Source organism: Perissodus microlepis, chromosome 4 (genome assembly GCF_051167445.1).
Source record: "Perissodus microlepis isolate ML-2025 ecotype Zambia chromosome 4, ASM5116744v1, whole genome shotgun sequence".
Taxonomy (NCBI): Eukaryota; Metazoa; Chordata; class Actinopteri; order Cichliformes; family Cichlidae; genus Perissodus; species Perissodus microlepis.
In genome coordinates, this window is record NC_140464.1 from 17,649,685 (window position 1) to 17,715,192 (window position 65,508).

The 65,508-nt window shown below is 40.3% G+C and overlaps 4 protein-coding genes and 1 long non-coding RNA gene across 12 annotated transcripts in view; 2 read left to right on the top strand and 3 right to left on the bottom strand.

Annotated features, from left to right (window-relative positions):
- Nucleotides 1-2,792, top strand: part of LOC146388739 (interferon-induced protein 44-like) — a 4,096-nt gene extending 1,304 nt beyond the window's left edge. Inside the window, exons 5-7 of the mRNA XM_084924852.1 lie at nt 72-189; nt 2,127-2,381; nt 2,539-2,792. Of these exons, the coding sequence (XP_084780978.1) occupies nt 72-189; nt 2,127-2,381; nt 2,539-2,792 (627 nt within the window). The remainder of the gene's footprint in view (nt 1-71; nt 190-2,126; nt 2,382-2,538) is intronic.
- A 6,288-nt stretch (nt 2,793-9,080) lies between these two features.
- LOC146388740 (uncharacterized) lies at nt 9,081-9,992 on the bottom strand. Its single transcript, XM_084924853.1, has one exon. It carries the CDS (start codon nt 9,990-9,992, stop codon nt 9,081-9,083), a length of 912 nt encoding a protein of 303 aa, XP_084780979.1.
- A 4,256-nt stretch (nt 9,993-14,248) lies between these two features.
- On the bottom strand, nt 14,249-17,563 carry LOC146388741 (interferon-induced protein 44-like). Its single transcript, XM_084924788.1, has 7 exons — nt 17,305-17,563; nt 17,153-17,186; nt 16,762-16,960; nt 16,231-16,377; nt 15,553-15,724; nt 15,352-15,452; nt 14,249-15,232 (listed from the first exon to the last, which is right to left on the bottom strand). Exons 1-7 carry the CDS (start codon nt 17,342-17,344, stop codon nt 15,059-15,061), a joined length of 867 nt encoding a protein of 288 aa, XP_084780914.1. The 5' UTR covers nt 17,345-17,563; the 3' UTR covers nt 14,249-15,058.
- A 4,731-nt stretch (nt 17,564-22,294) lies between these two features.
- spag9a (sperm associated antigen 9a) lies at nt 22,295-47,986 on the top strand. Of its 8 annotated transcripts, none has more exons than XM_084926228.1 (31): nt 22,295-22,813; nt 25,970-26,090; nt 28,040-28,110; nt 28,207-28,295; nt 28,418-28,568; nt 30,643-30,732; nt 31,738-31,873; nt 31,998-32,091; nt 32,189-32,310; nt 32,804-32,815; nt 33,597-33,654; nt 35,101-35,253; nt 35,506-35,557; nt 35,658-35,788; nt 35,939-35,995; nt 38,603-38,764; nt 38,891-39,020; nt 39,271-39,360; nt 39,462-39,578; nt 39,688-39,874; nt 39,954-40,169; nt 40,250-40,469; nt 40,764-40,880; nt 41,118-41,198; nt 41,314-41,381; nt 41,564-41,715; nt 41,868-42,039; nt 42,234-42,347; nt 43,718-43,900; nt 44,302-44,439; nt 45,818-47,986. In XM_084926228.1, the coding sequence occupies exons 1-31, from the start codon at nt 22,514-22,516 to the stop codon at nt 45,934-45,936; spliced, it is 3,903 nt and encodes a 1,300-aa protein (XP_084782354.1). In that variant the 5' UTR covers nt 22,295-22,513; the 3' UTR covers nt 45,937-47,986. The 8 variants fall into 8 exon arrangements, with proteins under 8 accessions (XP_084782354.1, XP_084782351.1, XP_084782352.1 ...); XM_084926225.1 differs by lacking the exon at nt 32,804-32,815 and adding an exon at nt 33,300-33,314; XM_084926226.1 differs by lacking the exon at nt 32,804-32,815 and adding an exon at nt 33,300-33,314 and having other exon boundaries at nt 41,567-41,715.
- A 466-nt stretch (nt 47,987-48,452) lies between these two features.
- Nucleotides 48,453-51,630, bottom strand: LOC146388743 (uncharacterized). The gene is made up of 2 exons (XR_014800075.1): nt 50,774-51,630; nt 48,453-48,850 (listed from the first exon to the last, which is right to left on the bottom strand). It is a non-coding gene; the product is annotated as an uncharacterized LOC146388743 (long non-coding RNA).
- Between the last annotated feature and the right edge of the window lie 13,878 nt (nt 51,631-65,508).

The following is a 65,508-nucleotide window of genomic DNA, read 5'->3' on the forward strand; positions in this document are numbered from 1 at the left end:
TTGGGAGAAATTACACTGTGCATGTATATACATGTGAAACATTTTTATATACTGATTTGATTGTTTTCCAGGTCAGTCCTGAATCTTCATTATCCGAACATGATCATGAGTACATCAAGGAGCCCACTCTAAATGACAAAGTTCATGTTTTAGTGTCTGTGATCGATGCCAGCAAAGCAAAACTCATGAGTAGGGATGGGTATCGTTTAGGTTTTATCCGATACCGGTGCCAAACCGGTACTTTCGAAACGGTGCCGGTGCTTAAACGGTGCTCAAACCGGTGCTTAAAGAATGGAGAACACAAAATTGGTCCAAAAACCTCTCATGTTCAGCTGTTTTTTTTGTAAAAAGATAACAATGTTAGCCTTTTCTGCAGCTATAGGGCATATATGGTATCACTCTTGGCTGGAAGCAGTGCTTAAACAATGGAAAAAACGCAAACTTTGTCCAAAAACCTCTCATGTTTAACTGTTTTCCACTTTTTCTTTGGTCATTTTAGCCTTTTTGGCCAGGGTGAAGGGAGTATCTGCCATCAAACAAGAAGACAGCTGCATGTAACTACCACGGTGTTTGCTAGTTCACCTTACATGCATTAATGTAATAACGTGGTGAGCCTACTCAACGTAAATTACACACGAACAACATTAAGCTACTCACGCAGAGAAGAACGGCTGCTGCTGCCATCATCATCCGTCATCATTTCTGCTACACTGGCAGGGCTAGGGGCCAGGACTCTCCTCTTCGGGTTTTTGGGGGATGTTGCTAACTCCGGGTTCGATAACAGGCACCACACCCGCAGTAGATGCGCTCGGTGTGAGGTCTCGCAGCAAACTATCAAATACGGCGCATTTTTCGGCTTTTAAAAAAAACGCTATGCGTCGCCAGGTGTTTCATCGGATTTAATCTGTAGCTCTGCTCTAAAAGAACGTACGTACCTGGACCCGCCTACTATCCTCGGAAACGTAAAATGATTGGCTAGAATTCAAAGTGTATGACATCTCAGGAAAAAAAAGCACCGAAATAAAGCACCGAAATGTGCGCTGCTTTTCGGTCTGGTTACTACCGTTTATGTCAGAACCGGTGCCATCATGGCACCGGATACCGGTACCCATCCCTACTTACCAACGTGTACATAATAAGCTAATACTCCTGTGTGCTATAGACTACAGTGTATGCTGTACACCTACTTACTGGTTTTGTCGCACCAGTCTGTGTCTGTGAGTTCATTTGCGTTTCTCCTACAGCTCCGGACAGCCCAGGCAGAAACAATTCGCGTGCTCTTTGTGAGCACGTTCCCGGCTCGTAATCAACGCGCTTTGCCGTCAAGGATGATTATTGGTTAATGGTCATCATGTGACTGATGCAAGCCAGATCCTTTTATTTAGTAAAATGTGATTAATAGTAAAATATTATTGTGGAGGGGCACAGACAGGACTCCGCAAACACACACACATTAAAAAACAACATTTAAAAAAAAAAAAATTGCCTCAACAAAATGGCACTTTGGGCACCCACCAGGAAAGGGGCGGGTGCTCAAACCCCTCCCGTTTTGAAGAAAGACAGGGTTTGTGCTGCTGGAATATCATCTTTAGGTTGGTGTTTAAGTGGATCAGAAAGTGTGGAACAACCTTTAAAACTTTAATGAGAGAATTTGTTTTTAAAGCACAAAAAAACAACAAATGTTCAAGTTACATCAACCCAACAAAACCATTCTCTGGCATTAACATCAGCACAATAACTGTTTGCTGCGAGCTTCATGCCTCCAGTAGGTGTAAAGTGCAGGTGGCTCATTTTAGTCCACTAGTAATCTTAGCTGTAAGGGAAAACAGTTTGTGTGGAGAACAATAGAGTGATATCCTTTGTTCTATTGGTACTATATGAAGTATAAAGTAACCCCTGAATATCACCAGAAGTCCCCAAAATACTGACCATTTCCAGGTTTGCAAATTGAAAATCCAAACAATGCAAAATTGTTCATTATCACAAAATATACAAAGTGTAAAGTACAAAAACTATGCAGTACAAATCTGTGAAGCAGAACTGTCGGCTTGCACACTTTTCCTCAGTTCAAAACCGCTTATATACTGTGTTTAATACTGTATGAACTGCATAACGCTGTTTGATAGTCCCAGCCAGCATGAAAAGCATTAGAATCTCTTTAGGTCTGAACCTGGTGGCTTTCCTGGTGATTGTATTCTCCTACTCCAGTATGTTCTGCTCCATCTTTAAAACCGGCATCAATGCCACCGACCGGAGGAGCAGACTGCACAGAGATGTAGCTGTGGCCAGCAGGTTTTTCTTCATAGTGTTCTCTGATGCCCTCTGCTGGATTCCTATATTTTTGGTGAAAGTCCTCCCGCTGCTGGAGGTGGAGATACCTGGTAAGAAGTGAAACAGCTGCCTTATGGTATCTTAGAGGTTTTACATGGATTTTTAATATAGGTCACTGTGTTACTTTATAGAATAGTTTGCTGAAAAGCATCAACACAGTTATATTTCTCTAAATGTCAATCGCTTGTGAAATGTTTCCTTCCTCAGGATACCATCTCCAGCTGGGTTGTCATCTTCATCCCCATCAACAGTGCCTTCAACCCCATCCTGTACACCTTGACCACCAGAGAGCAGGTGGAAGTTTTACTCTGTCACTGGCAGAGGAGACATACATTAAAGAAAGACGGCAAAAGCCTTACCTCGTCCAGATCTTTATGGAGACGTCACAGGGTCTGTGCTACCAGCCACCCGTTTACCTCCAGCAGGTGTCACTTATAAGCACAGAACCTCGCTATGCCTGATGATGTATTTGTAGAGATACAGCATTTTGTAAGCTACTTTTTATTGTTTTACTCCATCTTTAAGAACAAAGTGTGCTTCAACAAGACTTCAACAGACTTTTGCTTGGAAATAATTAGCAGTCACTGTGCCGTCTCATTGCGCTCTGACATTTATAAAATGTGATGACAACCCCAGAAACAAACACCAACCACCCTCAGCAGATGACTGTCTCATCATACCGTTCAAGCTACGTGTTGACTTTATATTTGCAATGAAATTTGAAATGAAACCATTTCCATTTATTCACTTACGTTCCTCCTTCTTCATAAGGTGATACAGGTACATCCTGGAGAGTCATGTAGAGGCAGACATCCACCACTGTTCACATTCACACTCACATCCAGGGTAGAATCACCAAATATCCTAAAATCAATATATTTGGTCCCAAATAGTGGTTTTATAGCTTTTTTTCTACTGATAAAGACCTGGCTCCCCCCCCCCCCCTAATTTCCAGTGAAAACATAACTTTTCCTGGAAATTAACAAAAAACATCTTTTTTAATGTCTGGGCAATGAGCTACCTAAGCTTTTTATGTAATTTTACACATTTATTTCTTACTATCGAAGCCCCAAAAGTCATTATGTCAGATTTCTTTTATTTATTAGCATTTCTTTATCATGTAGAAAGAGATGCACAATTTAAATTGCACTTCTTAGTAATCTGTTAAGATATAGGAGGGAATAAATGTGCAGTTAACTTCTTTAAACCGATAGAAAAGGGAGTTTCAGTTAAGATGAAAGTGAGCTATATGTGGCCCATGATGTAAAATGTGTTTTTCATCCCTGCCTTAAAATTCCTTAAGTCAATCAAGAAAAGTGTTTAGATGACTCTTGTAAAATGCACACATAGATCCTAACCCATCACTGTGGTGAACTTTTTATGAAATTTAGAAGCTGTGGGACAAACACAGAGGGACTGGCAAATACCAGTGACACAATATTAATGAATCACATATTTTTATATACAGATAAGCTTTCCAATTAATCTCTCCCCACCTACTGGTTTCTTTGTCTTCTTGCCCTTTAATTCCTCCATCCACATCACTTTTTGGGTGTTTATCAGCTTATTTAACTGTCCTCATTATTCTTGCTTTCATGTCATATGTTTCCATTTACATGTACTGTATCTGCTTTGACTGGACTAATGTTGAAAGTGAACCAATATGCTGCAGACTCCTTGTGCTATAGTCATGCTGAGAACTGCTCTGAACTCCTCATTTGACTGACTGCAACTGGATGAAAGCATTTTGTAATTAACTAACTGACCAATGAGGAGACTGAATTGTGACACTCGAGACGTTGCAGCTTTCTTTCATGTTTTGATGACTCTGATTTTTTCTATACCAGTGCACCAATGTACCTTTAAACAGCTGCTTTAACTTAGTGACTATCATTAAAGGTGGAGGAGTTTACACACTGAGGACATGAAAAAGGAAAGCTGCACAGATAAATAAAAATGGTTGATTAATGCTTGCATACATTTCTCATTAATATGCCAAGCAATGGAATCCCAACAAGGGATGTATAAAATTCGGCACGGATCCTCCCGGTGTGAGTTATGTGCTTTTATCAAGAATCCCTATTATCTGAAGTACTGCAGCAGCTTTATTCCTGGGGTCACAAATCTTTACGTTTTGATGGTTTGCTATAAAACACACACACACACACACACACACACACACACACACACACACACACACACACACACACACACACCAAAAAACAGCTCCTCAAAGCACAAATTGTGACTCATATAACTTTTACAGATCCAGGCTCACGTTAACAGTTTCTAACCGCAGTCGAAAGTGTTTCTCTCTATCTTCTCTCTATCTTAATAGCGCCATATAAAAGACTTCTTATAACTACATCGGTTCTCGCTATGGGTAATACAAATTGTCCTCCTTGCTGATTTTTTTTGGATTAAAAAATATTAATAAAAAGTATACATTTTTAATACAAAAAATTATAAAAAATATTTGAAAAAATACAATTTCTAGTCAATTTAAATGAAGAATGAAGTAATATATTTATTCAATTTAAAAGCATAATAAGTAATGTTTTTTGTGTCGTATGTTGAGGACTTTGTATATTTTTTGTATTTCCAGCTTCTTTTTTGTTTTAGATGTGTCACGATCCTGGGTCTTATGACCCAGTGTTTTGAGTTTTAGTTCATTTTGATGTTTATAGTATGTTTAAGCTCATTAGGTCTCCTATGTTCATTTGCTTATTAGTTCCCCCTTGTGTTTCCAACCCATGTTAAGTCTCCCCTGCTCTTCATGTGTTTCATGTCTGTGTCTTACGTTGTCAAGTTCTGGTTGTCATGTCTGCGTCTCATTATGTTTCCTATTTTATTTTGAAGAGATCTTGTGTTTTTATATTATGGGTTATGTTTTGAGTCCTTTGTTGTACTGTTTCTTGTTTCCCTAGGTCTCAGTTATGGTTATCATAGGTTTAGTTCTTTGGCTTTGTAATATGGCTTCCCTGTGTTCCATGTTGTGTCTACTGTGACGTTTTTGTCCCATGTTTCAGGTTCCTATGTTCTGTCTCCCCAGTTGCTGTTAAGTTTACATGTCTAGAGTTCAGTCAGTGTGTTTCCTGTTTTACTTTGAAGGTCTGTGTCTCATGTCAGTGTTTCTAGTTTTGCTTCCCTTGTCTCGTCCAGCCTGATTACTCCCAGCTGTGCTCTCCTTCTGTGTCTTGTTCCCTCGTTATCCCTCTGTGTATTTGAGCCCTGTGTTTCTCTTTGTCAGTGTCGTAGTCTCCCTCATGGCTGAGTTTCCCTGTGTGTTAGTTATCCATGTCCCAGTTTAGTTTTCCATGCCATTCTGCAATAAAGCAGCTTTTGAGTTTAATTTCGTTGTCGTGAGTTTTGCGTTTGGGTCCTTCTCCTGCCTGTACACAGCCGAAACATGACAAGATGTTTTAGGTTGTATGGTTGATAGTGTAGCAAGATTACTTTTGTAAAAGACACTCTGTTATCAATGGGAGTTCTTGGTGAAAAAAGGGTAATAATAATCATGATCCAAAAATTAAGGTGTTTCACCTCCATATTACTTTGTGCAGCTACGTATCATAAAGGTACCTGTTATCCTGCTGCAACGTGTCTGTGGACTTGCTTTCCACGGAAAGTAAGTACAGTAATTTTTTGAGGTGATTTGATTAAAAAAAAATCATTTTTGCGTCTAATTACATAATTAAGGTGTAATTACATCTTCCAACAAATTTATACATTGTCATAAACGTATCATTTATCTACTAAAAATACATAGGAGCTGGCGTCATGTTGTGGGAGCTGCCATCTTGCCCCACCATCATACACTGGCTGAGATGGGCATCGCTGCTCCGCCTTTTCATGTTTTATGTAAGTGGATTTATACATTACTTTGAATTTAACCTCCTAAGACCCTAACTCTTCCACAGCATGCATTTTTAATTTGTCTTTGATATTTGGGCTGATTGGGGCCCAATGAATGTAAAAACAAAGAATTACCAGATTTTTTTAAATGAAAAATCGAAGCCACATATGAGGATATTCATTTAAAATTTTGATAGAACTGTAGCAGTATAATGTCCTCGTAAATGGATATCAGGCCCTTGTAGAGCAAAATTGAGTATTTTGGTCTAAATAACCCAAAATGTGATGTCCACATATGTGGACGGCAGGTCCTAGGAGGTTAAAGATGTCAAATAGCTCTTTCACACTACATATGACCATTTCACATTTGTACATGTATATGCTGGTGATCTCTTTCTCAGTATGTTTTTCTTCTTATGGAAATAAGCTAAGATTAAACCGGTTAATGTTAGGCTCCAGTGTCCTAAAAAAATCACACCTTTCCCCTGATAAACAAATTGATTGGATTCTCACATTGTATGGGAATTGATTATCAATTACAACTTTGATGAGCCACTTCAAAGAAAGTTTCACAGCAGCAACAGAAAGTCCAGATGTGGAAACAGAAGGTTTCCACATTAAAATATCAATATTTTAATCATTTAGGGTAAAATTGTAGTTTTTCATTAACAGGAACACAGTGGAAAGAAACTATAATTCGGATTGTCTACATTGGAAAGAACTACTCCCTCTTCCGCCTTTTATAGTCATGTGTGAAATACGGCTGTATAAATGTGTGGCAGCCTCTGGCGTGCGCACTCACAACAATGACTGAGCGTAACTGGAGTCATGTGCGCACGTATTTTACATCCACAAACAGCCGAGACTTGGTTTGCGATACATGTGGCAAGAAAGTGAGGTGTTGTGGCAATACCACTAACCTCGTCAAACACCTCAGAGTAAATCATATCACAGAATATGACGAGCTTATGTTGAGGCGAACTGAAGAGGAGGAAAAGGACAGGTGCTGCTAGGGTGAGACAGACGTCTCTCAGGGAGTCCTTTAGTGCTGCAGGCAGGCAAGGTGTTCACATAGTGCACAACTTCAGGTTTTTTATTTCTATATGATGAATTCTGCATTATTAAGTGATAAGAACAAGTAATCTGATGTCCTGTAATGATTATGATGCTATAATGTGAGATACAATAAAAGAGTAAAGTTTTTGTACAAAGTATCGGATCAGTATCGTCGATAGCACCCTGAATTTTACTTGGTATCGGATCGGAAAGGAAATCAGTGGTATCACACATCACTAGTGATCAAATGTCAGGCCAAGCTGGAACTGATTCCTGTCTTCTGTAACTTCTACAACACTGTCCAATAGAGACACACGAATTAAATGCAGCGTCATTAAAAACACTGATGATCTTTATTTAAAAATTTAATATATTTACATCTGAATAAACTTTTAGGCATTACGCTGACGTACGGATGGATGGACAATGAATGCTTTCTCATCCTTCTTGTCATGCACCATGGAAGTGTCTGAGGGGCTTTTCCACTTGGAATCGGGATACTGTGTCCACACTTCAGAGGTGGAGTTTCCAGCATCTCACCTGGGCCTCATCTGCAAACAATCAGCAGGAGGGCTTCTTAAACCAGCGCTGCCTGCTACTCCTCGCCAGTTTGTTCTGCCATCTCCAGTGGTAACTAGGCTTCACCTCTGCTCCAGTTCTGCCTTGCTCCTTCCCTGTGTTTAACCTTGTTTTCCCTGTGTTTAGGTCTCCTCTGCCAACCTACTCATCCTACCCTCAAACTCCCTTACCCGTCCAGCAACTTCTTCTCCCTCTGTTGCAGAATTCCCGTTGGATTGTTCCCATCAGGAGCCAGGTGTTCAGTCTCTCGATAGCTTTTCCTCTGGTTCCTGCTCTCTGCTGACACTCCTAGCTCGAGGCACGTTCTCCATTCCCTCTCTTTAAACAAAGTCTCATTAATAGTTTAACCATGTGCATTGAATCTGCATTTGGGTCTAAGCTTTCTATGGAGGGAAGAAATCATCACAGTGACATCTATTCAATTTTCAATTCAATTTTATTTAAAGAGCGCCAAATGACAGCAAGAGTCACCTCAAGGCGCTTTATATTGTAAGGTATACTTACAAAGAAAACCCCAACAATCATATGACCCCCTATGAGCAAGCACTTTGGCGACAGTGGGAAGGAAAAACTCCCTTTTAACAGGAAGAAACCTCCAGCAGAACCAGGCTCAGGGAGGGGCGGCCATCTGCTGCGACCGGTTGGGGAGGGGCAAGGAAAACAGGATAAAGACATGCTGTGGAAGAGAGCCAGAGGTTAATAACAAGTACCATTCAGTGCAGAGAGGTCTATTAAACATAGTGGGTGAAGAAGAAACACCCAGTGCATCATGGGAATCCCCCGGCAGCCTAATGCTGGGCATACACTGTGCGATTTTTGGCCCATTTTGAGCCGATTTTTCAGTCGTGCGACCGTTTTGGGGGTCGTCCCGAGTTTGGCCTTGATCGTGTGTCGTGCATCGTCTACATGGGGTAACGAGAAGCAATTAACACCTTACGACCAGCTCCCGATCATCAATCGTTTGCTCGTAAGAAAATCAAACCTGTTTGAAATCCTGTCGGTCGTCCTGAGGGTGTCACTGCAGCGTCTCACACTGCGCACGCGCGAACGCAGAAATGAGAGTGAAAAGACGGAGTAGAACGGCGGTGCGGCGTGATCAGGATCAGGAGCTGAAAAACGTTCCTGATAAGCTAAATAACGCGACTGAAAAAATCGCAGCACAGTGTATGCTCAGCTTTTTGCAGCATGGAGGATTTAGGGTCACCTGAGTAGGCCATCAGCCTACTAAAAGGATACTGAAAAAACCCGTCGAAATAGTCTTAGTCTTCATCACTGCTGCTGCTTGACTCAATTGAACACCTCCGAAATTTGCACACAGGCAAGTATTCCTCTTCTTCCTCAAAATCCTCTCGGGAACACTTCCTCGAGCCTCCAGTTTCATGGTGGTCAAGCTCTTCGTGTGCATCTTCAAAAAGTTCATCACTGCTGCTCTCAGAGTGGTCGTACACAGTTGAGCTGGTCCCCGAATCAGAGTGTGCAAGCCTGGATTTCTTGCTATTACGCTCTTTTCCGTCAACATCTTCCTCTCTGGACCTTTTCGTGGATCCACCAGGCTGCGGTTCTTCTTCTGTTACCTGCTGATTGATGTCTGCATCGGCAATATTACCAACACAAGGACAGCCCACGCTATCAGTGTCAGAAGCAGAGAAGAAGTCAGAGTCATCATCAGAAAACTCCTCGCTCCATCTGATTCTTTTGTTTGGTTCCACATCTTCTTCATCCATCTCTCTAGACCTCCTCCTGGAAACACCTGGCTGAGGGTCCTCTTCTGGGATGTACTGGTGAACATCTACACGGTCTTCAAATGCCTCATCAGAATCCTCATTTTCAATGCCAACAACAACCACAGCATTATGATCCTTGTGCTGTTCATTGTTGTCAGCATTGGCATTATTGTCCCTCACATTAATATTTTGAACGTTGACATTGTTGTCATTGTCATCGTCATTGTAATCGTCACTGTCATCGTCACCGTAAAGGTAATCGTCATATTGTTCCAGTACTGAAGCTATTAGCTCATGCAGAAACCAACGAATATCACGGAGAGCAAGATAAAGATCGTTCACGAAGCCTCCATTAACTGGTTCATTAGCAGGTTGCTGATCTCCATTTGCAAACCTTTGTGGGTTAACCTGTTGGCCAGCAAGATCATTAAATCTTTTAATTAACATCCATAACTATCTGCTGAAAATCTGTTTTTCACCAATTTCAAGACTGAGTACATGTGCTTACCGTTTTGGTTATTTTGTGGTCCATCTCCACTTGCATTCATTTTGACTACAAGGAACACAAAACAACAATGATCACTAAACCTCAACTCAGAATGTTCAGAGAATTTGCTTTTTTTGTGATGACTTTAGGCTGCGTCCGAACGTACACGGCTATGTTTGAAAACGGACGTTTTCCTTTTTCGTTTCAAAAAAAAATCCAGTCCACATGTGCAGTTTTGAAAAAATATCTCCTTCCACATCTAAACGCTAAAAACAAAGTGAAACGCTGTCAAGAACACGCCAAATCTTAACCGTGTAGAAATGTTGGCCAATCAGAAGTCTAGAAGCCTGGGTGGGACCTCACAAAACCTTACGTACTTCTGAAAAGTTTTTGTCTTTTTCTGGAAAAGCAGCAAATTTTGTGTTACTTTCACGTGCCTTCATCGTTTCAAATGTTAATAACTAAAGACAGCTTTTTGGCTGGAACAGACTCACAACTTTGGAATGGACAAAATGCATACAGCATACATAAATGTCATTTTTTAAAATTACATTTATTCCAAACCGACGTCAGGATTTGGGTTGGGAGAGCGTCTGTGTTGAATGTAGAATCCACGTCTGACGCTCACTCTGATGCCTCTGTGTTTCTAAATGGAGGCACAGTAACTGTGTGTGTATATGTAAGCGTGTAAAAACTGCAGATACTAAGATTAACAGACACAGTATGTTGTCTACATCTGCCATTGTAGAAATCGATCTCATGTAAACACTAACGTGGCCTCAGCGTGACGTCAACAGCGGCGCACACTTTTGACATTGCCTGAGTAAATGGCCGTTTTCCTCGTCCACACCTAAACACAAAACCGTCGTTTTTAAAAATCTCACCTTTCAGTGACTCAATCTGCTGTTTAGGTGTGGACGAAAGGTCTTCCCGGGACTTCTACCTGTTTTTTTGTGTGTCTTGTATTGTTGTTGTTTGATGTCAGTTTTAGGGTCCCTAGGTTGTTCTGTTAAGATGTTGCTTATTTGATTTCCCCTCGTGACTTTACCCCCTGTGTGCCCCCTCTGTGTATCTGCCAGTCCCCATGCCTCGTTTCTCCTCCTTGTGTTTTATTCCATGTTTTCCCAGCCCGCTATGTCTGTGTTGTCTTCCAATCTGGTCTGCGTCTCTGTGTGCTTCCTGTTTTACTTTGATAGTCTCCCGTCAGTGTTGTGTTACTCCTGCCGTGTCTCGTTATGATTATCAGTGTCACCTGTGTTCCCCGTGTGCTCCCACTTCCCTCGTTAACCCTCTGTGTATTTGTGTCCGCGTCTCCTACATTACCCACATAATAGAGCTATAATAAATGATTGTTTGGGTTTTTTTTAAGTACAGAAATCAGCTGCTAAAATAATTGTATTGACTTTTGGTGTTGGGAATGCTTTACGGTCTGTTCTGTAGGAACGCTGAATTAATATATTGACTGTCTGGCCCCTTCTGGCTACTTAATAGTTGCTGAAGGAGATTTTGTTCATCCCCAGCTGATCTCATCCATATTTAAAATCTAGCATACTCCACACCACACAAAGTTAGAAGCCAGTTAAAATCTGTACGTGGTACCTGAGGCGGTGCTGCACTGACCAGTTGTTTCTGGCTATTTGCTGGTTCAACCTGCCTATCACTGCAACTCTTGGCTCTTATTGGTCAGGCTGACGGCATGCTCACTCAGCACAATATGAAACAGAGGAGGACAACAATAGAAACATTAGTGCTGTTAGTCTGCTCCATTATAGCTACAGCGGCATGAAAACTTTTCATTGTCACTCACTCACTAGTTTTCACCTTCCCAGTTTATCACCCTCTATTTTCAGCATACCCCCTATGTAGCACTATATGGTGTGTGTGTGTGTGTGTGTGTGTGTATTGTAAAGACTTGATTCCCACAGTCCAAGTCAGGGTTTTAAAATGTGTTGCTGTCTCCATCCAGCATCAAAGCTGCAGTGAAATTTCCTTCAATGAAATTTTGGCTCAAAGAAAAACAGTGTTGTTACTGTCAATCTCCAATTAAAATAAAAGTGTAATTAAACCAAGGCAGACTTGTATTGACTGGACATGGTAGAATTCTGCTGAATTACCCCCTTCATTGCTGAGTCATGCAAATGGTCTACAGATGGTCGCAGGAAGTGCTCCACCGCAGCTTTCCTGGGCCGCCACGACTTTCGACTCCCATCTGATCAAGCACGAGATAGCACGAGTCTGCACCTCAGCTGCCTGAATGCAAAGCAGGGAGGATCGTGTACGGATCGCCAGAGTCGGTCTCTTTCACTGAGCCACAAGTCAGTGGACATTTGAATACACAGATGTGGTTTTTATTCGTTTGAATACGACTTATGCTCAAGAAGATGATCTTTAACACTTCCCCATTCCTGGTTACTCTACAAGTGAGAATCATCAACCATGAGAGCATTGCAAATATGAACTTCTAATGCATATTCAGCTCCATTTGTCATGGTTCAGAAAGCAAAAACAGGCTGAAGGCCCCAAGATGATGACATCTGTAGTTCAAACAACTTTAGCGTTAAATATGCTCCAGTTAGCAGCAATGTTCCCTCTAATTTTTCATGTGTCCGAGCGAACACACAAACTCCCTGAGCAGTCCCTTGGACCACTGTGAGCAACAGCAGACGTGTGCAATGTGGTCACACCAGCATCCAAGTTACATGGTTTATTAAAATAATCAAATTACAGCATTTATGTTAGACTACTTTTAATTAACTGCTTCAGCCCACTTACAATGAAAATTAAAAAAAATATATTGTTCATGACCTGTGCAGTATGTTAACAATATTGGAAGTAAAAATAACTTGAACTCCAGTTTTGAAAACACAACTTCCTTTTTTATATATATTTATAAAGCTCTGACTTTTATTAAGAGTCTGAGTCTGTGGTCTGGGAGAGAGTCCTGTAACTCTCTGTCTGCAAAATACAGGATATAATGACCAATGTTGGGCAATTAATTATATAGTTACTTCTTTAAAAAAAAGTAACTGAGTTATGCAAACAACAAAGTTTTTTGCAGCTGTTTACCTAAAAATGCAGCCAAGGCGGTTTTTTAAACAAACATTTCAAACTATTTACAGAACAATCAGCTGTTCTGCATCAAATCTGATGCCACACAAATTATTTGTGCCACTCCAAAAAATAATTTCTGTCCACTATGAGATGAAGGAGAACAACAGCCTGATACCTGCCTGACAACAGCAGATGTTTCACTGCTGTAACACCTGTAACATTCAGCAGTCGCCTCATTGTTCTGACACACACAATGGTTGTACACGTTGTCATTAACATGGCTTCACTCGTCATCAGCCATGCCGCTTTGCTAGCTACAACACCGGTGTCAGCACATAAGGAAGCTGTCATAGCCTGTCAACCACGTTGATTAGCTGCGTGTATACGAATGTGAATCGCATCAGTGGCTGGACTATGAGATAAGGTGGCATCGTAATGACCTTGTAGTACCATATCACCCTATTAGAGCACTTCGCTCTCGCTCTGCAGGCCTACTTGTTGTTCCTAGAGTATTTAAAAGTAGAATGGGAGGCAGAGCCTTCAGTTTTCAGGCCCCTCTTCTGTGGAACCAGCTTCCAGTTTGGATTCGGGAGACAGAAACTATCTCTACTTTTAAGATTAGGCTTAAAACTTTCCTTTTTGCTAAAGCATATAGTTAGGGCTGGACCAGGTGACCCTGAATCCTCCCTTAGTTATGCTGCAATAGACGTAGGCTGCCGGGGGATTCCCATGATGCATTGAGTTTTTCCTTTCCAGTCACCTTTCTCACTCACTATGTATTAATAGACCTCTCTGCATTGAATCATATCTGTTATTAACCTCTGTCTCTATTCCACAGCATGTCTTTTATCCTGTCTTCCTTCTCTCACCCCAACCGGTCGCAGCAGATGGCCGCCCCTCCCTGAGCCTGGTTCTGCCGGAGGTTTCTTCCTGTTAAAAGGGAGTTTTTCCTTCCCACTGTCGCCAAAGTGCTTGCTCATAGGGGGTCATATGATTGTTGGGTTTTTCTCTGTATCTATGAAGCGCCTTGAGGCGACTTTTGTTGTGATTTGGTGCTATATAAATAAAATTGAATTGAATTGAATCGTTCTAATCCCACAGCTTACTGACTCACACTGCAAAACAGAATTGTTAAAGTATTTATTTTAATTTCAAATCAGGTTAGAGTTTTTTGTGCGCAACGCAGATTTTCTGTGCGCAGAGACCGTGCCAGCAGTGTGCAACTGCGCACGCGCGCAGCTTAGAGGGAACATTGGTCCGGGTTTTCCTACAGAGGACCCATATCTGTGACTTCATCCCCAAGCTGCGGCTTTGTGAGTTGTTGTTCTGCGCTCACAGACGGGACAGACAGCGCGCAGCAGTGCGCCTGGTGATGTTTAAAAGATGCCAAAGCGCAACTGCAGCTTTTCAGACAAACTGCAAAAGAAATTTCCCTCATACCGTCCCGGTACTGGTAATTTTTCTTATACAGTTGAGGCCTTATCTCTGTACCATTATTTAATTCCAGAGGTTTTCAAGTTTTTTTTTTTTGCTCTTGTTGACTTGTAAAAGCCTATATGACATTTTTGTTTCACCATTCATTAACCGCACAGAGAAGGCATCGCTTAAATATGTTAAATTTTTCTTTACGCAAACAGTATTATTAAAATACTTCATGACTGGGCCAAGTGTCCTCTTTTTGGGAAATCAAAATATGGTCACCCTAGTATAATATGAAAGCAGTATAGTTTTCTTACACAATTACATGTCTGTTCAAAGGTTGATAGATACAAGAGCAAAACACAAAAACTGAAAGCCAAGTCTACAAAGCAAACACAGAAACTTTGTCATTCAAGCAAAAAAAAAAAAAGGCCAGAAGAGTTTCTAGTCTAAGGGTAAATGCTTTAGCCAAGGAAATGAAAATCAGCATACAAAGAATTACTCTGACATTCCTGTTCAGACCTAAAACTCATTTTAACACAACAATAAACAAGGTTCAGCAGGTCTGCAGTTTGTTGTTGACGTAGTCCTCTCCAAAGTTGATCATCTGCTTCAGAGCAGCCAGTATCAGTGTGTTGACGTCATCATCTGTTTGGATCTCAAAGTGGTAGTTCTTGACAGGAAAGATGCAGTACAGTGGAATACCTGATGTCACACTCACTATCTCCATCTAGATTTCAACAGTTTAACATTTGTTAGCATTTATTTTACTTAAAATTTACTTGAATTAAACTGTTGGTAAAAAAAAATATTCCAGCTAAATACTGAAAATTACTGCTAGAAAAGTACCTGTTCCTTCAACCAGATGCTCTTATACACATTTCTTATATTTTTTTTGACTTCTGGACAGGCTTCATCAATTTTGGTGAGAATTGCCATTTGGGGAATTCCTGTCAATACACAGAATATTGAAGAATATCAGAGTTGGTGATGTTTGTCAGCTTATTTAATTCAATTTGGGTTTATCCTATAACCACGCTTGGCTCTTACCCATGTCCCTGGCTGCAAGTCTGACACTCCTCATCTGTTTTATTATATCATCACTCATAAGTTTTATTTTGTTGGCATCGATCACAGACACTAAAACATGAACTTTGTCATTTAGAGTGGGCTCCTTGTTGTACTTATGATCATGTTCGGTTAATGAAGATTGAGGATTGAACTGGAAAACAATGAAGTTAATTAAACTAAACAAGTATACGTAAATGTTTCACACACACATACAGACATATGTATATACATACACACATGTTTTTGGAAATCTAACTTTTAATAATAATGGATTGGATTTATATAGCGCTTTTCAAGGCACCCAAAGCGCTTTACAATGCCACTATTCATTCACTCTCACACACTGGTGGAGGCAAGCTACGGTTGTAGCCACAGCTGCCCTGGGGCAGACTGACAGAAGCGAGGCTGCCATATCGCGCCATCGGCCTCTGGCCAACACCAGTAGGCGGTAGGGTAAAGTGTCTTGCCCAAGGACACAACAACCAGGACAGAGAGCCCGGGGATCGAACCGGCGACCTTCCGGTTACAGATACGCTTCCCAACCCCCTGAGCCACGATTTAAATACACTGTATGTGTTATTTAAAGGCATAATTAAATCGTGTCATTGGATACACCATCAAATAGTGTCTGCAAAAATGCCTTAAACTTCATGATACCTTGTAACCATCCTTCACGTGCCCCTTCATGGCCAGTATGATGTCTTCCACCATAACTCCTGTGTCCTTCTCAAGGCCCATGATGTCAGTGAAGGCAAAAGGATAAAAAGTTCCTGGTCCTCCTTTTTGGATTTTGAAAGTTTCATACTGTAAAACAGGTTTTAACAATTCTGATAACAGGGTTACCTAATCACTGAAGACTACAAAGCTGGTTTCTGGTTTAGTATAAGGCTGATATCTGTAAGAACAACTATGGAGAAAAGTAAAGTGAAACTAAACTTCAGACAAAGATTCAAGAAGCAAAAAATAAAAAAACCCCATCTGTCACGCAAGAGCAGACCACATCCTAAGACCTCTAAGTGCTAATCTTTACTGTGCTGTAGTGGAAAAACAAGAGACCTTGGTTCTACGTGCAGCTTTATAGCCATTTAGTTTCAGTCCCCTAGTTTTGTTACAAATTGCATGACTTTTGTTTAATAAATTGCACAAAATACATGAGCTTGACAAAACCATACTAGAATTAAAACATACTGTTTTAGTGAAGCTCTTTCCAGAAATTGCATCTGCCAAAGCATTTGCGGCCATTCTGCCTTGTAAAAGAGCGTCAACTGAGTTGATGAAGCTGGACTTGCCGGCACCAACGGGTCCATGAAGAAGAATTCTGAGATGCTGGAGCTCAGAGTTATAAGGCTGGTAGTTATTTATGCTTCGGAGATCATTGGTTTTGCCACTGTTCAAAGAAGAATATTTATGAAGTTAAAGTCAAGAAAGTGAAACTGATAGTGGTGCAGATACAGTGGTGAGACTATGCTATGAACACCAATGAGGATGGGAAATTCAGCTGACAGCAACCGATTTTTGCAAGTAGATGATTTAAGACGTTTACGTGGCAACAAAAGCACATTAAGAGTCAAATACTCACGTCCACTCCATTTTCCTCCATTCTTCACTTAAAGCTGAAAACATGCACAGAATTGACAAAAAAACTGAAAATACATTTTAAAGAAAGCAATGACTGAAAATATGTAATTCTTTCTGATCTGTTTGACTTTATTGTGTTATGTGTTATCTTACTCGTTGGAGTGTTTACAGGTCGAGACTTTTGTCCTCCCATTGCTGTAAAACATTATAGCACAATAATACATCCATACATATGCATTGAAACATTTAGAACATAACACTGTTTGCCCAAAATCATTTGTGTTGTATTGTACTGTGTTGTACTGCTCTACTCCCATGTTCTGGACCTGAAAACAGGGTTTGATCTTTCACTCTATAATACTGAAGTTATTTTTGTACGAAGGTTTGAACTTTGAGAGTGTTTAAACAAGAGAGAAATGTGAAAATGTTGATGCCTGTCTGAGAAAAGTGTATAAAGTATGTAGTGAGGGATTTTACAGCCTTAAAACATCTATAATAATTGTAAAAAATAAAATTCGCTACTTAGCGGATTTCGCCTATCGTGGGTTATTATTAGAACGTAACACCCGCGATAAACGAGGGAACACTGTAATTTCATAAAATCATTACTCACCTACAAAGAAAGTCTAATATTGTTTTCTTTTGTCTTTAAAATTTCACTGGAAAATAGAAAATAGAAAGAAAAAGTTGAGAGAGAAAGAAAGAAAGCATTTTTAGGTAGCACCACCAAATGTAACTAAATAACAATAATAAATTACATTGTTGTGAAAAAATTACAAATACGACAGAGGTGCTCATCACTGTTATATGTTCAAGTGCATAGTGTGGAGCATGTCATAAGACCTTGAGGCAATCAGATGTAAAACACAATATTTATGAATTTTTTAATTTGTAAATTGGTCAGATTTGACCCGAACACGACAGAATATTTGGTATACATATTCAGTAATGCGCATACATTCTTACATATATTTATTCTTATAATTCTCATATTCCTATTCTTATATTTTGCCTTGTTCTTGTGTTTCTTGTATTTTGCACACCTCTGTTGCTGTTGAAAAATGAAACATTTTTAGGTAGCACCACCAATTGTAACTGAATAACAATAATCAATTACATTGTTATGAAAAAAATACAAATGTATAAAAAGGAATAGAAAGACTAGAAAGAAAATGTAACTTCATTGAAATGCAAAGAATAATGTCAAAGTTATTCTGAAAGTCATTACCTTCTCCTGTGTGGCTCTGGACAGTTTGACTGCAGTGGGGGCAGACAGAGCTCATTTATACTGTTCTTGCTACTTTCACCTTTCTGATCATAGTTTTACTTTTACTTTCTTTTTTATTGATGTTGACTCAGTTTACTGTATACCACATTACTTGACTTCACATCACTGGAACTTTCACTATTTTTCACTTAAGATAAGATAACATGAGATGAGATTAGATTAGACTTTGATTCCACAACGCTGAAATTGCGTTACCCAAGCTCAGGTACAGATGGCAGATGATAAATACAAAAATACAAATAAAATACAAACAAATACAAAATAAGTAAGATAATAAACTATATACAACGGTAGCATACACAGAATGTGATTATTGATAGAGGGTTGTGGAAATATGCAAGACATAAATAAAAGTATTCTACCGCTGCTATTACTATGTAAGTAATAGATGTCTACAAATATCTATAAGTATAGACATGTGCATGCACACACACGTCCATACTAAATATACATATGCATACACATATATCTATACCTGCACACGTCCATACATATAAAAGGTGCATGTGCATGAAGTATCACCATGGATATGCAAGGGAGCGGTCTCTTCGCTGTAACTTTCTTTTGCACGTTTAGAAACCACAAGTTTCTGCTCTTTTGCACCTATAGAGCAACTTGAGCGAGGTTGCGCCATGTATGGTGTGACAGGAGATGACACACACACAGACACACTCGCTCACATACGCTTGCCTTGTCACGTATTTAGCTGAACTGTGTGTAAGCCAGTGGTTTGGACGTGCTTGAGAGGCTGTCATACGTGGTTTGCCAACCCGTTCTCACTCCCGACGCATAAAATACTGACGATTTGTCACGTCCCTTAACTTCTCAACGGAATAGGGTGCTCGCCTGGTACCCTATCAGCCCATCCGGGGAGCCGTCACGGTCCCAGCTCCAAACCCAGGCCCCGACTTGGTCTCGGAGACGGCTGGGGGATCCGTAACACATATTTGACGACAGTGTCGCCTTCTCCAACGCCTCATAGGCTTTGTTATGGACACACAGGTTGCTGAGGACAGCTAACCACTCAGGTGGGGGCTGTGCGGCATGTTGGAAGCGGCTAGTTGTCTCCCATCATGCCTCGGGAGCATGTGTTGCCAGTTAAGATGTAAAACTGTGTATCTGCCAGAGGTGGGTCGAGCATCCAAAAATTGTACTCAAGTAAGAGTAGCATTACTGTAAAATATTATTACTCAAGTAAAAGTGAAAAGTAGTCATCAAAAAAGTTACTCAAGTAAGAGTAAAAAAGTAGTTGCTGAAAAGACTACTCAAGTAGTGAGTAACTAGTTGTAATGTCCAATTTATTTTTTTTAAATAAATGCTATCAGACAAACAAAAATAAAAAAATATACACATTTTAGTATTTTCAAATAGAATATGTGTAAAAACATCAACAAAATAAGGCACAACAATTCTAATTTCAGTTTTTCACAACATAAAGCCTTTTTAACCAATATCTACAGTAAATAATATAAATATAAAGAGTGCAAACCATTTCCAGTGACAAGATATGCTGTAAACTTTATATTCATTTTTGCTCCAAATGGCACAATAGCCTCAGAAAAAAAACATTAGAACAAGGCAATTTCAACATATGTAAATACAAGGCAGCTCAGTTTACCATAAATTGTATGGGTGTGCGTCTATTTCTGCATATTTAGCAAAAATGTGCCATTTCTTCACTCAGTGAAGTGATGGTTAAGCTTCAGAAGCAGTTTGCTCTCAAGGTTCTTTCTGTGAAGCTGTAACTATTTACTGTTTAACTGTTTGTGCAAAACACATTGCTAGTATTAACTGAACTCCCAAAACAGAGCTACCTAGATCACTTAAATTACACAGTTGAAAGCATATGTTTATTGTTTGTGTATTTATACACAACCACTCATATATATTCAAATAATCAAAAAATAAAAAAAGTTAATTTACCTTTTACTACCACACACCAAATCCGGTCCTTGGTACTTCCTGGCTTGTTCAGCCACTAGGTAACAAAAGCTCAACACTGCCCATAGCATCCTGGAGCACTTCCGTTGTGTTTTGGAGTTTGTACATGTTTTGGAGGTTTCACATGCTTCTGTATTTGTACGTGCTTCAGAGTTTGTACGCGTTTTGGAGTTTGTACGTGCTTTGTCTCTAGGGGCCACCGTAAATATACTTTTATTTATTCACTCCACATAAAATGTAATAAATAAATTATATAATACAAAAAATAACTATTCACATTTCAACTTTTAACTATTTAAATTTTAAGCTTTTTCCTTTTAAACAAATTTAAAGTGAAACAACACAAAACACAGCAAACCACAACAGATTAAATATAAATTAAAATATGAAAACAAAAAGATGCACATTCTCTGTCATATGGGCCTGCATGAATAAACTTTCTGAATCCTTTATCATCTGCAACTGATAATAGTTGTGGATGATTACTATACCTTTCTAATGTGATGTTGTTGTCCCTGGCTCTCTTTCTCTCCGCTCTGTTCCTGTGCTACTGCCAGTGTAACTACCGCCCCTCCCCCGCTGCTCAGCGCAAGCGCAAGGCTCACGTGCGAAGTGAAGGGGAAAAAAGTGTCATAGAGAGGGTGAGAGAATGAAAAAAATACATGGCTCCCAATAAGGAGTCGGCTCGCGTCGTTCGCTTCAAAGATTCGGCTCTAAGAGCCGATTCGTTCGCAACCGACACATCACTAATCGATAACTTTTTCATTAAGTTGTTTGAAATTCATAGCCAGTGCTCTGACACAGAGCCATCAACCTCCGAACGCTGAAAGAGCACAGAGTATCCAGAAAACACATTATATGCTGCAATAAATGCACTGCTCTAGTGTCCCCTCTCGGTGCCTTTCAGCGGCACGCAGCAGCAAACAGGTTGTCAGAAGCCGAGATGATGATTAAGTTTAACATTGTCTACAATATTGCCAAAGAGTGCCACTTTAAGCACTTTAAGCCCACGCACTTTTCCAGTAACTTATCTTTCTTGTAGAACTGTGCTTTAAATACAGAACTTTGTGTTGATAAGATTGTTAGTTAATCGTTTACAAATAAATATTGTCTGTATGGACAGCAATTAAAAAAAAGTGAACATGTAAAACTTTTGTGCTGGTGCAGCTAAGAAAAAAAGCGCACCAGTGTAACCCTGGCAAAAAGTTAGTCTAGAGCCCTGGCATTTGTAACCCTTTTCTGGAAAATTTCTCTCCATAGTACTTTGCATGGTATGTCACTCATCTTTTATGTTTATGTAGAAACGTATATAGGCAGACCTATGTTTTTTATTTTACTAATGCACAGCTGGGGAATTACCCAGAATCTTATAATATATTTATTTACTTTTCACTATCTAAATAGTTGCACACAAATCACTTTACACATTTTTTAAACCTCAGTTTTTTTTAATCACATTATTTAGAAAACTTTCGAGGCGATTTTTTCTCCATAAAACTGCCAACAATTTTACGCCGGTAACATGTGACGTCATCACGTGATATGTCTGGTCAACAACTCAGCTGTTGGATAGTTGCTTCACGTACTATGAGAATTGTTGGAATTACAACTTGTATTGGACGAAATAAAATGCCTGGATTTGTTTGTCTCCTTCCATGTTCAAGATAAACGTGTCATTATCGTGCAGTGTAACAATACGTATACATTTCTAAATTCAATCAGCTACAGGAAAAAAACATTTTGTTTACATTTAATGTGAAAAAATACAGTGTTGTGTGTCTATATAATATTGTTTGTGCTATATTTTCAAAACATAAACAGTATCTTTCGCTACTTCTGGGTCTTCAAGGGCTGTAAACTGATCCTTGTGGTTTTGTTCTCATGGTGATTGAGGAATTTGGGAGCTTCGGGGGAGCATTTGAACGCAGCACGGGACAGGCGAGGAAAAAATAGGAAGAAATCCACGTAGCCTGTCTTGCATCGTAATAGTACATTCGTACGCTGTTCTCAATGTGTCCGTTTGATTAAAGAAAAGCTGTCTTTATTTAAGGAACACGGGCGTTCATAGTGGCGGGGTAAGGCGGAGAAAAAAAACCAAACTGGTCCTGTTAGTTGAAAGGAAGAGGACTAAAAATGGAGCTGGAAGACGGAGTTGTGTACCAGGACGACCCGGGGACATCAGCGATGATGTCTGAGCGGGTGTCGGGCCTGGCCAACTCAATTTACCGCGAGTTCGAGAGGCTTATCGGTAAATACGACGAGGACGTGGTGAAAGAGCTGATGCCGCTTGTGGTGGCCGTGCTGGAGAACCTGGACTCCGTGTTCGCGGAGAACCAGGAGCACGAAGTGGAGCTGGAGCTGCTGAAGGAGGACAACGAGCAGCTCATCACCCAGTACGAGCGGGAGAAAGCGCTGAGGAAACACGCAGAGGAGGTGAGCTGAATGGATCTAAGAGAGGGGGAAGGAAAATATCAACATTCAGCATCCTTTTTTTTTTTCTTCTTAAAGGAGGGCAATGAAGCCTGCCTCAGGTGCTTTCTCCTCCCAGCATCCCTGAGCGATGAATTAACCTATACACGTGGCCTGGCAGCATCCATGGTGTTCAGTGGGGATGTAAACAAGGCAGAGTCATGCTAACGGCTCACTGAAATGGCCCTGTCTCCTTGTTGGCTCTGTTTTCTTGCGGGATGATCTGTCATATAACTGTGTCTATCTATGAAACAAGCGCATCAAAGCCACATCCCTGGCAAATGCACATATGATGTCCTATTGCATCAGATAGTGAAGTCAGAAACAGCAGGTGAAGTGACTCAGCGTTTTGGGCCATCACTGTAACTGTAAAATACATATATGACGTTTATAAAACACATCAGTGTGAAGAGGATGGAGCTTGTGGAATAACAGTGGGGCGTAAAATGTCACAGAAAATCCCACCACAGCTTTAACCAAACTACTCTTAGTAGTTTGGTTTACATCACTAAACAGCATAATTTCCATCATTCATGCATGTGCAAAGCCAAACATCCTGCACAACAGTGTTACTTCTTTAAGCTCTTATCTTCGTATGCAGAAAATACTGTGTGCACAGATAGATGACCACAGTTCAGATATCTAACACCTGGAAAATATCAGAAATATACATTTATATTACTTAAAGGAGATTTCCAGTAATTTAGCTATAAACATACTTTTGGGTAAGTTTGGGTAATTTGTAAGAGACAAAAAATAATGTCTAAATTGACATTACAGTCCTTCCGAACTTAAAAGTTTTTATTTAGAGCTGGAAAACACCTGCAACCTACATTTCCTGTAATGCTCTCGGATCTATAACAGACTCTCACAGCTGGGAAATGTTCACATCTTCCAAAGCTGTCAGGTTATAACACTGTTGTTGTGCAATAATTACTTACTTTGTAGGCCCATGCCTATGAAGACACATGCAGCTTCTAAAGTTTAGGATGTGATATCTGATTGGGTGCACATTGGCAGCAAAAGTGGAGCCCTGGATTTCGTGTTTCTGGCAGGGTGTGTGTGTTTGTGTGTGGTCAATCTGCCCTGAGCCCTCAATATGAAGGGTGAAGCGATGTGACTCGGACCTTCTGTCACAGCTGGCCTCTGTGGCTCAGGGGCAGTGGAAAAGCAGCCTGGTATGCTGTGGAACCTCCATCCAGTGGGTGATGCTGCACCTTGGTCACAGCAGCCACAAACACTCGTATACACAGTGACAATACTGCTGTATCCTGCATTGTTTTGTAGTATAATGTGTTTTAAATAGACACAGAAACAATAAGCCGGTTTCCTGGGTAGGACTCTTTATCTAAAGCCCCGAGGAGGAGTGAGCAGGGGTACGCTGAGCCTCCTGGGAAGGCACAGTGTTACTTCCAGGTCATGTGATCCTTTGTGAGAAGAGGGGAACATCCTTCAGCTTTCATTTCTGCTTTTCTTTTGTTTTTTTCTTGGGTTTCAGTGTCAACAGACTGACCTCCTTCCCACCCATTTTATCAGACCGATGAAGGGTGTGACATTTCTGTTTTTGGAAGTTGTTTTTAATGACACCTTTTACCCGCTCCTTCATTGTTTCATAACAGGTAAAAAAAAAAAGGATAGCAGCACATTCCTGTCTGCTGTGATGTGTTTGCGAGCCTATTTCCACTAAACTCTGATTTAAATTGAAGATAATCTTGAAAAATGAAGCAGAATAAAGCAGACGGCTGTGAGAATATCTTTAATTTTAATTACATCTAAGGCAGCAGTTTAGCCCGTTAAAACTTATTTGCATCATCTTTAAATTTCTTGGGTGCGTCTGATCTGCACTGTTGATGTTGTTTGCTGCGGGAATACTTTCTATCATATCTTTAAAAACAGGAAGCTGCTGTTTTAATTGTCTCACACATAGTTACTGCTTTATCTTAGGTCCAGCGTGACTGATTATTTCTATTATTCCTTATTAGTTACTAGCTAATTTCCTTCTGCCATCCCTGGGCAGTATTAACTAAACAAATTTTATTGGTTGTTTCTGGAGTTCTGGTGTTGATGTAATGTAAAGACTGGACAATAATACAGAGTAAACCCTGACAATGAAATTAATGCCTTTTGAGCAAGCACTTGGCGACAGTGGGAAGGAAAAACGTCCTTTTTACAGGAATAATCCTGGAAGAAACAGGGCTTCTATGGTACTACTGTACTGCTAATATGGAAGACTGAGATCGTCAGCAAATGTTCATGCTTGAAACTTTTCATGATTCCTCATATTTCTACCACTTTCTTTTATTTATTTTTTTAAATTTACAAGTAGATTTCCAGTTTAAGATCCATAGTAATTACCTTAAATTTCACTTCTATGTAATTCATACAATCAAAAACACAGTAGCGACTCCCTTAAAACCACGGCAAGCAGGCTGCTACTGATGAAAAAGAGAGTTATTTGGGTCGATCACTGAGTATAAGCTAAATTAGAGATTTACGTCTTTGCAAGGAAGTTTCCTGCATCTGCTTGTACATCAAAGTAGGGTAAGATTCCTGTGCCCACAGGAAGGAAGGGAGCCACGTCAGGGCCTTGGCTTGCTAAGCTGGACAGGATGTGGACGTTGATACACACACATAAACAAAAGTGCATTTTCAGAGGCCGGCCTATAAGGAAACTGGGAGGAAGCGGCACTGCAGATCAGACTCAAGACACATTTGATAATCTGTCACAGTCGTGGGACCATTAATACTTTTAGGGATCCAGAGATATGTGCTTCATTTTCAGAGGCCACAGTTATATTTGTATGCGTCACATCAGTTTTCCTAAATGTTAATACTGTAAAACAACTAAATTGTATTTATAATAAAGTTTTTATTCTAAATACAGTGACCAAATTACTATTTCAAACATTCATTTTGCAGTGGGGCAGAATTCCTCATTTGGTTTCATTACTGTCATGTAAAAATAGAACGCCCAAATTTAGGAACGGCGTCTTTTTTTTTTGTATTGCAAAACAAGCATCAAACAAGATCAGACTGCTCACAAACCTGCTTTGATATGTTTTGCATTAAGTGTCAGTGAGTCCAACAAAACTGTGTTTTTGTGTGTGTGTGTGTGTGTAGAAGTTCATCGAATTTGAAGACACTCATGAGCAGGAGAAGAAGGACCTGCAGAGCCATGTGGACCGGATGGAGTCCCACTCCCGCCAACTGGAGCTCAAAATCAAGAACTATGCAGACCAGAGTGAGCAAAAACACACACATTCATGCACATGTGCTTATATTATTGTGTACGTGCTTTCAAAAAAAATCTTCCATGTCTATCAGCATCCATGCGCTGAGATGAAATCTCATCGCTATTATAAATAATTCTGTCTGTTTCAGTTCCTGCAGTTAGTCTATTTTTCACTCCCTTACTATCTTCTTCCTCTCATGGCTTGCTATGTATGCACACATTAACTATGCAGACTCTCACGCTCTCTTTCTTCATCTTTGCGGGGGTAACAGTAATGGGATTAAAGGATTTCTGTTATTCCCATCCTCCTAATGTGGCAGTACATTACCCGCCCATCTTATGGGTGGATTAAGCGGTAGAGGGGAAGCGATTGGTTCATACATTCTGTCTTGTCAGAAAAAAAGAGGGGATTCACACAATGACTGGTCCAGTATCTGGTGACTAAGCAGCTGGCTGGTTAAAGCAAATCATTCATTCACACAAAGCTGCGAGTGGGAAGAAAACAGGAATTTCTTTCCAAATCTGACTTACAGCAGAAGCTTTAACAAGGCAAACATAAGTATCCCAGTGGCTGGTGTGATGTGGAAAATCAAAAGTGAATTATTTATCGGTTATTGCTTTGCTGTGTTTGCTGTTTGAGAGAATGATTCCTGCTCAGTAGGTTCAGCTAATTTGCTGCCACTCCCAGTGAATGGTAAATCATTCATTCATTAAGGTGCTTTAAATCCGAGTCCACTGAGTTAAACGGCCGCAGTTGGAGCAAGAAGTTTGGCAACAGCAGTATAGCTTAGATAATGTTAGTGCTTTAGTTTACTGGCCTGACATGGAAAAGATCAATAATTAAGAGATTGGAGCTGAGTTTGGGGAATTCAGATTTAATTGATTAATAAAGCATCCAGCAGAGTAACAGCCTGATGAGTAAGTTTTAAACAAGTCATGCTTTATACTTAAAAAAAGATTTTTAACTTTCAGTCAACATGAAGCAATATTTTGAATAAAAAGCAGATGAAATAAATAAAATCAAAGGTTTACTTATTGAAATAATTCAACATTAATATGGAATCACTAAGAAGAATGTGCTTGGTATAAACTGAATGTTTACCAATCAAGTAAATGTAATCAGACCAGATTTGTTAAATTTAACCTTTTAAATTGTTCTTATGTAACAAAATTATGTTAGTTAAAATCAGCATTTCGGCCAAAACGTTTTTTGAGTGTAGAGCTTCACAGTGGATGATGCTGTTTGCTTTCTGACATGTAAACTGTTCATTTGGTATGCATTTCAGGATTTTAGGCTAAATGACTCATAAATCCAGTCAGGCTTATGGCCTTACATTCAGCTTCTTCTCCACCCAGTGATTACTTTATAAAACAACACACACACACACTCATCAAGGATTGCGAGAAGCTTCAGCTGCTCCCCCCCCCCCACACACACACACACACCTTTTCTTTCTTCATTTTATTACTGGGATCTAGGAATGTGATGACTCATGACTGCAGAATAAAATTGCTCGATAGTGTCAAAGTACACACTGGCAAGGCATCATCGCACAACACACAGAAGCTTTAGCTGTTGTAATTGATAGTATCCGATAGCTTTAAACCCGTCTGTTGCAGCAGCTCGCTGCGTGGCTTAGGCTAAACCTGATGTGCTAATAAGGGATTAGATGTTTTTGTCACTTCGTAAGGCGCCCAGTGCTGAAAACTATTTGAGTGCGATTGCCCCCCCCCCCCCCCCCCAGAGCCCCCCCAGCCCAGCCCCTCTATACTGCATGGCAGAGAAAAACTGTACGGGTTTTTACGTACGACTGTCATACACATGCAAAAACCTAACGATCACAGAGAAGAATTACAGTAATGTGACAGTGAGGTTCTGAAGTATTTAACAAGTGATTTAAAGTCTATAAGCTGGTTGTAAAGTAGCTGAGACTGACGAGGGCCTTCCTTTGTTTCAGTTGGCAGGTTAGAAGAACGAGAGCTGGACCTGAAGAAGGAATATAACTCCCTCCATCAGCGGCACACAGAGGTAGGTTAGAGAGAAAGGGAGGAGCGGAGCGTAACTCTGAATAGTGGTCATGACTAACTAGCTCCCTTTTGGGTGTTTTTGCTTTGAATTCTGCAGATGATCCATAATTACATGGAGCACGTGGAGAGGATCAAAATGCAACAGATCAGCGAGACCTCCGAGTCGAGCGCAGTCGGCCGAGTCAGGTGAGAGCGGATACGTTTGTTTGCCAAGCCACTTTCATATCACACGTCATCGACAGGCAGCATTTGTGGTCTGTGGTCCAATAAAAAGAGATGTTTTATAACTTTTTTTTTAATCTCCCAAGGAGAGAGCGACCTCTTTCTTTGGGAATTTTCCCATCATCTGGCGGAGCATCTCTGCTCATCCCAGATCCTCAGGCCAGAGCAGAGACACTGGGCACAGAGAGCTGGAGGTTCACTGACTCATCGCAGCCTCGCTCCAACACAAGTCTCAAGGTGGGTGTGTGGGTCGTACCTACCTTGTGATCTATCCTTAGAGAATAAACCTGTGTCTGGTTCAGGCCACGTTATGTCAGCCAGAAAACCGATGTGTAGAAGACACATTCATGCCTCGTCTATGAAGTCTGGATGTAAAAGGCCAACATATCCGAATTTCTGCTTCTTAAAGCATCTTTTCCATAAATAAGCTGAATGCTGTCGTCCAGATCATGTTAAATAAAAGAAAAGCAAGTGAAATGAAAAATCTTAAATAATGACATCACTTGATTCAAATTGAAAATTAATAATTGATTATTTAATTAGTGTTTTTGCTGTATTATTAAAAAAAACACTGGCATTATGGAGAATGATATGATCGCTCTAATTGGATTTCCTGTTTCTGCTGGTTTTGCCAGAGGTCGAAAATAGAAGATAGAATAGAGTTTTTAAGTTTCGAGTCCATTTATAAATAGAGAGCCTTTGATAAGGCTCGGGTGTGCTTATGTGTTTTTTATGCAGGCATCTAACAAGGCGCCCTCTGTTTCTAGACTCTTCTTTAGCCATTGATGAATATGCAGACTTCCCCTGGTGTAGCAATCAGAGGAGATCATTAAATGTGTCACATGAATATTTATAAACGTTTTCTGCAGGTACAAATAACATATTTTTATGTGTTATTTTATTCAGTATTTATAGTTCATTTAATTCGTGTTTTAAATGGGGAAACAAAAATATTTTTTTTATATATATCCACAATATAATGGTGTTGATGCTCCTTAATATCTTCTTCCAGCTTTGATTAAAGTCACTTGGGTACTTGATGGGCATGCCAGCGGTGATTGTATCTGTGGCAGTCAGAACCTGCAGGGTGACAATGTTATTACATTGCACTGCTGCGTTTTTGTTAAAACTGGGACACCAGCTCTGCGGCGCAGTGCATTCTGGGAATGATGCCGCTGTATGGCGTGCAGCCAGTCACTGAGAGAGGGAGGAAAAAAGAGGCTGGCTGGATTGTGATGGGGCCTTATGTAATCAGAGCTACAGGGCGGTTATTGTTAAGCCACGGCCTTTTGAACATGAGTGTCTTTGATATGCAAACATGGCGTCAGAGTTCAGCAGCGATGTCATGTTTATTTATGGGAGCGCGAGGTGCTGCAGAGGTGAGCGAAAAGCAAACGACAGGTTAATGACCTGGATGTGCCGGCCATGATTTAATTTCCACATTAGTCATTTAAGTAAAACCATTTCATCTTAGCTCTGAAACTGGCATAATTATGTTTCTGCGTCATTGCATTTTACTTCATTCAAGGGGAGCGCTTAAATAAACAAAAGAATTAAAATGATTCATATGTAATATTACTGTAATATAATATGTAAGTGCTGAAATTATAAAATACAAAAATTGAAAAAAATTGAATCAATATAAATATATTTGTGTACTTTTCATAACTAAGCAATTGTTTTACTATTACTATTTCTGACTTCCTGTACAAATAGTTTTAGCTTTGCAACATGTCATTAGTCAAAACCTATTTTGATTCTATACAGAAAGTACGGTGGCCCTGAGAGGTCAAATGCACTGCACTTCAAGAACTCTAACACTGAAAATGAGAAAAGCACACATAACACAACGGAAGAACAAAAGCTCACAAAAGTGACAAGCTAACAGTTAGCGGTTAATAGTGAACATGTATCTGCAGCATTATAAGAATCACGCAATTACGTTATTGTGTCCTCAGAAACTCTTCAGTTTTGTTTCATTTAACTTCTGTTGTGTTTTTTGTCCTTCTGCAACATTTTTTCTATTGGACGATATTTGCTTAAGTGCGTTTGACCTCTCAGGGCCACCGTAGGAAAGAGATTTACAAAACAATAAACGCTGATTTGACTTGACTAAAGACTCATCTGTTGCTTGTTGATGATCTATAAGCTATAAACACACTAGCACATGCACTCACACACACACATGCTTACTTGTATGTATGAACTGTCCCATTCACTTCACAGACATGCACACTATGAGGTGTTTGCATTTCTGTTGAACTGCTTCTGCACTTGTGAGCTGCATTCTTACTCTTCCCCATCCCCCAAGCAGTTGGACTATGGTGACCCCCCAAAGGAAAGGGAGGGTAAGAGTGCGCAGGACTCTACTTGGGGGAATTCACTGGCAGACGACTGCAAGGTAGTTGGATGAGTGGCGGCTGGTACGAGCAGCAGCGCTCCTGCACTGGCCGTGCGCAGCACAGTTTATGTTTGCGTGTGTGTGGGCTTCTGTAGTTTGCTCCACTATGCTGTTTCATCTTTTCAAACACGTCGCTTTGTGCATTTGTAGACTCTCACGTCACAGACCAGCTGTGCTATATGCAACCATGTCTGAAGGCCTCATTGGGATCTTTCAAAATAAAAGTGCACATATGGACCTGGTTAATTATTAATGTGCAAAAGTCAATAGCAGCTTGGTTGCATCTGGCCTCCAGTTTGTTTTTGATTTTGGGTAAAATGCACGAGTTGTATATATTTGACTTTATTTTTGCTGTATTTATGTAGCTCTTCAAACATTACTAATCACTCATTTTACATTAGCGTACATTTCATCTGTCACTTACTGCTGTAGTTATGTATTATTAGTTTTTGGATTTTCGGTGGATTTGTGTAGTTTACTAGAGTTTAGTAAACTAGCAGTAGCTCCTGTTGTTGTCCTTATTTATGTTCAGTAAATGTTGTTTGAAGCCTTCTGCAGTCTGTGTCGTGTTTTGTGGACGTTGTGTTTGCGTGCCACTTTCTGTGTTGCTCATATTGTCTCTTTGCATCCAGCCAGAAAGCTCTCCTCAGTCCATTCGCAACGTTTAGTGTTTCCAGTATATTTCATTTATATGTGATTATCTGTGTTTTGTTGAGCTCCAATTTCACTAATATAATCTCATATAGGATAGTGTGTCAGATCTTTGTGGTGTAAGTGTGATTTTTTTCTTTCACCTTATAAGAAGTTGGTAAAAAAAGCTCGGTAGTTGAGGATTTTTACTTTGTGAAAAGTGCCCTTTACATAATGTAAGAGCGGAGAGAAATTGGACTATTGCTGCTTCTGTTTCTGTGTCAGCTTTATCTTTGGTTTATTTATTTTCTATTTTGGTACAGCTTCAGTTAAGGCATCACTTTGTTGTTGTAAATGAATCACTTTTTATTATAGGATGAGCTATCAGACTTCACCGGCTCCAAGTCGGCCACACCGATGTCAACCACTGCCTCGGACATGGAGAGGGAAGATGGGAACAGTAAGAGCACAGAGGTGCAAGCTGCTCCGGGGACCAGAACCATATCAGTAGGTAGGGTCACATATTCTAATACTCTTATGTACAGGTTTACAAAACAACACCACAAAAACATTATGATGTTTACTTGCATATCCTTCCTTCTGATCTATATCATCTATGCTTGTGTGTTTTGCAGGTCAGCCTGAAAATGAGGACAGCTCAGATGTGAAGGACATCATTGAGTCCACCCCTGAGCTGGACATGGATCTCATTGGGTACAGACCCTGCAGGTAATACAAAAAGGACCTTTTGGGGGTGTTTTTCTTTTTTAAATGAAAGATCCATCAGGCAAAAAACATGACCTCCTATTGTTCTTTCTTTTGTCAGCACTCCTACTAAAGGCATTGAAAACATGGCATTTGACCGCAATACAGACTCCCTGTTTGAGGAGCTGTCCTCTGCAGGCACCGGGCTCATCGGGGACGTGGACGAAGGAGCTGATCTTTTAGGTGAGTGAAAACTTTACAAAAAAGTGACTGAAAAAACGTGGATTGGTTAGTCCGAGAGTATTATGTAGAAAAGGTCACATAAAAGCTACATTTTTGATGTTTTTCAGATGTTTGACAGATATACTATGTAAAGGTGTACATTTCAGTTTCAGTGTCAGATATGTAAAGAAAAAATACTGAAATCTTAAAAGCCAGAGGTGAAATACATGCTGAATGATTCTGTAAGAAGCCTGAATACTTCTTTATAATCACTGCTTATTTTCTTTCTAAAAGGTCGTAAAGGTGATTTGCTGAATTCCCACTTCGATACTTTACTAGCAGATGTTGTTCTACTTTCTTTAAATTCATTGTAACTTCAACACCAGCTGTTTTCTGCGACGCTACACCGCTTGCTTTGGTCCAGCTGTTGTACAAAGTGTTAGCCATCTACCCATGTTAACATCACCTCTCTCTCTCCCGTGTCTCATTCTCTGGCTTTTGTCCATAATCCAAGTGGAGTACTCTGGTGTGTATGACCTCCAACCTTTCCTTAGCTAAACATTTTTCTGTAAAGTTCCTTTGACCTTTACCCATTACTCATTCTTTCCACATCCACCATTGTTAAAGGTTCTTCTTCATTGCGTCTTATATTAGGGTACATTAATATATTTTCGTCTGCCTACTACTTCAAAAAGATTTTGGTGCATGAATGATGGAGTGTAGTGCTTCCTTTTTTGGCCTAATTGATCTTTATACAGCTTTTATTTTTTTCATTTATTTTTTTGCTCTTGTACTTTTCTTCTCTTGAGTGCCGAAAATGTCAAATGTATGTTATCTTTAGAGATTTTACAGCATCTCTTCCTTTTTGCTTGTGGAGTCAGCAGCTACACATTCAGCTCTGGCTCCTTCATCATTTTGGTCATTTCACTGTCTCAAACTATATCCGCATTTCTCTCTCTCTCTCTTCCCTATTCTTTTTCCGCCTGGCTTGGATTGCATGGTATTCTCAGACCTTAGTTTGATTGGTAAGACCTCACCCACTCTTTCCATTCTTCTCATGTCTGTCATGTGACATGTTGTGCTGTGGGTTTGTGCGTTGCGGTAGTTTCATGTGCTGTGAGACCTACAGTAACAAATATCTCACTAGGAGATATTTCATGTCCCACGTCATGCCTGGTTGGATTTATTCTTAGTGTGAATAGTGTACTTCTTTATATGTAGTGTTAAAGTAGTGACAGATCCAGTTTGTGTTCAGTTCAGATTTGTTAAGTGATAAAATTATAATGCTGTTCTTTAATTCTGTTCAGGAATGGGCCGGGAAGTTGAAAATCTAATTATGGAGAATTCACAACTGCTTGAGACTAAGTAAGTAGAATTTAATATCCGCTTCTTCATCCTTTGTAGGGCTGTAATGACTCTCTCTAAATTTGATTTGGTTTAGTTTTTTAAATGTTTTTGTTTTATTGTTGGGGATTATTAAGAGGAAAAAAGCAATGTTGAAAATATTGCACCCACAAACATACATTGATTAGTATCTAATAATGTCGTTTAACATATTGATGTATTCTCATAACGTAGAATTAAGCCTTAAAAAATACATAGAGTGCGTGCCACTTTTTAGTGGTCATCATGTTCCCCCACCATCTTGAATACAACGGTGGAATCGCTGAGTTGTGTATGTTGCTAGAGACCAGCCACAAACAAAGCCAAAGGTGAAGGAGAACTCTTAGATGTTCGAGTGCCATGAAGCCAGATTTTTAATTCATGTCTGCACATTCACACGAAAGGTACAAAGAGTCATGAACTGAGGTCAGAGCCCTAACACATGAAAATGTGCCTGCCTATTTAATTATTACTGTCAGCAGATTAGACTCTCTCTTCTCTAGAAGAGCAGCAGCTGTTTATAAGCTATCATTATGTCAGATAATATTAGGCTTAATAAACACTTCCTTTGATAAACAGTCTGATGACATTTTCACATTGTATGAGAGTTTACTCGCTAGGTGTCCGAGTTCAACAATGTTAGATCTTGTTTAAGGAATGTTTCACTAACAGCTGCTAACAGATTTTAACAGCTGCTAACAGCTGCTAACAGCTGCTAACAGCGGCTAACAGCAGAGCTTACTGACAGAAAAGTGAAGGAAATTTAGCTAACAAGGTAACAGTGGACAGCCTACCCAAAATAGCAAAAAGGTCCCAGAGTCACTTTGCTATCAGAGTACACTGACGATAGATTAACAGTGGCAAGAGTTTTTGAGGAGACTCAGGCATAATAGCATAGAATACCTCTAAGTATTTACCAACACATATCCACTTTTGAATTTCCTAATTTATTGGTAAGTGTTGATCAAATTCAAATATATTAAAAGAAATAATGACTATTAAAGAGGATTTTTTTTTTCTTACACAAACAGTAGTAGAAACACGCTGGCAGGCCACGGCTATTGTGGCATACAGCCTAGATTTAATGTTTCTGATCTCTCTTGGTTGACTAAAACATGTCTGCCCTACAGTAGCTGTCCTAGCTAGGATTATGCACTTCAATTGGGATAATTAAAAAAACAGAATTCAGTTGACTGCAACCCACTGACATCTATGGGGTGAAATTTTACACACTGTACCTTTAAGAACTGTTTTTTGGTTTTTGGATCACTGTGTCCTGATTGGACATGCAGCACTATATTACTGACATTTGAAATTCATGATTTCAGTGTAAGTTTTAGAATCACTGAACTCCTGTTCCTTTGTTTAAGCTGCCTTTTGTCTTGAAAACAGAGATTAAAAAACAAACGTACTAAAATGTCCTTCCAGGAACGCCTTGAATGTGGTGAATAAAGACTTGATTCAGAAAGTCGACGAACTGACAAGTGAGAAGGAGATGTTGGAGGGAGATCTGGAGGCTTTGCTGCAGGCAAAATCCAAGCTGGAGGAAAAGAACAAAGAGCTGGAGGAGGAACTCAAAAAGTAAGAGCTATGAGAGGAATCTGTGGTGTTTAGTTTCTGTCTTTAGTCACAAGGACGATGAAGCACGCTGCTGCAGGTAATTCACTGTCGGTCGCAAAGTATAAATCCTCGCTGACACACTTTACTACTGTGGCATTGGAGCTAAGTAGCAGGAGTCTCTGCTTGGTGAGTGCCTAATGGTATCTCTCCAAATAGAAACTCTGGCTACGCCCATTTCCTATAGACATTTGTGTAAAAACTTATATTTTCCAGAGTACGCCTGGAGATGGAGGAAGCAAAACATAAAGCTAACGAAGAAGAAGAGGTGAGTCCTGTATCCTGTGTCTGTTGTGTGGCTCATTTATTTGGTAGAATTCATGCATTTCTGTGTGGTCATGTTTGGGTTTAATTGTGTGCCGGTACAGAGTGATTTACCTACGGCTCAGAAGAAGCGCTTCACCAGAGTGGAGATGGCCCGAGTGCTGATGGAGAGGAACCAGTACAAAGAGCGACTTATGGAGCTGCAGGAAGCTGTGCGGTGGACTGAGATGATCAGGTGATGAAGCAATGAGTGGTGGACGGATGGAGCAAAGTGCATTTGATGTTTTGTTAGAGTTATAACTTTGTGTTATACATCTAAAAAAAATCAACATATCCGGACACATAAACTAAAGATTGTTAAAGATTGTCGTCTTTTCTTCTTTAGGGCTTCAAGGGAAAATCCAACTATCTCAGAAAAAAAGAAATCCAGCATCTGGCAGTTGTGAGTCTTTTTGGATTTACTGCATTATTTACTGTTTGTCTTTTAGTTTTGATAGGGCTGCCACGTTGCCTTCCAAGTTGAATCCTGACTTTTTTTGTCATTCAAATATTCAAATACATCTTTTTTCTTATCTTTTCCGGGATGTGCCATTGAATTGGCAGCATTAGGTAAAGATGATTTGACAGACCTCCCCACTAAACCTCTCTCCTACCCTATCCCTGTTTAACACAGAAGTGCTCCTCCATTCTGAAAGGATCCAACTTTGATGTGTCTTTATCCATAATCTTTGCTCTCAGTGCAGTGCATCAGTTGTTGTTATCACAAACTGCTCAGACGTTACTCTCCTTTTGCCCCCGGGCTTTCCTGTCTCCTGCCTGCTGTGTGCCTTTTGATGTTTTCCTTACTCTGTCTGCTCAAAGCGAGCAAAGGGAAACTACATATACGAGTATATGTACATGTTGTGTTGCTTATGTCTACCACGTCAGACTGCACATGCAAGTCAGTAGTAGGGCTGCCACAAACGATTATTTCGATAGTCGACTAGTCACCGATTATTTTTGCGATTAGTCGACTAATCAGATCATGCAATAAGCTGTAAAACGTACAGCTTATTGCACCAGCAGCATCTGCTCTTATATAACTATCATTAGCTTACAGCTTTAAGTGTGTAAGGGATGTGCTAACTAAAAATAAAGACAAGATGATAGTTTATTAAATTTTAATGAAATTTGCAGATTGTTTCGGTGAAGTTTAATAAGCTCCTTGCTATCTAAAATATAACGGGACACCGGAGTATATTCTCGAGCATCTCACACTTCTGATAATCAGCTGTCTGCTTGATGTTTATTCAGCTGTGTAAAAACTATAACTTTAATCTCAGACAAACCGATTTACTCAGGAACAAATAAAATACAAAAAAAAAAAGCCAAACAATAACATTTTTAAGTTATCTAAGTGACTTATATATGTTTAACCTGAGTAGCGAAAGACGGCGGTGGGTTTGAAAACGGGCTCTAGTGAGCCTTGCCCCGGCTCGCTATCGAGCTAGTGAGTAACAGACGTGTCCGAAAACGTCGGAGCGCTTTTGAAAATATGTGGTGTCTTGATAAACTGAGCAGGTATTTGAGGTTTACACAGTTACATACTCGCCTGAAAATATGTTAAACGTTTATTTTGTGACCCAGAAAGAATAATAAGAGTAATATTAAAACTAACTAGCTGCCGCCATTGTTGAAAACTGAGCTGGGCTGCGCTATGAATTCTGGGACAGAGCTACTTCTTCTTCTCCGGGGTTTAACAGCAGCTGGCATCCTTGTACATGCAGTGCTGCCATCTTGTGTTTCAGTCCGTTATTACACTCTTAAATCCTACTACTTATTCCTACATCTTTTGGGATCTTACAAAGCTTCAAACGACTATTAAATCAGTCGTCGACGATTTTGATAGTCGACGTAATCGTGACTAGTCGACTAATCGTGGCAGCCCTAGTCAGTAGATTTGATTTCTATTATTGAGGAATTTTAATATCTAAATTGCCTTCCTTAGCCTTGGTAAGCTCACCTCTGTAGCAGTTTCTTCAAAGGCATTTGGAGAAAATGACTTGTGTTTTCTGAGTTTTTAATTTTAACATATTCTCAAAAATCTGAAAGAAAAATCAAAAAGCAGTACGATATCGTTCTGCAGTAATAAAACAGGCTTTAAGCATGTATCAAACTTTGTCTTATATATTATAAAAATTCACACTCACTGGTCACTTTATTAGGTATACCCTACTAGTATCGATTTGGACCACTTTTTGCCTTCAGATCCAACAAGATTGTATCAATGCTTCAGCCTGAAGCATTGATACAAGGCAGGATGGCTTTGTGCTTTCATGGTGTTTAGCCAAATTGTGACCCTACTATCTAAATATAGCAGCACAGCTTGAGACATCAGACCAGGCAACTTTTTTCCAGTATTTCATTGTCCAGTTTTGTTGAGCCTTTCCTGTTTTTCACTGACAGAGGTGGTACCCGATGTGGTTTCTGCTGCTGCTGTTGTTGCCTATCTGCTTCAAGGTTGAACATCTTGTGCATTCACAGATGCTCTTCTGCATACCTTGGTTATAATGAGTTGTTATTTGAGTTCACCATAGAAATGGTTGTTGGGAAAATTTCAGTAGATCAGCAGTTTCTCAAATACTCAGACCAACTTGTGTGACACCAACAACCACAACAGCCACATTCACAGTCACTTGAATTACTTTCTTCTGCATTCTGATGCTCAGTTTGAAGTTCAGCAGGTCATCTTGACCACATCTACATGCCTAAATGCACAGACCTGCTGCGATGTGATTGGCTGATTAGACGGTTTTGTTTACAAGCAGTTGAACAGGCATGCCTTATAAAGTAGCTGGTGAGTGTATATTAGTTGAAGTTTTAGTTAGATATAATAGGGGAGTGCTTAGCTCTACTATGACTCCCAGCATGCTTTATGTCACTGTACAGTAAATGTTGGTGGTAGTTCCTTGATTGTCTGGTTTGTTGGTGACACCCCTGCCTTGCTCTTTCCCTGCGCTCCTGTCGGCTCTGTTTCCCTCTTGGCTTTCTGTAACTTCGCCACGTGCAGCTTCAGCAGACTGTTTAGCTCCTCCTCCAGTGCCCCTGCCGTAAAGTTTGAATCCCAGTCCAATACGAAGTACAGCACTCCGGGCAGCACGGTGAAGAGGAGCAGCACTTTCTCCCAGTTCCCCACGGAGAAGTCCAAGACATTTGACTTCCTCAATGAAGAGTAAGTAATGAGGACGTGTGACTTTGAGTTCTGTGGATTTTACCAAGTTGGAAATTCATCAATGCACCTGTCTATAAAATGTATTATCAGCTGATGGCTTTGTGTCTCTCGTGGTTCTCCCTTTAGTAAGGAACAGTGCAGTTCTCCATCACGTAAAGAGCAGAAGAGAAGCCAGTACAGACAGGTCAAGGCTCATGTGCAGAAGGAGGACGGACGAGTCACTGCACATGGCTGGAGCCTGCCCAGCAAATACAAGGTGGGAAATGAAAAAAGTGCTTTGCATTAGGTCAGAGATGCGATCGGCACTTTTTATTTTGCTTTGTTCGCTTTAGAAGAAGAAATCGTTTATTTTAAATGGCCAGCATATCCTGTGCAGCACAATAAGGTGTATCCTTTGTCTGTTCCAGCCCTGTGTTCATGTTCACCTGAGAAAAAGTAGTGGTTTTAAAAGTCTTAAAATAAACTTTATTTACAATATTTAAGTTTTGACTGTTCTACCATCACAGGTAGCAAATGGTGGACAAGTGGAAAACAAAATGAACTTACCTGTGCCGGTTTACTTGAGACCTCTGGACCAGAAAGATGCTTCTATGAAGGTGCTTAAATGAATGAATAGACAACTCTTAGCATACATGCAGGATATTGTTGTTATATTTTAACATTTTGATGTTTCTAACAAGCTCTTTCTGTCCCACAGCTGTGGTGCGCTGCCGGGGTCAACCTGTCCGGGGGTCGGGCATTTTCCTCATCAGAGCTTTCTAAGCAGACAAAGGGTTCTCAGAGCAGCTTGGATCAGTTGGAGCAGGAGAGTAAGGTGAGTAGTTTAAGGAAGGAAGAAGCTCTTTGGAGGCAGTTGTGACTTCTGATAGTTCTTTATGTTTTATGCTTTGAGTCGATTCGCTAATGTGTTACGTTGCTGTAAGGATCGGGAAAAAGGGGAGAAAGAGAAGGAGCTGATTGTTCAGGACGAGATGTCCAGTCGTGTGTGGGTGTGCACTAGCACCCACTCCTCCACCAAGGTTATGGTTCTGGATGCCACTCAGCCCTCTGACCTGCTCGACAGCTTCTACGCCTGCAACACTCACATTGTCTGCATCGCCAGTGTGCCAGGTAGGTCCAGTGGTCACGCTTTGTGTTTGTTGGGGTAAAAATCATTTTTCTTACTGGGTCATTTGTGGTGTTTTTTCAGGTGTGTTGGAAACTGATTATCCAGCAGGTGAAGCTGTACCCCAAGACCTGGAGTCCAGCCAAGGGGATGCGGCGTCACTGGCTGGCAGCGTGGCCAGTGTAGGCTCAGCAGGCAGCGATAGCGCCTCAGCAGCCGAGGGCACCACTGCCATTCCCCAGACAGCTAGTGCAGGTGTTGCCGACCAGCCGGCTGAGCACAGCGCCACCTCAGCCTCAGGTAGTTCTCTACTAAAAAAAAATGTTTAGATAGAGTACAGTATGTGTGGTTTGACAGCTGTGCTGTGCTGTGATCCACAGCTCCCACTGTTGAGTTGTCCAGAGAGACCAGTCCAGCAGAAGATGGGGTTCCCACAGCGGAAGAGGCAACAGAAGCAACGGAGGCTAATGCTGGCGTGGGCGAAGAAGGAGAGGAAGATCAGGGGGCTGACCAAAACCAGCCAGGAATCTACACGGAGCACGTGTTCACCGACCCACTCGGGGTGGAACCCACTGACTCCTTAGTTGCTGAATCACAGAGGTGAGAGTGAATATTGGTAGATGCTTTAGTCGATTCTTAAGATTTTTAAGGCATATATGACAATTGCAAATTTAAAATCTTGAAATGTATGAACCCTAGAAGAATTATGTCCAGACATTAATTTACACACCTTTAAAATAAAACAGCCTAAACTTGCTGTTGCAAAATAAAAGCACTGGTATTTTTAGCTTACAGAGGAAACCATAAGAGCAGCTGTGGAAACTCGGCTGCACGTGTTTACTCCATGTTTTCTTAATGAACGGTGTATTTGAAGGGCTGTTTTCCATTATCCAGGGGATCCAGACAGGATGGGGTGACTTCTCTGGCAGAAGACTCGGACCCATCAGATATTGAGGTCCTGAGGATGAGCAGTGCACTTCCCACCATGTGGCTCGGTGCTCAGAATGGGTGGTAAGTGAGGCAGCAGCCACTAGAGGGAGCTATTAGTTCAGGGGAAAAAGGAGGAGAAAATTTGATGAGGTTGTAACTTCATGGAGCAAATTTGCTTTTGGTTATCATGCTGATTTTGGTGTTTATTTATTTATCAGCGGCTGTGTTTTCATAGTATTTAATCATTCGGATGCACTTTCATGTCTTTATTTAGTTGATAATCAGGAGTTTTCCTCTGCTCGACTTTCCTGTCTTTAGTCTGTACGTCCACTCGTCTGTGGCTCGGTGGAGGAAATGTCTTCATGCCATCAAACTGAAAGACTCGATCCTCAGCATAGTGTGAGTAAAAAGTTGGTTGTGTTTTTATTTAAGGACTTGCACACACATAACAAATGAACATTTAAAAATAGACTAATAAACATATTTTTAAAAGTGTCTTCATAACCTGTTGCAGGCATGTTAAAGGGAGGGTCCTGGTAGCACTGGCTGATGGGACATTAGCAATTTTCCACAGAGGCATTGGTAAGTCTGTAACTTAGACTGCTTGCAGTCGGTCTCCGACAGCAAAAAGTCCAGTTCATCACCAGCCAACCAGTGATTTTTGCTAGTCACAGGGTGGTTGCCGTCTTATTTTCACTGTAGTGTGACTGAGCCACGACTAATTTTATGCCACAAATTGCCAAAGTCTTCTTGTTTCTTCCAAGCAGACGGACAGTGGGATCTAACCAACTACCATCTGCTGGATCTGGGCCGGCCCCACCACTCTATCCGCTGTATGACCGTAGTCCACGATAAGGTTTGGTGCGGCTACAGAAATAAGATCTACGTCATCCAGCCCAAGGCCATGAGGATAGAGGTACAGCTGTCATTGAAAGTTAATAAACCATATGTTGCGCAAGTTATTTTTCTGTTCCAGTCAACTTCAACCAATTAAACCTTACTGTTGTCATGGGAACATCCCAATTTACTTCTAACATTACGCAATTGTAATCTATCGCGCCCTTGCAGAAATCCTTTGACGCTCATCCTCGGAAGGAGAGCCAGGTACGGCAGCTGGCCTGGGTTGGAGACGGCATCTGGGTGTCCATTCGACTGGATTCAACTCTACGCTTGTTTCACGCCCACACCTACCAGCACCTCCAGGATGTGGACATTGAGCCCTATGTCAGCAAGATGCTGGGTATACAAACTGTTTGTTGCCTAGCAGTTAATCAGCACTTTCATAAATCATCTCAACAGACTTCTGGTTTTATGCTAGAATTCAGCGCTTACTTTCTGTACACACACGTAGTAGAGTGATATTTTTAACAGTTTAGGAGGTCGCAACATTTCTTCTTCAGATCTTGGATCGAACATCTTCTGTGTGTGTTGCAGGTACAGGTAAATTGGGTTTCTCATTTGTGAGAATCACCGCTCTCGTCGTATCCTGCAACCGACTGTGGGTGGGTACAGGAAATGGCGTAATCATCTCCATCCCGCTCTCTGAAGGTACAGCACAATCTCACCAGCTGCCTGCTTAAATGTCCACTTTTGTTTCATAAAGCAATGCATCATCAAAATGTTCTTTTAGCAGTGTTTATTCACTGAACTCAACTCATTACTGCGTTAGGAATAAATACATACTGTTAGCTTTTATTCTCTATTTGCATTGCAGAACATTAGTTTCATCATTTTAAAGTATCCAAGTCTTTATGATTTAAATATTCTGTGGAAAAACTGAGATGTTGTGAGGTTAAATTGTTTATTTTTGAGTATTCCTGAGTACAGATATATTCATATTTGGCATATGGTTGAATTGAAGCATGCTATTAGTTACGTAAACGTGCGGCGTGTTCTTAATATCAAATCCCTCACTGCTGCCTCCACCATCTCCTTTTATTCTTCTTTCATATTTCAACTCATCTCCCAGATGGCCATTCTGATGCCTCAGGGACCGTTATTGTGTAGCATCACCTTCTCTCTTAAAATCCATAAATCCTCAGTCTCTTTTCGCTGCGTGTTTGTGCTGTAAAAGACAGTGGCATTGCCATGGATACAAGTCTCACAGAGCTCACATAGTGCAGTTTGATGGGTTTATGCTTCAAAGCTGGGCTCTCAGTAGATATTGAGGAGTGCTGCTCTCTTTAAATATTAAAACTTTTCCAAGGGTGTACCTGCGTTTCCTGTCACCATCTTCTTTCTTTTATATCAGTGTCTGTGTGTAGGCTGTACAGTTCTCTGTGGTTTTATAATCAGGGTCTGTACTTATGTCTGCTTTAACCTCTAACTTTAGGTTTTACTTAGAGGTCAGAGAATAAAGCGTTCTTCCAGAATTTAGCAGACAGGCTCCTCTGCGCTCTGACTCATTTGATCTATATACAGTTCGACTGCCTGTGTCACAGACTGGTTTCAGACCAGGCCATAACTGCGATAACTGGTTTTTGCAGATAATCCTAGCTTCTTTCTTTTGGCTCCCTGTATGCTCAGACCTGATTTTATTATTTTGATTATCACCTTTAAAGCACATCTGGGTCTGGCCCCACGCTACATAGCAGAAATATGAGCCCTTTGACCTTGGAATAACTGGTGTGAGCATTTATTTAAAACCCTTCTTAAATACACTTCTGCCGACTTCCTTTCTGTGATATTGTATCTACATAGTTTTTCTGGTATTAATTGTTGTAACTGCTTTTATCTTTTGGTAGTTTGTTTTGCATTTTTGTTTTTTTGATTGGCGTTTTACCTGTTTCCTAACTGCACCTTGTTTGTTTTTCGGTTTTCATTTACCTTCTAAATTTCCTGCTTTTGTTTATCCATGAAAGTACTTTTTTCAAAGAAGCACATAAAGTAGGCAGATGACACTTTACTGTATTCTTCAGCTAACAGAACAACAGGAACAGTGCCAAATCGCCCGGGCAGTGCTGTACGGGTCTACGGTGATGACAGCTCTGTGACAGACTGTGCAATGCCAGGCAGCTTTGTGCCATACTGCTCCATGGCTCACGCCCAACTATGTTTCCACGGACACCGGGATGCTGTCAAGTTTTTTGTGACAGTGCCAGGTAAGAGACAAGTGCAGAGAATCTGCGGGGAAATTTTAGGTAATGTTAGCCATTATCAAAGGAAAATTAGCAGCCATGTTTCCTGGGGAAATTTCTAATTTAGCAAAAGTTAAGATATAAATGATTCACAATTTTAGCTACAGTTAATCAGTTTGTTGATTGAAGACAAAAATGTGAAGTTTTCTATGATTGCAAAGAGAATATGAGTGTGAGTGTTTGTTGAACTAAAGAGCACAGTTGAATCAGTGATATGAATTGTACAATCTAGTTTGTCATAGATTAAATAAACAAACCATTAAATGAGAACTTAATCGGTAGCTAAAGTAACAAGAGAATGAAAGAGTCCCTAAAACACTATCTTTTGTTCTCAGTTTCTTCGTACTTTAAATTAACTGTCACAGGTCAGGCGATGCCACCTCCAGGTGGTGCAGATTCAGGTTCTGATGACCCTACATCCGAATCCTCTGACACAGCAACTTCCGAGACCAAAACCTACCTGGTCATGAGTGGAGGGGAAGGCTACATTGACTTCAGGATGGGTGGGTGTAACACACTCCATGTACAAGTGTGTATTTATACACAGCAGAGGTTTTTATTCTGAAAAGAAACAGCTGTTTACTAGACTTTTTGGAGTAAAAGGCTTGAATGTGTCCCTTCTGGTATGATGTTTGCTTTAGGCCTTAATCACACAGGCTTAAAGACTGGTTGGCAAACCTCTGGCAACCTCAAGTCCCCAGGAAAAATGTATAATCTCTGTTAGGCAAGTGGTTGCTGGAGGTTGAAGGCTGTCGCCATGTGAAATTGATCTCAAAGCGGGTGCTGAATAAAAAATTTCTTTATGATTGCGATGGTCGCTAGCAGATTGCAGCAGTTACTTAAAGTGCTAAAGCATTAAAACAAAAAGTTTTACGTTTTGAAAAGACAAGTAAACAATAAATTACACTAATCCAGACATGAAAAAATGGCATGAATAATAATTTTCCAATTTAGAGCGGGGCACCGTGGAACTCAACAATATTTCTGGAGTGATTTAAGAAAGAGTGAACCAGAGATTCAACATGAGCATTGAGAGTAAAGCTGAGTCAAAATTTACCACAAGGTTCCTCATATCAGATTTAGCAAAAGTGGCCAAGAGTTCCCACTGATTTAGGCAAAAATCTCTTAGAAGTCCTTGTTTATGTACCTGTTTCCTCTTCATTAAGTTGGAGAAAATTGTCTGCCATTGAATATTTATATATTTGTGTAAGATTTATATCTTAGAAATAAGTTGTGCTTAAAAAACATATACAGCCAAATGTCATCTGCATAGCAGTAAGAAGAAATGCTCAGGAAGTTCTCAAAATGTGTTAAACACAAAGCAAATATTACAGAAACATTAAGGGCCCCAAAACAGAACCTTGTGGTACACCGTAAGCAAGAGAAGTGGAACAGAACCTGACAGGTATGATGAGAATCACTTCTTTTTACTCTGTAGAAACTGTGATGCAAATTAAAAATGGACAACATTTCCCTTTGAAGTCAAAATTATGCCAGACTGCTTAAACCAACACATTTCAAAAGTTCCAAATGTCTCCGGTTCTGGTTTGTGTTGCACTCTTTACAGTTTCACTGCCACTTGGTGAGTAGTTTGTGGACAACTCAGCTTTTTACATGGAAACTACTGGCAACCATGGTGATCTTTTAGCAATCAAACCAATGACAATGAGATTTTCACTACAGCAGCATACAACTCTTTGTAAACAATTTCACACTAGCAACTTCAAGTAACCTCTAACAGCCAGTCAGCAACTGTTTCTTTCATCCAGCAACCCCCTTTACCTTCGGGTCTCTGACCACTTTCTAGACCTTTACAAGTGTGGCTTTTGCAATTGATTCCACAACTACATCCAGCAACCTTACTCATCATCTTCTCCACAGGTGATGAAGTAGGTGAGTTGGATGGTTTATCCGAATCGACAGCCAGCCTGCAGTCGGCGCCTGCCAAGAACGAGCGGAGTCACCTCATCGTCTGGCAGGTCACGACTTCTCACGATTGAAAAACTTCATAGACTCTTGTGTTTATGCCAGGGGTGCCCACCAACCCCTGCATGCCATTCTGGAAGTTTTTAATTTGTTCTTAATACCTGAGTAGTTTACTACTTTGTAAAGAAATCAAAAAGAAAACAAACAAAGAAAAAAAAACAATTATTTTTAGTCCATGTTTTGTAAATTTTATTGTTTATGAATCTGAAATAGGTAAAATGAAGTATATGTTAACTTTAAAAATACATCCAGGCGTTCCCTTCTGCATGTTGAAGAAGCTGGTGCACACACAGGGGAAAGGCTACCTTTTAGCACATCGTATGGGATGGGCAGTTTGATCAGGTAATTGTCTGTTGCTTTGTATCTCAAACGTTAAAAAGGCTTTCGTTGTAAACAAAAAAAAAAGGGACTTACCTGAAGTTGAAGTCATCTAAATAAAGAGCAGGCGGTTTTGAGTTAAACTGAAGTATATTTTATAGTAATCAGACTATAGCACTACATGTGTTAACCAGCACCCACGTCTTTCCTGTGTTGAACATTTTAAGACCTGAGCATCAAAAACCTGCAAGTTATAAACGTATAAAAAAGTATCGAATTTCTTGTCACCGGCGATATCAGGCTGATTACTCGACTGTATTGTTTGTTTGGTATTAGAGACATAGCTTGCAGCAAGTGGTGCACATTAAACACACTGTTGCATATTTAAATGTGCTTTTATGCAGGAAAAGCTGTAGGCTACAACATTGTTTGGGAGTTCGAATGTCCCACCAGCTGCAACAGGCTGATGTTTTGTTCTATGAATTATGTCTAAGCACTTTGGGTACTTCAAGGTTTCCTGTGGTTAGAAGAACTAGTTTACTGTAGGTTAGCAGTAGCCTGCATGAAGAAACCCCTCGTGCCGTAGGTGAGGAAAATCTGCCTGTGCCGCCAGCTCAGTGCTTCCTGTTTGCTTCAGCTTGTCGGCACTTTAAATTGTTAGATGTTAGTCGCTTTGGAGGAAAACTGCTGTGTCCTGTTTGTATGAAGGGAACAAAATGTACAAATATTTTTTAGGAGGATGGTCCCAGTAACCAAAGGATGTACGAAAAAGTATCTCAAAACTATTTCATTTGTAACTCAAATATTTGGGAGCGCGTGCGCGCATATATTCAGGATTTAAGCTCGAATGATGCAAATTTAACTAACAGCAACATTTCCGTGTGGCACCTTGAACCGGACGGCACTAAAGAGAGTCTCTCCTGATTGCTTCATCATTCCATGTTTCATTGTTGCACACACAGATTTCAGGCCTATAAGGCACATTTTCCTTATTTTTTTTGTCGTTATTTTGGGCATTGTGTGTGTTTTGTATCCATTTGTGAGACACTTTGATTAAGAGATGAGTATTTTGATGATTTGACTGTAACCTGACAGCAGGATGCCAACATTAAGAAGATGTTGTAATTTGTTTTTATATGTGAAGCCTTGGTCTTCAGTCCATTTCAAAACAGTAACTTTATATTGTGTTTTTGCCATTCCAGTATTTATTTCCTTTGCTATCGAGCCTATCTTGGTTCAGAATGTAACTTTCTACACGGGCAGAGTATCATAGGCGGCTATTGTGAACAGAATAGTCTAACGAGTTTACATGATTGTTAATAATGGTTAAATAAAATGGATTAATGTCATTATGTTGGAAATTTTTCACAAACCATGAGATCAAATTGTGCAGAGAAAAACTTTCATTCATGTACTAAGCTATGCATGTTTTTTTTAGAGAACACTGCTATATTATCGGCTAAATCTCAGTTTATTGCCACCGTTTTGGGTGGGGTGGATGTCAGTGTATGTATGTGCGTGTTTTGTGTTTAGAGTACACATGTACACTTAGGAGTGTCTGCCAGTGTGTGTTTGATTTTCCAAGTGTGTGGTGTGTGTCTGCTTAGTGTATGTTCATCCTTAAAAACAAAACCCAGAGGCTGGTCCCATTTATTTCTCTGGGCGCCATAAATGGTGGTCAATGTTTGCTAAAACAGTATCATAGCCTTATTTTTAACGATCTATTAAACTCAGTTTCATGGATAATGTGCTGGTATTGGTGTCTGTGTTTTTCCCCAGTGGGAGGCATGGTGAAGGCATAGACTGTTTATAAAAAAGCAACATGATGTGACCTGTTGGTTACTGAGGTCCACTGTAAAAACCTCAAGCTGAGTAATTTCACTGTTTCTGTGATGAAACCAGATTTGTGAGGAGCACATGTGTCTGACAGAGAAACCAAAGGACACTGTACACTCATGAGAGGAGTGATTTTCAATCACAAAATCAGCCTTCCTTAAAAACCCCCACATTTTTCAGTCTGATGGGAGCTTTGCGCTCATTGGCAACTTCATGGGTCTAATCAACCAATCACGTTGCAGGAACACATTACAGGATGTTCTGACGTTTAAACTCAGCATAAGAATGATGTTACGGCCCGTCTAGGCGCAACCAGACCACAACATAAAGGGTGATCCATCCCCGTCCAACCCCAAGCAGCACGTCACACAATGAATACTTTGTGACAGTGATTTATTTACAATGAGTGAATTTAAACAAAGGAAGGGAGCGAATTATAACTTCGGGGTGAACCCAAGGCCAAAACAACAAACAAAAAGTAGCCTATCTCAGGAGTAAATACAACTTATCTAGTCAAAAGAACTAAACCAAACAACAATTACTTCCCTCCCTACCTAACAAAAACAGGAGAAAACTAATCAAACAAAAAGGCGGTCCACCCCTACATGCTCCTACATTAAACCAACATAGTGAAACAGTGAACACACGGTCTGGGTTGGGCCGAGGATGAATTAACTGGCAGTCCCTGGAGGTGTCTTCTTATGCGCTGCCTCCCGGTCGTTAGCCAATCGGTAGGATCCATCCACCCTGGATGCACCAATCATGGAGGAGCACCTGCACACTCAAATTTACATATTATAATTACGACAACAGTCATAACAATGAGGAAGAAAGGTGATTTAATTCATTTTAAACAAAACATAGTTGTTGGTGGCAGACAGGTTGGTCTGATCGTTTCAGAAACTGTTAATCCGCTTGGGCTTGGCCTCACAACCATCTATAGAGTTTATAGAGAATGTGCAAAATAGAGATTTCAGAGGAGAATGGCCAGAATGCTTCAAATAACAAGAGTAATTCAAATAACCACTGATTACAACCAATGTATGCAGAAGAGCATCTTTGAAAGGAAAAAAAGAGGAACCTTGAAGCAGATGGTCTACAGTAGCAGGAGACCAGACCAGCTGTTGTCAGCAGAGCCGGAAACTGAGGCTACAACTTACAGGGAATCATCAAAAATGGACAACAGAAGATGGAAAAAATGTTGCCTGGTCAGCTGAGTCTCGATTTCTGCTCCAACATTCAGATGGCAATTTCAGAAATCTTTGTAAAGCACATGAAAGCATGGATTAATTTTGTGTACCCGTGATTCAGGCTGCTGGCGTAATGGTGCGGGCAATATTTTCCTGTTCTCTTTTTTATCAGCTGAGCATCTTTTGAATGTCACTGCCTACCTGACTGTGTCAGACCCTTATGATTTCTGGATGCTTGGATAATGCGTAATCGCAAAGCATTATCCTGAACATAGCAATGAGTTTACTATTCAGTACTCAAATAGTCTCCACAGTCCAATCCAGTAAAGAAACTTTGGGATGTGGTGGCCCATTCCATGATCCTATCATGTCAATATGAACCAGAATCACAGCAATGTTTCCAGCGCCTAGTTGAATCTATTCGACAGACAATGCAGTTCTGAAGGTAAAAAAAAAAGGGGGTCCAACCCAGTACAAGCAAAGTGCCTGATTTGACCTCCTAATAAAGTGAATGTACACAACAAAAAGAAGTTGATTTTGTATTTGGTAAGACTTGATATTAGCAATAAAGCTCATAAAAGTATGAGCAAAGCGACTTTTAGACTTGCTTCAACAGGCAGTTGGCAGTTGGTAAAAGAGAAACTGCTTGGTTGTTTAGGGCACGTCTGAATTTGCTAATGCTTACGGGTAAAGTACCACACCCACACAGTCCTGATGAAGCATACTAGTTTAACAGAAATAAATCAGCCAATTAATGAGTATTACCTTTATAGTGTTTTTGTGGTTTCGGCTGTTTTAGGGTTGGAAATTTTAACAGCAGCATTTAAAAACAGTTTAACACTGTGATTTGAACAGACTTCAGATGTAAATCTTTCACCGTTGTTTTCCCCTTTCTGTCCTTTACTTATATCCTTTTATGCCCTCTGCAGAAATGAATAAGTAAAAGTCACCCCATGACTAAAGAAACACATCATTGAGGTCAACATCTGTGTAGAATGAAAGATGATCAGTTTTTTTCAGTTATATTTGACCTTTTAACACAACTAAAATGTACATCCTTGAAATCTATGACTTCTGCTGCCACCAGATGGTGCTGTATGTTTAATTCTAAAACGGACTGATGCATCACCTCAGTTTAACATTAATCGTAATGTCATTTGAAAACATGGCACCCTCTTTAAACGGCACCATGGTGCAGCTCCATGATTGTTATGATGGGTGGACTTGTGCGAGCATGCTAACACATCCAGGTTAGGCACACAGGTTAGGTTAACCGGCACACAGGTGTGACTACAAGTCTCTTTGCGTCCCTTCACTGACCTTTCCAAAAATGTACTTTGCGTCAGATGAGCACACACCACCTCAATAATAAGCTGAGAAAGACCATGCTCGAACCTTCCACCAGCCTTCCTGTGGTTCATGTAAATGTTGCATGTGATTTTATGGTCATACATATCAACTAGCATAATGAAAAACAAACAAACCGTGAGCTCAATTGTTCTCTTACCCGGCCAGTAGGGGGTCTTGGTGTTCACATCTCCTGTAAGATGCAGCATCACCACATAACAACTTCCATGAAATTACATCACAACATAAAGCCCACCTCCCACCTCCGTCTTTCCCATCCTCCCTCCTTTTTTCCACCCCCCCTTCTCCTCGTAAGCCATGCGGGGGCTGGCATCGAGGGCCGCGCGTACATATAAAGAGGTTTCTGACGTCAGTGCGTTGCAACCCAGACAGGGGATTCTGAGGATGTAACACGCCAGGCTGCTGCTGCTGCATTACAGCTGAGATGCTGATAAAAAGGCACTGATCCCAACTTTGTGGTAAAAAAAAAGTCAAAATGCCGTGTACACAATTTCAGGATTGCAAAACAGGCTCATGATTTAATATCCGAGTAATTTATGCATCAAAACATGAAAATATACAAAGCACTTTCATCATTGTTATCAACAATTGAAATGTTCAGACCGAGCAGCGGTGCAGGAACAGCCTGCAGGTAAAAGCTTTGCTAAAAATGTGAGGCACTTAAGGGATTTCAATCCTGTTTGGGGATTTTCCTTCACTTAGCAGGGATGAAAGTGAGATGTCGGTTGTTGTGCTCTCTCGGCTCATTGTTTATGGTGTAGCTCGGGTAGAACACAGATTACAGTAAAGTGAACCCAGCGCCCCTCGGTATGCTAAAACAGGGACCGACTGATATGTAACATCTCCATCTGCCTGCTCTGCTTCATGAAAATCAATCCTTGAGTTGAGTCAAGGTTGAATCTTTTGAAGTGCTTTGTTTGCAGTTAGTTACAGGGATGAGTAACACTATACAGTGAAGATATCTGCAGGGGTTCACACATGGAAAAGTACTCATCATTTCTTTATAATACCTACAAATTGTACATTGAATAATGAAACAACTATAGCATTTTAATCATGATCCATATGAGTTAATGTTGTTGTTGTCAAGTCTGCAAGTGGGGGCTAAACAACTGAGCAGTGACGGCAGTGAACGTATATGTCTGTAAGTGTTGATATTATGATTAAGTAAGAATAATTGCTTCATGATTTCATGCTTTTATCTGCAGTCCTGCAGACCTGACCGAGAAATCATAAATATTATTAACAGCTCGTGAATCATGGCTGAAAAAAAGTAATTTATGTGTGGTGTCTGGCCATATTATTTAAAGGTCGTCTATTCTGAAGAAACTGAATTCTTTTCAAACAGTAATTAAATCCCTAGAATGAAAACATTTCTCTAACCGAGCGCATCAACATTTATGGCGGCTGGTCTTCCTGTTTAAATCAGAATACAAAACTTGCATTAATTAGATGAAAACTGTTATCCTGACAAGAGAAACAAAACAAGAATACATAATTTTCAGTCATAGGACAGTAAAACATGAAATAACCTGATAAAATTCATTACAAATACCATAAACACGCAAGGAAAACCTGCAGCCATCATCCCCTTATGTCTGCAAGGTCATTCAGCCTTCAGCTACACCGGCCAGCCTAAAAGCTCTGGCTTGCTCGAAATGTCTCAGGTCCATCCATCCATTCGCTTCCGCTTATCCTTTTCAGGGTCGCGGGGGGCGCTGGAGCCTATCCCAGCTGTCATAGGGCGAGAGGCGGGGTACACCCTGGACAGGTCGCCAGTCTGTCGCAGGGCTAACTGTCTAAATGTCTAAATACCTCTTCCTTGTCCTGACTGAGAGGAACAAAAGGACTTCCTGTTTCCTGTCCTGGCATTTGTAGTTTTTGTCCCCCTTCAGCTGTTGTCTACTATAACCAGGCAAGATGCTCAAAACATGTCACGTCATTAATTCTTAGAAAAAACAACTAATTTTTTACCAGTACATTTCCCATTTGGTTTGTTTGTTTGTTTGTTGGTTGGTTTGTTTTTTAAAATGCATTTCCCTAAATGGTATATGGCAAAAAATCAAATCTGTGGTTTAACAGTACAGGAAAAAATATGCAAAAAACATAAAAACAAGCAAAAGTTGTTTTTTTTTAAATTTATGGCCAAGTTTCCAGAAATAGAAAAAGTCAACGTGTGTTTAAAAACATGAGAAAAAATCTGTCAATTTTACTGAAATTTTACCTGCTGATCGCAGAAGATCCATTTTCACTAAAGGGTTAAAGGTCCTTTTTCCTGTTCCTTTTCATGGAATCAGTGCATGTGCTTCATTATAAGAAAAAGCCAATGTCACTGCTTTGAAATGCATTTTCTTTTGTTGTACCCTCACAACAGCTTTCATGAGTTGGTGTTTGAGTAACGGCTGCAGCATGTCAGCGTGATGATGGAGCTGTGTGTCGGTTCATTTAGCAGACATGTAAAAATCAGAGCCATTCTCTGCTAGTGTTGGTGGGGGAGGCCGGATGAAAACAAAGTCAGGAAATGAGAAGTCAAGAAAACAGAGGAGCCAAAAGGATGGGGAGGGCGTCAACAAAGAGAGGCGAGTGGAGAGGCTCGGCTGCATCTGCTACTACTAGTTTGTAAACAAGGAGGGAAGTGTGTATCTCGTGCATGAGCATGCGCAGCATCCATCTTGAATCTCTCTGTGAATACAATTTTTTTTATCATAAAACCAATTTCCGGGGGCATCCACATTAGTGTTTTTTTTCTTTTGTAGTCTCCTAATTTATCATGAATCACTTCTGGTCTTTTTCAACAGATGCCAGAAATGCAAAAGCCTTCATTTGTTTTGTGTCACAGAATTTCTCTTAGTAACACCAACCGGATACACGTGCCTCTAACACATACTGCTGCAGACCTGCAAGCGTGTTTTCTGAAACGCACTTTGTTTCTCTTTTTCTCTGAGCTTCAGGTTCACAGGCGATGCTCTGCTGCTTGTGTTGGGCATCACAAATTCATATTACCATGCCGTCGGGAAAAGCTTTTTAATCGAGGCCTCAACAATAAAAAACGTTAACATAAAGAGGGAGCATGACCTTGAATAAAACTCCTCAGAAATGACTGAAGAAAAAAAGAAATCTAGTCTTAAAAGATTTAAATGTTTTATGTACTGTATATTTTGTGGATGCCGCTAAGGTCACGGTGCTCTAAACTATTCACCTGACTGATGTGTTGTGGACATAAAGCCCAGGAGCATGGTGTGCTCCTACGTCTGTGATTTAAAAGCCTCCTTTGGTTGCAGTGAGAATGCCCTTGGCCTCCCGTTGAAGTGTGCAGTATTTTTACTGTGATGGGCTAAGCATTTTCTAATCCAATACTGCACAGCATGACTGCTTTCTGAGAGTGTTCACAGCATGAAGGAGCCTGCAGGTGAGACTTCATCACAGCTGAAGCTGTTTAGCTTAAAAATAAAAGCAGACAGTCGATATGGTGGCTGTGGTGTGTGTTGCTGCATGTATGCCTATTTATAGCAAATGACTACAGCGCTTAGGGGACTGAACCGGGGTTGAAAGCTGTGGCAGGGCTTAGTGTGACACTAAAAATGAGGCAGAGGTTATATATGGGTGCAAATGGGATCCTCGTCCCAGTTTTTCTTTTTCTTTTTTCTCCTCCTTCCATTTTATATTTAGGAAGTGTATGCAAGTGTGAAGTTTAGCCCTGTGAAATTCTTCCAGAATCTACCAACTCTTTCGCCTCATTCCTCCATTCCTGAATATTCTGAACAGCTGGAATCAGACAATCCACTGATCATGCGCAAGAATGTTGTTGTAATTTGGGCTTTTTACTGATTTCTTTAAACTGTTCTTTTTCCGGAGTGGAATGATTGTGTCTAATAAATCATTAAAGACTTTTAAAAACACAATAATTTTCAGCCCAGTTCATGGCAGGCTTGAGCCTTGGTGGTTCCTGGGTTGTTCTTGAACATCCTAATTTCTTCAAATCTGAGGGGGACAGTTTAGGTCTTCTTCCAGACCTTAGGAAAAGTAGTGCTACATGACAATATCTTGCACTTAGGTACAGTTGTTTTAAGTGATGATCTTGGGCTCTGCAGTTATTATGAAACGGCTCAAAGAGACCCTCCCAACTCGTGTAAATCTACAATTCTCCTTCTTAGATCTTGAGTATTGCTTAATCCAGGCAGTGCTGTCAAATAAATTCCCTTTTATGCTGGTCGAAACCAGTCATACCAGTAATGATCACTGACGGGAAGTTAATACGTCTTGGCTTTGTCAAGTTAAAAAACAATGTAAAATTTTCAGCATCACTGTTTTTGTTAAACTATTAGGCATTAAACACCACTTATTAACAGACTTAAGTGAGTGTATCGCTACATTTGAGTCTGTATGTATATTTTTTAAACCCTGTGTTGATTAGAGAAAATCGATGCCCATAAGAGTGGATGGTGGTGAAGTTAAGATGGATGAAAAGAAGAAAACTAGCAGAGAATAAGAATCGCCTATCCAGTGTTTGTGGGAGGCAGTCATTGCACTGAAAGAGAACTTTAAATTATTGACCACTTTTGACAATGTTGAATCATGTGTTGTGTGTGTATGAATATATATATATGCTGCCTGTTTAATCATTAAAACTCTGCAGTGTGGGTACAGATGTGTGTGCTTTTTAAAATGTGTTTGTGTGGGTCCGTGAGGGGCAACACCAGCAAGCCTCCCTGCAGCCTGAGTGACATCACTGCCCAGCAGAGCATGACAGGCGCCAAAGCCACAAGCAAGCAGGGATATGTGGAGAATATTATCCACCCTCCTGCTCCTTTATTTATCCTCTCCACCCAGAGGGTCTGGTTACTTTTTCATAAGTGACGTAGACATACTGCTGTTATCACTTCCCATTGTTCACCCCATCCTTTTTGCACTGTTTGGCTTTTGCATGCAGGCAGCGACTGGAAGAGTTTGTTATCATGAGTCACTCTTTTTTTAGTTTTGAATTGTGTGATTCATGAGGCCAGTAGTGGGTTTCTCTCTCGAGAGGCACTTAAGGCTTTAAGGCAACTGTACACTTTCTGACATCCACTTCTGTGCGTCAGCGTTTTATCTCCTGTAATCATGCATATAAAGAGACCAGAGTGACTGCAGCCAGTGAGAAAAGGTCTTAGCAGGTAAGGCTGCCTGCACCACGCTTTACAAATGTTATATGTCTTGAAACACAATAATTAAAGATGATTAGCATACATTTCTTTTCCGACAAGAAGAAGTTGAGTAGAAATTGGGATCAATCAGTCGATGGAAACTAGGCCCATTTTATGCACTTCAGTCAACTAAAAGCAACCAGCCTTCAACCATGTTACACACCTGTATAAAATTCAGACAGACAAGAGAGAAAGTGTGTTTATGCTTCAGTGAATGACAAACACAATTTGCCCACAATGCATCTGTATACACCAATAAGGAATAATATTATCTCCATTTTGCTGCCAAACCAGCCCCAATCACCAAAGCCCTGAAGCTGAGCTGTGGTATCTGGCACCGAGAAGACAGCAACAGATCCTCTGAGGTGTGAGGTGAGGCCTCCATGAATCAGCCACATCCCACAGATGCTCAGTTAAATTGAGATCTGGGGAGTTTTGAGCCCAAGTCAGCAGCTCAAAGTCGTTGTTCTGCTCCTCAAACCTTTCCTGAACCATTTGTGCTTTGTGGCAGAGCACATTATCCTGCTGAAAGAGTCCACAGCCATGAGGGAGTACTGTTTCAATAAAAGAGTGTACATGGTCTGCAGCAATGCTTAGATAGGTGCTACATGTCAACAACCACATGAATGTCAGGACCCAAGGTCTCACAGTATAACTTTGCCTGAAGCATCACACTGCCTCTGCCAGCCTGCCTTCTTCCTATAGTGCATCCTGGTGCCAGGTGTTCCCCAGGCAAGTGATGCAGATGCACTCGGCCAGCCACGTGATGTAAAAGAAAACATGGTTCAGCAGACCGGGCCAACTTCTTCCATTGCTCCATGATCCAGTTCCGATGCTTAATGCCCATGTTTGGAGCTTTTAGAAGTAGACAGGAGGCAGCATGAGCCCCCTGACCATGTGGATATGGATACACAACAAACTGTGGTGCACTGTGTATTCTGACATCTTTCCATCAGAACCAGCAGGAAAAATCTGCAACAATTTGAGCTGTGGTAGCTCATCTGTCGGAGTGGACCACTCCTCCCTGTTACATCCCACCTACTAACAGGTGCTGCAATGAAGAGATAAGCGGTATTACTCAGTCCATCTGTCAGTGGTCATAACGTTATTCCTGATTGGTGTTTAAAAGAGGGAATTTGCCACGGTGATGTCACCCATTTGAATGTGTGGTCCCGTCGTGAAGACTCGTAGTCATCATTTTGTCTGTCGCTATCTTGATGTTTTGAAACTGGAGATGAAAAATGATGAACCTGACTATCAAATAAAGGAAATCATGAACACATCAGGAAAGTGTTTACTGAAAGGGTTAGGAGTATGTTATATATTATTTTAGGTAATAGTTAACACTTTTCTGGGCACATTTTTTAATTTATTTATTATCTGGGGATATTTAGTTAGCACTCTGCACTTTGGTAAAAAATAAATAAAAAAATTGCACATTAAGAAGCAAAAGTTTGCACATGAGAAACCTCTTATGTCATGTCTCTTGTCATTTTCCTCTTTCTCTCGTGTCCTCTCCAAAAGTGTTTAACTTTTTTAGGGCTATATTATTTTAATGCTTTGTATGGTAGTTGGGTGGAATGGATGGATGGATCAACATAGAAAAATAACTGCATGTTGGAAAATATAGAATACATCTGTTATATTAATAAGGTGTGGCTCGTCGGCAGCATGGTATAAAGGGCTGCCTCAGCTCAGTTACTGAGTTGCTGTTGTTCAAGGTTAATAGTGCTACATGCTGCTCTATAAATGAAGCTTTATAGAAGAAGTGTATGATTCATATGAATAGCAAAATGTGGTCTGCATTAAATCCTGCCTCTGCCTGTTGCCCTACAATCTGATATCGGCAACCAGGGATGCTCTCGCAGTCTAGTTAGAAAGAATGCACCGGCGTAATCGTCTACATACATCAAAATATGTAAAAAACAGTATTTGGCACCAATAGGATGACCAATGCACCAGACTGTAGTTCACCTATAAGTGCATAATCTGAAGCTTTGTTTTTGTATCTTGTGAGAATTCAGCTGATTTCACAAGATTTACCTTTTGCCTTCAGTTTATTGTGGTCAGTTCATCTCTCTTCTCATCTCTGAATTGTCTTTCCTCCTTTCCATCTCCTCTGCCTCTCCATGTGCAGTCCTCCTTGACACCCCATAGAGCAGTCCCACTGGTGCGCTTCATCCTAGTTTATGATTTCATCTGTGCTGTTTCTGATGTGGCCCCACAGGGTTTGAGCTGTTCTGATTTCCTGCAGGGTCTGGCTATGTCAAACTCATATGAAGACCCCCAGAGAGAGGTTCAGGGTAATACTGCTCTTTCATCATCAAAAGCAGCAAAAAGCTGGCTTCTTTATGTGTGCAATGTGTGACAGAGGTACTGTATATACATGCTGTGCCTGTTGTCTGCATATCAGTGTGTGTGTATGTGATTGGCACTGTGGCATTAAGTGGCCTGCTGAGCTTACAGGTCTTGTTTGAAGTCATACAGGAAGATGATTGATACTGATTAGTCTAAATCTCAACGAGGTGCTATGCACTACATTTCTGCTTAATGCACTTGATTTGATATTCATTTGATATTCTCCTAAAGAGGATGCCAGTGACTATTGTAGACATAATTATTGTAGATATTTGTGGCAGGGTTAGTCAATTTTGCTTTTATGTAGAGACAGAACAACATAAAGAAGGTGGGATGGTGCATGGATCCATCCATCCATCCATCCATCCAATCATCTATCCATCCACCCATCCATCCATCCATCCACACATTTTCTTCTGCCTATCTGAGGCCAGGTGCAGGGCCAACCACCACAGTTGGTATATATGTTATTGTTACTTGACTCTAGATATCGTTTGTAATTTTGAAGGACCATGTCTTCACCATGTCTTTTCATGTCTTTGGACTGTGGACTGTGATCCAGAGAGAACCCACAGAGGACATGCAGAACATCAGAACATGTGCAATCATGTGTCATAATAGTATGAAGCATGATGTGTGTGTTTGTTACAATTTTTGTGGGAAACGTATTCAAAGGGAAGCCATTTTTTAATTTCCAGTTGCTATTGGCTTCAAAAAAAGGTCCTTTTATTCGACTCAGCTCGCCCACTCACAAAGATAGACTGTGCAGTATCCTCCAATACAGTATGTTTGTTATTTAACTTATTATTGAGGACAGATACAGTTCTACAATATGACACCAATTTATAGGTCACAAGCAAACATTTTTAAAATGGCATCCTGCTTACTGAATATAATGAGCCGTCCTCATTTAGCAGCAGCACTGATGCGGTTCATTACACAGCAATATCAATTAGTTTACAGCTCAGAGAACGTGTGAGTGTGCAGCATCTCTATGAATATATATTACACAAACTCACTCGAGTGCTTTATATGCCCCACACACGTGTCATTGGACCGCATGAGAAATCAAGTTTGAAAGCTGGCCTGCGTTCTTTCATAATAATCGCTTCATGAGTCACAGTTTTGAGGTAGCTCATTAAAATGCAAATGTGTCAATTCATAAGTGCGACTTGTTTTACATTTAAAATGGAAATGTTTAAGCAAACCGCTGAGCTGCTGTGCTCATGCAGACTGAAGCTGATATGTGCTGTTGATTCTGCGTTAAAGAACCATCCTCTGCTTTTACCCTTTCAGCAGTGTGTTTGCTCGCTCATAAGGGCCTGTGATATTGTTTCAGTAAACGAGGTTACAGTCAGTCATCTTGTGTTTAGTCTTCAGTAAACAGATTGTGCACAGGACCATTTTTCCATGTCCAGAGGTAAAGCCGAACTTGGAGACTGATATTTCCAGGTTAGCTGTCACTCTGGTGACAAAGAAACTTCGAGACATGAAACTATAACCTCTGGGAAAACTGTGCAACTTATGCAAACACATAAAAATGCAATTTGTTACCAGGGGATATTTTTGTGTACTTTGCAAGATGAGGAGGATATTTAGATGTAGTCATTGTGGCAAGTACTATGTTAGAAACCGTTTTCTTTCTCTCTTAACTTGCTGTTTTCTTGCCAAGACTTGAAAACATAGCACTGATTTAAGTAGTAGTAGAACAGCATAATAAAATAAATGGTAATATAAAGAAAATATTATGGGCAGTAGTAGCTGGATGGCAGGAAACAAAAACAAAAACTGATACTTCCTGTATCATCTCTGCTAGTCAGCATTATCTTTGGGATCGCTGAAAAACATCATTATACAGTCTGTGGTTCAGGTGTCCTGAGACTTTATGGAAAAGAAAGTGAGAGAAAACACAGATCACTACTGATCATGTGCTTGAACAAATCATATGCTTGATTAAACACAATAAGACCCTTAGTGCCAAATAATAGTTTATTTAAATAAATACAATTAAATTAAATGTATTTAGAGTAATCAAATACATGCCGGCATATCATGGACTGCATATCATGATATCTGCAGTACTGTGCAACAGTCTTGAGCCACACCTCATTTTTTTAATACTGGTAATTTAAAAAAAAAAAAAAAGTCTTAAGCAATAGTTCTCCAGGCTTTCTGAAGACCTTTCAAAGTTTGTCTTTGAACACTGCTACACTGGCTACTTTTTCACTTTTTCAGAGCAGTTGTTTTTAAACCACTGGACACTGAGCTACAGATCATTCAAGCACAAAAAAGGCACCTAACTCGACACATGAACCAGTGTTGTGTCTACACATAATAGACAGCTTAGCACTGAACCAGTTTTAAATGGTTTCTTTAGGCATTTTGTTACTTACAGCAAAAACATTTAACAATTTGTTCCTGTTTCTTTAGCTGAATCTATGAAAAATGCCAAAGATAACATAGTTTGAAAGTCATAAAGTACTGTAGTATTTTTACTGTTTTAAAGTAGTAGTTTTGGACAACAATGTGATTGCCAAAGAGCTCATTTGCATGTGCCAGAATCTGTGTAGTACCTATGGAGCCAGCCGCTTCGAGTGGCCGTTCAAGGAACTTCATGTTTCAGTCTCGATTGTTGCCTTTTGATGCATTTACATAAACGCCACACATACACGAGCAAATGTTTTGCTTTTGTGCACCATGATGTGATTACGGAGCAGCTTTGGGTACAGTGGCAGTCCTGTGGTGAGACAGAGCCATAAATCTCTGACAGGGACACAGAGACAGATGGAAGCACAGAGAGAGTCTGCAATTCATTTACTGTAAGAACACCACATGTCTTTGGTGCAGGGATGATTTGTTATTTTCACTTAGCCGTTTGTGTGGCAGAAGGTAGGCCGTTTATTCAGTAGGCGAGTGAGAAGACAAACTACGCCACCTGAGGAACTGCAAAAATATGTTTTTTTATTGTTCAAGAGTGTTTGAACTGTTCCCTGATTAAAGGGGTGTGTGATTTAAAGTGACTTACTGAAGTAATTCAGCCAAAGTAAGCCGGATCTTGGGTTCATATGGGAAACAGAAAAAATTATAATTGGGCTGTGGCTTGTGAATGGTGTCTGGCTACACTAAAGACCGTATCTGCTGATTCTGTCACCTAAGCACAGATACTGTAACCACAGTCACACAGCAAACACATGAACGACCCATTATTTTTACACAGATTATGGTGTTACGTTAGGTCACACACTCTTCAATATACCTTTGCTTTTACTTTAAGCTTTACATCAAAACACTATGACTATAAATTACAGGGAGTTTGATTCGAGCATTAGGATTTGCTTCAGTTTTAAGGACGAAAGAGAAGCATGTAGGACTGATCAGTTTCTGCCTGAAGTCAGCACTTAAATTGTTTACACTCTACTCTTTATTTATCCCACTGTTAATATGTAATTGTAACAGAGGAGTACTTGTAACACAATTCAGCCCACTTCTATCTATACACGATCAATGTTGGGTCCGTTACTAAAACAAAGTACATTTTACACATTACCTGTTACTTTTCTTAAAATGCAGTACATTACATAATTACTCAATGGAGAAAGGAGTTTGTTACAGTACTTTCTCTTTATTCTCATTAAATGACCTGAAAAGCATTATCTCGTTATCACCAAGATATACCAAGCTGTGATGGTTGCAGTTACAGCCACACAGGGGTAATATCCACTAAATATTAGTTTAGAGGCTTATACATAACACTGCATTCACATTTTCATTCTTTAAATATAGGATTTGCAGGATAATAACTAGTTTTAGTTTAGAATTCATTTACATACTCACATAACACTGTATTCTAAAATAAGTGCGCACATTTTAGTTTACACTGTTATGCATGATTTAATCTCTTTGTTTTCTGAGTTACCTCAGTTGCAGCTGCTCCAGTCCCTACCTCTTAATTGCCCCTTGGGGTTAAATTAAGTCTTTCTGATTCTGATTCTGATTCTGATTGATTGAGGAGCCAAGAGGTGGGAAAGGGGCGGAGCAAGCCTAGATGGAGAACTGCAAATTGGCTCATTTAATAACTCTGGATCATGGGAGGAGATTGGAATTTGTTATGTTAGTTTCAGTCAGGTTTTGTGTGTTTTACCCCTTTTTGTGTTTTTGTGGACTGATCAGCCACATTTTAAGTTTCCCCTTTTGTCTCATTTAGGGAGGTCAGTTTGTTTGAGTTACCAGTACTGTTTGTTGTCAACTTTGAGTAGAATTGTGTTACTTTGACCTCTTTTATGGCCCCAGGATTTAGATTTTTTTGTATTATTTAACCAAATTTGTTTTGGGGTTAAATTAAAAAAAACCTTTTTTGGACTTTAACCTAGGCGTGATTGGTCCATCACACAAGCAAAGATGAAAACCACGACAAAGAGAGTGTAAAGCCATCACCACGGTCACTACTTTAGAAACATGAGCATGTATAATTGGAGGCTGCCAGGCTGACTACTCATCAGTTTTTTTGTTGTCTGTTGTCTCCAACAGTCATCAATCTGACTTGAACTGATTACGCTCACTCTCAGACAAATGGGCGAAGGTTTGCAAATAACTGCAGTCTAATGTATAAATGCAGACAGATTTCCAGCATATTGCAATCAATCTGAGTCAGTCTGCACTGATGAGCATAACCTATTTCTAACAATAGGGGCTCTCTTTGCAATGGGGGACTTGACTCAACTCACTGCCAACTGCCTGGATTGTGGGCTCTGTATAAAAGCAAGTTTGTGAGCACCTACAGGGTGTCATCCTGCTGTCCAGTAACAACTACACCACTATTTGTAGCACTTTAAGCATTTAAAGTGAATTTTTGTTTAATGGGAAGTTCCATGTATGTAGATGTATGTAGATGTAGATTCCATGTATAAAGATGGAAACAGTTTGGGGATTTTCACTGAGTTAGCACAGGTAATCGCTGTAATATCACAAACACCTTGAATGTAGTTGCTGGCTTGACTTCATTTAAATGAAAACCGATAGCAGACTGACTCTGTCTTATTGCTGTTTTATGGCTATCATGACTGCAACTGGCCACAGACTTCACTCTCATCTCTCTGCATGTCTTTTTGTCCTTTTTCATCCCTTCATCACCAACCGGTCATGGCAGACACCCGTCCCTCCCTGAGCCATGTTCTAATAGAGGTTTCTTCCTGCTAAAAAGGAGTTTTTCCTTCCTGCTGTCACCAAGTGACTTCTCACAGTGGGTCTTGACTGCTCTTATTATTGTATAGGGTCTTTACTTTAGAAAATAATGTTGTGATTTGGAGCTCTCTGAATAAAATTGAATTGAAATCTTTGAAGCAACCATTTCAAAGGCAATGAGACTGCAAGTTAATTGTACATCACAACAATTTTTCTCATGCCGTGGTGTCCAATGCTTAGTGAGAAATAATTAATTTACTTAACTAAACAAAGCTAAACTCACCAGGTAATGACTATAATTTTATTGTTGTGGCAACAGTGGAGACATCAACTCTCAGCCTCCAACCTGAGCAGGGCGTCCCCGTGTGAAGTTTGTGTGTTAATATTGTTAATATTGACATCATGGAAAAAATCCTAAGTAAGTCTACTTTTGTAGTTCTGTTTGTTTGCTCAACACTGCAGAGTCATCAGAGCCGGTCATAAAATCAAATGAAATCTGGGTTAAAATCTTCCAAATCCGTTAAAAAACCTGTGTGCAATTGCGCACCACGACCCTAAAATTATTAAATAGTCCCACCGTGCATTTAGCTAAACGTCACTGATGACTCCCTGTGTTTCTGTTTTTATGAGAACGCTGAGAAAGCAGTTGAAAATGTGTTCCCATGACAACCTCCATCCAGCGTTAGAAGCATGAAGTGTCTGGGAATATCCAAATGTGTGTGAAAGACCAGAAACTGACACATGACGTGGGTGAAGCAATCTCAAAAGGAGAACAGAGAACATTAGACATAAATACAAAGCACGCATTTGTAACAACAACCTCTTTCCCCCCTGAACATGACACAAACTAAGCACAGCTCAACCTTTTTTTGAACAGCCCCAAGAGGGCACCTTCAGTTCATTTTCTCATGTGAATGGAAAATGCTGCTTTTCCATTTAGGAAAGCATGCTTGCAAAACAACACATTTGCACTCCATGCTTGTCACGTATTCACAGTGTGCGTCTCCTCATGTATTAACCAAGAGGTTTGCATAACGTATCAAATATCTCTTCAGTATCATTTCATATTAGTATGAACAAAAACCTAAAATAATAAAATAATCTTTGTTAAGAGGGTGTAGTGAAAGGCTCGATCACAGGTAACGGCAGAGTGATTGTGCCTGCAGTATCGTGATGTTTGTTTGAGATCAAACACTGATATACACTACCTGGCCACTTTTTTTAGGTACACCTTGCAAATAGCAGTTTGGACCCTCTTTTGCTTTCAGAGCTGCCTTAATTCTTTGTAGTATAGGTGCTACAAACGTTCCTCAGAGATTTTGGTCCAATTGATGTGACTGGATCCCACAATGGTGGACGTGAACACCCAAAGGTGCTTTATTGGGTTGAGATCTGGTGACTGTGGAGGCCATTTGAGCACAGTGAACTCAATGTCATGTTCAAGAAACCAGTTTGAGATAATTCCAGGTTTGGAACATGATGTGTTATCATGGACGCAGAGGATGGGTAAACAGTAGTTATAAAGACATGGTCAGCAACAATACTCAGGTAGGCTGTGGTGTTTCAACAATGCTCAGCTGGCACTAAGGCGTCTCAGAGTGTGCCAAACTAATGCCCCCCACATTATTACACGACCAGCAGCAGCCTGAACTGCTGATCGAAGCCAGGATGAATCCATGCTTTCGTGTTGTTTACACTAAATTCTAACCCTACCATCCGAATGCCACAGCAGAAACCGAGACTCATCAAACCAGACAACATTTTTCCAATCTTATAATATGCAGTTTTGGTGAGCCCGTGTGAATTGTAGCCTCCGTTTGCTGTTCTTAGCCAACAGGAGTGGCACCTGCTTTCTGGTAACTATGCGGTTATTTGAGTTACTTTTGCCTTCTTATCAACGCAATATGGACAATCTCCTCTGGCCTGTGATATTAACAACACATTTTCGCACAGAGAACTGGTGCTCACTGGATATTTTCTTTTTTTCTGGCTTTTTTCAGGCTATTCTACAAACCCTAGAGATGGTTGTGTGGGAAAATCCCCGCAGACAATCACTTTTTGAAATATTCAGGCCAACCTGGCATCAACAATGAATGCCAGATTAAAAGTCACTTAAATCCTACTTCTTCCCCATTCTGATGCTTGGTCTGAG

Coding starts and splice junctions, on each gene's coding strand:
- LOC146388740 (XM_084924853.1), bottom strand. CDS start 9,992: ATGTTAATTAAAAGATTTAATGATCTTGCTGGCCAACAGGTTAACCCA.
- LOC146388741 (XM_084924788.1), bottom strand. CDS start 17,344: ATGGGAGGACAAAAGTCTCGACCTGTAAACACTCCAACGA. Junction 15,725..16,230: donor ACGTGAAGGATGGTTACAAG/GTATCATGAAGT, acceptor ATTGTTTTCCAG/TTCAATCCTCAATCTTCATT. Junction 15,233..15,351: donor GCATCTGGTTGAAGGAACAG/GTACTTTTCTAG, acceptor GTTGAAATCTAG/ATGGAGATAGTGAGTGTGAC.
- spag9a (XM_084926225.1), top strand. CDS start 22,514: ATGGAGCTGGAAGACGGAGTTGTGTACCAGGACGACCCGGGGACATCA. Junction 26,091..28,039: donor CAAGAACTATGCAGACCAGA/GTGAGCAAAAAC, acceptor CCTTTGTTTCAG/TTGGCAGGTTAGAAGAACGA. Junction 42,040..42,233: donor CTATGTCAGCAAGATGCTGG/GTATACAAACTG, acceptor TGTGTGTTGCAG/GTACAGGTAAATTGGGTTTC.